The sequence below is a fragment of the Eumetopias jubatus genome, unplaced genomic scaffold (assembly GCF_037043125.1).
Source record: "Eumetopias jubatus isolate StellerSeaLion01/CBP00866 unplaced genomic scaffold, mEumJub1_p1.0 scaffold_1, whole genome shotgun sequence".
In the NCBI taxonomy this organism is placed as follows: domain Eukaryota; kingdom Metazoa; phylum Chordata; class Mammalia; order Carnivora; family Otariidae; genus Eumetopias; species Eumetopias jubatus.
The window spans coordinates 151,155,740-151,227,828 of NW_028274807.1; the positions used below are offsets into that span (position 1 = coordinate 151,155,740).

A 72,089-nucleotide genomic window follows, 5' to 3' on the forward strand; every position below is an offset into this window, starting at 1 on the left:
CGGAGGCGGAATTGCCCTGCCCTTGTGAGTCCAGGCTAAGCAAGCTCCTCGGGTTTGCTCTCAGGAGCTTTTGTTCCCTGCAAGCTCTCGGTACAGCTTTGGAGGACCAGAGTGAAAATGGTGGCCTCCCAATCTCCACCTGGAGGAGCTGAGAACTCGGGGCCCCACTCCTCAGTGCACCCCCAGAGAAAAGCAGTCACTCCCGTGTCCCCGGTGTCCGGCCGCACTCTGTGCTCACCTGGCCTGTGACCCAGCGTTTCTATGTCTGGCACCCGACCCCGTGGGGAGTCTCCAAACCCAGCAGATCCCTGCGGTGCGCTCCCGTGCTTCTCCTCCCTGGGGAGGAAGGGGAGTCTCCCCGGTTCTGCTGCTTGTTGAGTCCCTGCTGGAGGAGCAGTGGCCTGACTGGGCTGCGGATCACAGTTTATGGCAACCCAGAGCTGAGAGCCCGCCCCTCGGCTCCGTTTCTGCAGCTGGCTTCCCCCTCTGATACCTGGGAGCTCTGGCACACTCAGGCACCCCCGGTCTTTCTGTGACCCCGAGGGTCCTGAGACCACACTGTCCCACGAGGGTTCCACCCCCGCTTAGCCACTGGAGCGATATCCCTCAGCGGACCGACTTCTAAAAGGTCTGATTTTGTGCTCCACGGCTCTATCACTTGCCAGAAGCGGCCGACGGAGGCCCCTCCCCCGCCGTCTCTCCTCCCAAATATCGCCTCGGATTCACTTCTCCGCACGTCCTACCTTCCAGTAAGTGGTCGCTTCTCTGTTCAGAGAATTGTTGCTACTCTCCTCTTCGATCTCCTGTTGAGTTCGTAGGTGTTCAGAATGGTTTGATCCCTATTCAGCTGAATTCCTGAGACCAGACGAAATCCAGGTCTCCTACTCCTCCGCCATCTTGCTCCGCCCCCACCTTAAGGGTCTTGATCCCAGGACCCTGAGATCATGACCTCAGCCGAAGGCAGATGCTTAACCAACTGAGCCACCCAGGCACCCCTTGTTTGCTGATATTTTAATGAATATGTTGTACCAATAGTCATGAATTTGGTTGGGTTTCTATATTGTTATGTTTTAGTCTACCTTTTACAGGTTGGTATTCAAATAAGTTTGGTTAAAAAATATTTTGGAAACTTTTTTTACTCTTTGGATACTCTGGAAAAAATTTTGTTTGCATTGTCTTTTCCTTAAAAGATTGAGTGTATTTAAATTCCTAAATTCTCTGTGCCTGGTAAATTTTGGCAGTTGGTCTTTAACTTTTTTCATAATTTGTATAATATATTTTTTAAAGAATAAGATGAATATCTGTGTACTCATGACCTGGATTAAGGAATAGAATGTTAGAACTTTAGATCATGTATGTCCCTCCCTAATCTTATCCTACTCCCCTGTCTCAAGTTAACAATTTCTTAAATGTTGTGTTATTCATCCCCTTGTTTTCTTTATGGTTTTAACACGTGTTTGTATCTTTAAGCTAAATATTGCTCAGTCCTTGCCTGCTGTTGTACTTTACATACATGGAACAAAACCAGATACATCCTCTATGATGTGCATTCGTTTACTTGACTTTTTAAAGTGCCATCTGTATTGATGTGTGTAGATATAGTTCATTCATTTTCATATATACCACAATTTGTTAATCCATTTTGCTCGTGATAGACACTTGGATGATTTCCAGTTTTTTTTCTGCTTTGAACGTTCTTGTACATCTCACTTAATGAATGTTTTTAGGAGTTTTAATAGTATATGTAGCTGGTTGTAATTGTGTTTGAAGATATGGGGAATGTCAATAGTATTTTTGTTTTGCTTTTTAAAAGATTTATTGGAGAGAGAGAGAGCACAAGAGGAGAGAGGAGCAGAGGCAGAGGGAGAAGCAGACTCCCCGCTGAGCGGGGAGCCCAATGTGGGGCTCGATCCCGGGACTCTGGGATCATGACCTGAGCCGAAGGCAGACGCTTAACTGACTAAGCCACCGAGGCGCCCCTGTTTGTAGTTTTTATAAGTGCACTTTAAATTTTTTTCCAGTGAGATAGAGTGAAATTGTATCATATTGTGGTTTTAATTTACATTTCCTCAAGAACTAATGAACTAAAACTTTTTTTTATCATATGTTTATCGGCCACTTGAATTTCCTCATCTGTTCTTCCACATATTTTTCCTTCTGAGTTGACTGATTTTTTTTCTTACATTTTTTCTAATAATGATACTATTCCTTTATCAAGTCCTGGTTTTGCAAACATATTCTGCCTTTTTTACTATGGTTGGAAGAGGTCAAGAAGATAGGACCCCCGGTTGACCCATGAGCTGGACCTTGATATTCACAGGCTCCTCACCTCCTCCCCTGGCCTTGGCATGTACGCTATGCCTACCATTTCCACACCAGGAGCTGTCCCAGGTCATAGCCTTGATAGTGTAAGGTGTTTTTGAGACCATTTACATGGTATATATGGTTGAGTCCCATTAAGACCTCTATATAAACCTTTAGGATTCTGGCAGTGGGTGCAGAGATCTAGTGGCCTTGTAATTTCCCTTGCTCGTTAAACCTGCCACCTCCCGGTCTGCAGTAGCCTGCCTCTTCATCTCTCCCTGCCCTACGTGTATGGGGGCCAGATTGTCAACCAACAATTATATAGAAAATCTTATTTTTAATGCAGTTGATTTTATAGTTTTTTCATTGTGATTTGTTCCTTTTTTATATCTTAAGCCCCTTTCTCCACAGAGACCTCTGTAAGTTTATTTTACTTTTGTATTTATATATTTAAACCACTTGGAGGTGTTTTTAAGTGCCAGGATTAGGATCCATTTTCTTTCTTCTTCTTCTTTTTTTTCCTTTGGAAAGAATCCATTTTCTAATTTTTGCATAGATATCTAATTATCCCATGGCCATTAAGAAATCAATAATTTCCCCACTGGTCAGAAATGCTCACGGTGCATTACGGGAAGCTTCCACATATGTGAGTCTATGTATGGGCTTTTAATTCTCTCCTGTTATTTGTTATACTGTTCTATTTGCCCATTTATCAAGATGGACAAACTTTTAGTATATTGTCTTAATTTTTATAGCTTTAATTTGTTTTTAAGATTTATTTATTTGTTCGAGAATGAGAGAGAGAAATAACTGGGGAGAGGGGAGGAGAGAGAGAGAGAGAGAGAATCTTCAGGCAGACTCCCTGCTGAGCATGGAACCCGATGCAGGGCTCGATCCCAGGACCCTGACATCATGACCTGAACTGAAATCAAGTCAGACAGTCAACCGACTGAGCCACCCAGGTGCCCCACTTATTATAGCTTTAAAGTCCATCTTGATTTTAAGTAAGGCAAGTCTTCCTCCTTGCTCTTCTGCAAAATGTCTTGAGTGTTCTTGCTTCTTGTTTTTCCTTATAAATTTTGCAATAGTATATTGAGTCGCTGAGGGTGGGGGCAGGGCATTGGGATTTTGATTAGAATTGTATCAACTCCATTAGACAGTTTGGGGTATTGACATCTTTATGGCATTGAGTTTTCTTATCCAGAACCAAGGTATACCTCACTGTTTATTTAGTTCTTCTTTGATGACTTTCATTGAAGTTTTATAATTGTCTCTGAAAATTAACAATTTTAATGGTATTTTTCCTAAGTACAGTATATTTTTGATGCATTTGTGTTTTAAAATTACATTTTAATTACATAAAATTACATGCAGTTGTTAATTGCATATAAAATGTGGCATTGTTTTCTTGCTAAACAGTCCTGCTAAAATCTCTTATTTATTCTAATAACTTGCTTGAATTTGAGTTTTTCAAATATGCAACTGCTATCCTCTGTAATAGTGTCAGCATTGTGTCTTCTCTTGTGATCATTGCCCATTTTGTTTCTTTCCTTATGACATTGACTAGGACTTTGGATAAAATAGAGTAAAAGGGTTGATGGCAGTTATCTTTGCCTTATTCCTAATCTGAAAGGGAATGCTTTGGATATTTCAAAATAAAAGAAGGTATTTGTTCTATTTTGTTTTTTAAACACATTGTGTTTTAGTTTTCTTGGACTACCATAACCAAATACTACAGGCTGGGTGGCTTCCACAACAGATATTTATTTTGTCATAGGTCAGAAGTCAGGTCAAGATGCCAGCAAGGTTGCTTTCTGCTTGCAGATGGCTCCCTTCTCCCTGTACCCCCACAGCCATCCTCTGTGTGCAAGCATCCCTGATGTCTCCTCTTGTGTCCAGATTTCCTCTTTCTATAAGGACCCTGATCAGATTGGATCTAGCCTATCCTAACATCCTCATTTCGATTTAATCACCTCCTTAAAGTCTCTATCTCCAAATATTCACATTCTGAGGGAGCAGGAGTTAGGGCTTCAACATGAATTTTGGGGCACACAATTCGGTCCATAGCATATGTTTTTTTTTTCTTTGATCCTTATTTTTCAAAAAATTTAAAAATCATGAATATATGTCTCATTTTGGAAATGCTTTACCTGCATCTATGGAAATGGTCTATATTTTCTTTTTAAAAAATACATTGTTAATTACACTAGTAAATTTCTAATTTTCATATTTTTTTAAAGTAAGCTTTATGTCTATTCCACATTTTGGTATGTAGTATTTGAATTATATTCTTCATCCTAATATTTTCTAATTTTTATATTAATTTCTTTAAGCCATTATTTAGAAATGTTTCTTAATTTCAAATATATGTGTGTGTGTGTGTTTGTTTGTGTGTACTTTTTTCCTCATTACCATTTTAAAAATTATTGTCAAATTTAATTGTTTGGTGATTGGAGAACATATCAGTTCCAATGCCATACATTTTCACTGAGATTTGTCTTGTGGTATAAAACAGTCTATCATTGTAAATTGTATGGAAAAAAAATGTGTAGCATCCAATTTTCTATGTCTGTTGACTAATCTTATCAACATTGCTGTTCAAACTGTCTACCTAAAGTTTTGTTTGTTTTTTGGTTTTCTTAATATTTATTGAGAAACTTATCTTAAAATCTCCCATTATGACAGGAAATTTGTTAGTCTCTCCTAGTAGAGCTGTTAATTTTTACTTCATATATTTTGAGTCTATGTCATCAAGTAAAGTTTACTTTGACTTGCTAAATAAATAATATGTCTGTATAAATAAGGACAAAAATGAAGTAAAATTACCTTTAACTATTTCCATAGAGATATGTTAAAACGAGGTTTCACCTTTTAAATCGTAGTCAAATTAGAATTTTATTTTCAAAACTGTACCTTCATATATGGTGTTCAGATATTCAAATCCACAATAATACAAAAACAGGATTAAGTCTTTTATGTAAAATGACAATATATCAACACATAAAATAAAAGTCATCATATTAAAATGATAAATTAACAAAACCACCATTGCCATTTTGGACATTAGCACAAATCTCTATGATAGAAAGACAGACAAACTCAGTGAGGCTCAAATAATTGTTTTAAAGAGGTAAATGAAGGGGGCAGGGGTGGCTCAGTTGGTTAAGCGTCTGCCTTCAGCTCAGGTCATGATCTCCAGTCCTGGGATCTAGTCCTGCATCGGGCTCCCTGCTCTTTGGGGAGCTTGCTTTTCCCCCATCCACTCTCCGCTGCTCCCCGTGCTCATGCTCTCTGCTTCTCATAAAAAACTAAAATCTTAAAAAAAAAGGTAAATGCACACACAATACGAACACAAAATTTTGCTGTCTACTAAAAAATCAATTTTTCAATGGTTTATAGGACATTTATGAAAAAATGGGTTATGAACTGGAGTACGAGGAAAACATAGGAACACCTAAAGCAGATCTTAGTACCATCTGCAAAGTATAGCAAAATACAGGGAAATCCTAAGATCAAACATATATTTCCTATGGATTATTGTAAAGGGGCTAAGAATGAAGACTCATGCATAAACTTTGTTCAATATATAATTAAAACTTCAATTACATAATATTAAGAAAATATGGTAATGTTAAAATGAAAGAGCAAACTTTCTAGAATGAAGTCAACATTGTATTTCTATAATTCTGCCTATTTACTTAAAGCCCTTAATGTTCAGACACAAATAGTAGGGCTTATCGATCACTGAATTTAGGTGCTAAGCCACATAGTTATATACATTGATCTTGCTTTATTCTCTGTACCTTTTCAGTCTCATTTATGTTGGAATAGAACCTAGATGTGATTTGGGACTGTGGAGGTGAGGTGGCTGTGACCACAATAGTTCTCCTTGGGAGTCAAACTGAGAATCCGCAAAGGACCCAAACACCTCTTCATCAAAACCACCACCTAAATCCAAAGTAAGTCAGCTAAAATATGTATGGCCACAGTTGAACGTTTGTTTGAAAACACAATTATTATTTTTTGTCTTCAATCAACCATAGGAAGAATTTCTTGTGCCATTTTATTATTTCATATTTTTAGATTTTAAATTTCTTACTCACAACACCCTCTAAGACACTTGGACATCAGCCCTGTTGGTTTTGTCTGTGTTTACCGAGCAGATGAGGCACGTTCTCTTTGATTTAGCACAGCTGTGTGGCAGCAAACGCTTGCAGAGCCAAAGCAAGAAAATAAAACTATCCATAAAATTGAAAAAGAAAAAAATATTAAAGTTACAGAATTTTCCGTGTGTTGCTTGTGGAGTGAGAGATCGTCTAGTTACAGAGATAATGAGGGAAATGTTGCTTTTTTTCAAGAAAGACCCACTTCTCTGTACAGCATGAAAGTTATAAAATCTGTTGCCTTATACTTAGAAAAATGAAAACATGCTCACAATTCAACAGAGAAAATCTGAAACTAAAAAAGGATGTGCAAATCTACCATTTAAAAAACTTTTCATTGAACATACGTACATGCATAGAAGTGTATGTATTTATTGTTAAGTGTCTGCCTTATCCAAGTTTCAAAAAATGAACACACCCATTCAGCTGCTACCAGATCATGAGATGTAGAATATTGCCAGGACCCTAGGAAGTATGTCTTCTTGTGCTTTCTTCCAGGTGATACGGTATACCTCCCAAGTGTAACACTCTCCTGATTCCTAACAGCATGGAGGAGCATTGCCTGTATTTGTACTTTCTGAACCGAACCATGACACACATATATTGTAAAAGTAGACTTCGCATGAAGTCTATTTTCTTTCACAACACATTGTTTGTAAGAATTATTAGTATGTTGCATATCATTGTAGATCCTCTGTTTTCATTGTTGTGTAATATTTCGCTGTGTAACTATATAAGAATTAGTAACAGGTGATTGGCATTTGGGTAATTACTCTCCTGATTAATTTCCTGGAAGAGTTTGGGTAGAATTGGCACTATTTCTTCATTAAATATTTTGTAGAAATATAAATGAAGCCAGGGACCTAGGAATTTGTTTTGCAGTAGATTTTTAACTACACATTCAGTTTCTTTGATATTAGACTACTCACATTATCTATTGCATTTTTTTTTGTTTGTTTGGTTTTGAGCAATAAACACCTTCATTACATGACCAAAGATAGGAGGGAGGAAGATTTATTCTTTCCAGGTTTTGATTTTTCCTCAGATAGAACTCTAGGTCCGAGAGCCCTCTAGCTGGTCGCCATCTGCTCAGCCACACTGGCTTGATCTTGCCGCGATGCCTGCAAGAAGCTTGCCGGGCTGGAACTCCTCCTCTAGGAGATGGCTGATGTTGGCATTCTTTTTCCTTTCATCATATTTCTTCTGAACTCTCTTTGATCGTTTTTTGTATAAAAATCTCTTCCTCCTCGGGAGTCAGCTTGGCCCTCTTCTTGTGCCCCAGGGGCAGTGTGCACAGTGGAACTTGTACCATTGTTGTTAGTTTGGTGTGCTGTCAGTGAGCCTGATACAGTTCTTCACAGGGGCCTCAGTATGGAACAGTTCACTGTTGGTTGCGTTGTAAACAACATCAGTAATACTTATGTCGTGCGCAAAACACTGGGACCCCAAGAGAAGTTCCCCATGTCCAGCCTCAAGGCATGGTACTGCTTACTGCTTCCCCGAGCAGGGACTGTGTGTATGGGGTGGGGGCCAATCTTAGTGTTGGCAGCCGGCCATGGATAGTATCTTTAGTATCTGTAGTGATATCACTTCTCTCATTCCTGAAAGGGGTAGTGTGTGTTTTCTCTTTTTTACTTCTGATTAGTCTGGTTAGATACTTAATCAGTTTTATTGATCTCAAGGAGCCAGCTTTTGGTTTTACATTGTTTATCTCTGGTAACATTTTTTTTCTCTGAAGTCCCCTTTGATATTAATATAGTTACTCTTACTTTCTTTCAATTAGTGTTAAAATGGCGTATCTTTTTCATTCTAATTTTCACCCATTTGTGTCTTTATATTTAGTGTTTCTTGTAAATAGTATATCATTATATCTTGATTTTTTTAAAAAAATTTATTTATTTGAGAGAGAGAGAGAACGTGAGCAGGAGGAGGGGCAGAAGGAGAAGGAGAGAATCTCGTGCAGACTGCCACCTGAATGGGGAGCCCTCCTCACCTGGATCTCACACCCTGAGATCATGACCTGAGCCAAAATCAAGAGTTAGCTGCTTAATCGACTGAGCCACCCAGGCACCCCACATCTTGATTTTTTTAAATAATTTTTTTATTGAGATATAATTGACATATAACATAGTAGCTTTAGGTGTAGAAAATAATGATTTGGTATATAAAAAACAATATGAGCACCATAGTAAGTCTAGTTAACATCCATCACCTTACATGATCAAAATTTTTATTTCTTGTGAAAAGACATTTTAAGATCTATTTTCTTCACAACTTTCAAATACACGATATAGTATTATTAACTAGATCTTGATTTTTTCATTTTAAAAATAATTAATGTTAATCACCATATATTACATCATTAGTTTTTAATGTAGTATTCCATGATTCATTGTTTGTGCATAACACCCAGGGCTCCACGCAGAATGTGCCCTCTTTAATACCCATCACCAGGGGAACCCATCCCCCCACCCCCCCTTCCCTCTAGAACCCTCCGTTTGTTTTTCAGAGTCCATCATCTCTCATGGTTCGTTTCCCCCTCTGACTTATTCCCCTTCATTCTTCCCCTCCTACTATCTTCTTCATTTTGTTTTTCTTAACATATATTGCATTATTTGTTTCAGAAGTACAAATCTGTGATTCAACAGTCTTGCACAATTCACAGCACTCACCATAGCACATACCCTCCCCATGTCTATCACTCAGCTACCCCATCCCTCCCACCCCACCCCCACTCCAGCAACCCTCAGTTTGTTTCCTGAGATTAAGAATTCCTCATATCAGTGAGGTCATATGATACATGTCTTTCTCTGATTGACTTATTTCACTCAGCATAACACCCTCCAGTTCCATCCACATCGTTGCAAATGCCAAGATCTCATTCCTTTTGATGGCTGCATAATATTCCATAGCGTATATATACCACTTCTTCTTTATCCATTCATCTGTCGATGGACATCTTGGCTCTTTCCACAGTTTGGCTATTGTGGTCATGGCTGTTATAAACATCAGGGTGCACATACCCCTTCGGATCCCTACATTTGTAACTTTGTGGTAAATACCCAGTAATGCAATTGCTGGATCATATGGTAGCTCTATTTTCAACTGTTTGAGGAACCTCCATACTGTTTTCCATAGTGGTTGCACCAGCTTGCATTCCCACCAACAGTGTAGGAGGGTTCCCCTTTCTACGCATCCCCGCCAACATCTGTTGTTTCCTGACTTGTTCATTTTAGCCATTCTGACTGGTGTGAGGTGGTATCTCACTGAGGTCTTGATTTGGATTTCCCTGATGCTGAGCAATGTTAAGCACTTTTTCATGTGTCTGTGGCCATTTGGATGTCTTCTTTGGAAAAATGTCTATTTGTGTCTTCTGCCCATTTCTTGATTGGATTATTTGTTCTTTGGGTGTTGAGTTTGATAAGTTCTTTATAGATTGTGGATACTAGCCCTTTATCTGATATGTCATTTGCAAATATCTTCTTCCATTCTGTCAGTTGTCTTTTGGTTTTCTGGACTGTTTCTTTGCTGTGCAAAAGCTTTTATCTTGATGAAATCCCAATAGTTCATTTTTGCCCTTGCTTCCCTTGCCTTTGGGGATGTTTCTAGGAAGAAGTTGCTGCGGCTGAGGTCGAAGAGATTGCTACCTATGTTCTCCTTTATGATTTTGATGGACTCCTGTCTCACGTTTAGGTCTTTCAACCATTTGGAGTCTATTTTTGTGTGTGGTGTAAGGAAATGGTCCAGTTTCATTCTTCTGCATGTGGCTGTCCAATTCTCCCAACACCATTTGTTGAAGAGATTATCTTTTTTCCATTGGACGTTCTTTCCTGCTTTGTCAAAGATGAGTTGACCATAGAGTTGAGGGTCCATTTCTGGGCTCTCTATTCTGTTCCATTGATCGATGTGTCTCTGTTTTTGTGGTAGTACCATAGTGTCTTGATGATGACAGCTTTGTAATAGAGCTGGAGTCCGGAATTGTGATGCTGCCAGCTTTGCTTTTCTTTCTCAATATTCCTCTGGCTATCGGGGTCTCTTCTGGTTCCATACAAATTTTAAGATTATTTGTTCCATTTCTTTGAAAAAGGTGGATGGTATTTTGATGGGGATTGCATTGAATGTGTAGATTGCTCTAGGTAGCACTGACATCTTCACAATGTTTGTTCTTCCAATCCATGAGCGTGGAACGTTTTTCCATTTCTTTGTGTCATCTTCAATCTCTTCCATGAGTATTTTATAGTTTTCTGAGTACAGATCCTTTGCCTCTTTGGTTAAATTTATTCCTAGGTATCTTATGGTTTTGGGTGCAATTGTAAATGGGATCAACTCCTTGATTTGTCTCTCTTCTGTCTTGTTGTTGGTGTATAGGAATGCCACCGATTTCTTTGCATTGATTTTATATCCTGCTACTTGACTGAATTCCTGTCTGAGTTCTAGCAGTTTTGGGGTGGAGTCTTTTGGGTTTTCCACATACAGTATCATATTATCTGCAAAGAGTGAGAGTTTGACTTCCTCTTTGCCGATTTGGATGCCTTTAATTTCTTTTTGTTGTCTGATTCCTGTGGCTAGGACTTCTAATACTATGTTGAATAGCAGTGGTGAGAATGGACATCCCTGCCACGTTCCTGACCTTAGGGGAAAAGCTCTCAGGTTTTCCCCATTGAGAAGAATATTCGCTGTAGGTTTTTCAGAGATGGATTTTATGATATTGAGGTATGTACCCTCTATCCCTATACTCTGAAGAGTTTTGATCAAGAAAGGATGTTGTACTTTGTCAAATGCTTTTTCTGCATCTATTGAGAGGATCCTATGATTCTTGTTCTTTCTTTTGTTAATGTATTGTATCACGTTGATTGATTTGCGGATGTTGAACCAGCCTTGCAGCGCAGGGATAAATCCCACTTGGTCATGGTGAATAATCCTTTTAATGTACTGTTGGATCCTATTGGCTAGTATTTTGGTGAGAATCTTTGCATCCATGTTCATCAAGGATATTGGTCTGTAATTCTCCTTTTTGATGGGGTCTTTGTCTGGTGTGGGGATCAAAGTAATGGTGGCCTCATAAAATGAGTTTGGAAGTTTTCCTTCCATTTCTATTTTTTGGAACAGTTTCAGGAGAATAGGTATTAATTCTTCTTTAAATCTTTGGTAGAATTCCCTTGGGAAGCCATCTGGCCCTGGGCTTTTGTTTGTTGGGAGATTTTTGATGACTGCTTCAATTTCCTTAGTGGTTATAGGTCTGTTCAGGTTTTCTATTTCTTCCTGGTTCAATCTTGGTAGTTGATACATCTCTAGGAATGCACCCATTTCTTCCAGGTTATCTAATTTGCTGGCATAGAATTGCTCATAATATGTTCTTAAAATTGTTTGTATTTCTTTGGTGTTGGTTGTGATCTCTCCTCTTTCATTCCTGATTTTTTGCTTTGGGTCAGTTCTATTTTCTTTTTGATAAGTCTGGCTAGGGATTTATCAATCTTGTAAATTATTTCAAAGAACCAACTCCTATTTCGTTGATCTGTTGTACTGTTCTTTTGGTTTCTATTTTATTGATTTCTGCTCTATCTTGATTATTTCTCTTCTCCTGTTGGATTTAGGCTTTATTTGCTGTTTTTTCTCTAGTTCCTTTAGGTGTAGGGTTAGGTTGTGTATTTGAGACCTTTCTTGTATCTTGAGAAAGGCTTGTATTGCTATATAATTTCCTCTCAGGACTGCCTTTGCTGTATCCCAAAGATTTTGAACAGTTGTGTTTTCATTTTCATTTGTTTGCATGAATTTTTTTAAATTCTTCTTTAATTTCCTGGTTGACCCATTCATTCTTTAGTAGGATGCTCTTTAGCCTCCATGTATTTGAGTTCTTTCCGACTTTCCTCTTGTGAGTGAGTTCTAGTTTCAAAGCATTGTGGTCTAAAAATATGCAGGGAATAATCCCAATCTTTTGGCACCAGTTGAGACCTGATTTGTGACCTAGGATGTGATCAATTCTGGAGAATGTTCCATGGGCACTAGAGAAGAATGTGTATTCCGTTGCTTTGGGATGGAATGTTCTGAATATGTCTGTTAAGGTCATTTGGTCCAATGTTTCTTTTAAAGTCTTTATTTCCTTGTTGATCTTTTGCTTAGATGATTTGTCCATTTCAGTCAGGGGGGTGTTAAAGTCCCCCACTATTTCGTATTGTTGTCAATGTGTTTCTTTGCTTTTGTTATTAATTGGCTGCTCCCATGTCAGGGGCATAGATATTTACAATTGTTAGATCTTTTTGTTGGATAGATACCCTTTAAGTAGGATATAGTGTCCTTCTTCATCTCTTATTACAGTCTTTGTTTTACAATCTAATTTGTCTGATATATGGATTGCCACCCCAGATTTCTTTTGGTGTCCATTAGCATGGTAAATGGTTTTCCACCCCCTCACTTTCAATCTGGGGGTGTCTTTGGGTCTAAAATGAGTCTCCTGCAGACAGCATATGGATGGGTCTTGTTTTTTAATCCAATCTGATAGTCTGTGTCTTTTGATTGGGGCATTTAGCCCATTACATTCAGGGTAACTATTGAAAGATACGAATTTAGTACCAATGTATTGCTTGTCATGTGACTGTGACTGTTTATTGTCTGTGTTCCTTTCTGATCTATGCTGCTTTTAGGCTCTCTCTTTGCTTAGAGGACCCCTTTCAATATTTCTTGGAGGGCTGGTTTTGTGTTTGCCAATTCCTTTAGTTTTTGTTTGTCCTGGAAGCTTTTTATCTCTCTTTCTATTTTCAGTGACAGCCTAGCTGGATATAGTATTCTTGGCTGCATATTTTTCTCGTTTAGTGCTCTGAAGATATCATGCCAGTCCTTTCTGGCCTGCCAGGTCTCTGTGGATAAGTCTGTTGCCAATCTAATGTTTCTACCATTGTAGGATACATATGTCTTCTCCCGAGCTGCTTTCAGGATTTTCTCTTTGTCTCCAAGACTCGTAAGTTTTACTATTAGATGTCAGGGTGTTGACCTATTATTATTGATTTTGAGAGGGGTTCTCTGTGCCTCCTGGATTTTGATGCCTGTTTCCTTCCCCACATTAGGGAAGTTCTCTGCTATAACTTGCTCCAATATACCTTCTGCCCCTCTCTCTCTTTCTTCTTCTTCTGGGATCACAATTATTGTAATGTTTCATCTTATCATATCGCTTATCTCTCGAATTCTGCCCTCTTGATCCTGTAGTTGTTTCTCTCTCTTTTTCTCAGCCTCTTTATTTTCCATCATTTGGTCTTCTATATTGCTGATTCTCTCTTCTGCCTCATTTGTCCTAGCAGGTAGTGTCCCCATTTTTGAATGCACCTCATCAATAGCCTTTTTGATTTCAACTTGGTTAGATTTTAGTTCTTTTATTTCTCCAGGAAGGGTGTCTCTAATAACTTCCACGCTTTTTTCAAGCCCAGCTAGTATCTTTAAAGTCATGATTCTGAACTCTAGGTCCTACATCGTAGTAATGTCTGTATTGAGTAGGTTCCTGGCAGATGGTACTGCCTCTTGTTCTTTTTGCTGAGATGATTTTTTTCATATTGTCATTTTGTCCAGAGGAGAATAGATGAATGAGAGAACAAAATGCTAACAGGTTAACCATGTCCCCAGCAAATATACTTTTTACAAATTAGAAAGACCTGAAACCAGGGGAAAAGAAAGGGAAAGAAAGAAAAAAGAAAGAGAAAAAATAAAAGAAAAAGAAAAAGATAAAAACAAACAAAAACAGAACAAAACAAAAAAAGACAGAATATGATCAAATATATCAGGCTAGTGCATAGATCACTGCCACACACTAGATTTTGGGCGTATTTTGGTCTGTTAGAAAAAAGTGCCTCCTAAAATTTTAAAGGAAGAAAGACTTATATATGTACAAAATAAGGGTTGATACAATGAAGGGATGGAAGATGACTGTAAAGATGAAAATTATAAAAGATTTTATAAAAGGAATTGATAAGATAAGAAGTTATTTGAAAAAAGAAAGAAGAAGATATAAAAAAAAGAAAAAAAGGGAGAGAATGTGATCAGGGAGTAGACTAGAACAAAGCCATACACTAGTGATTAGGGTATATTTTGATCTGTTAGAAGAAACTGTATCTCAAAATTTTAAAGAGAGAACAACTTATATATATGCCAAAAATAAGGGTAACTACTATGAAGGGATAAAATATGACTCTAAAAATGAAAAATAAAAAATGTTTTTTTTAAAAAAGCGATTGAGAAGTTGTTGGTTGAAAAAGGGAAAAAGAAAAAAACCAAAAATAAACAGTTAAAAAAATTAACTTTAAAAAACTAATGAATCATGGTAAAAAGCCATGAATTCTATGTGTAGTATTCCTCTAGCGCTGGAGTTCTCCCGTTCTCCTTGTTGGGTAAACTTGGTCTTGGCTTGCTGGCTAATCGTGCTGATCTTGTGGGGGAGGGGCCTGTTGCCATGGTTCCCAAATGTCTTTGCTGGAGGCGAAATTGCCCCACCCTTGTTGGTCCAGGCTAAGGAAGCTCCTCGGGTTTCCTCTCAGGAGCTTTTGTTCCCTGCAAGCTCACGGTACAGCTTTGGAGGACCAGAGTGAAAATGTTGGCCTCCCAATCTCCACCTGGAGAAGCTGAGAAATCGGGGCCCCACTCCTCAGTGCGCCCCCAGAGAAAAGCGGTCACTCACATCTCCCCGGTGTCTGCCCGCACTCTGTGCTCACCCGGCCTGTGACCGAGCGTTTCTATGTCTGGCACCTGACCCCGTGTGGAGTCTCCAAACCCAGCAGATCCCTGCGGTGCGCTCCCGCGCCGCTCCTTCCCGGGGAGGGAGGGGAGTCTCTCCAGATCTGCCCCTTTTTGGGTCTCTACTGTAGGAGCAGTGGCCCAACTGGGCAGCAGATCACAGTTTATGGCAACCCCAAGCTGAGAGCCCGCGCCTTGGCTCCGTCTCTGCAGCGGCTTCCCCTCTCCATTCCCTGTGAGCTCTGCCACACTCAGGGACCCCCGGTCTCCCTGTGACCCTGAGGGTCCTGAGACCACACTGTCCCACGAGGGTTCCACCCCCCACATAGCTACTGGAGCGATTTCCCTCAGCGGAGCTGACTTCTACAAGTTCTGAATTTGTGCCCCACAGCTCTATCACTTGCCAGAAGCGGACTACGGAGGCCCTCTCTCCTGCTGACTATCCTCCCGAATATCGCCTCAGGTTCACTTCTCTGCATGTCCTACCTTCCAGTACGTGGTCGCTTCTCTGTTTAGAGAGTTCTTGCTATTCTCTTCTTCGATTCCTGTTGACTTCGTAGGTGTTCAGAATGGTTTGATCCCCATTCAGCTGAATTTGTGAGACCAGATGAAATTCAGGTCTCCTACTTCTCTGCCATCTTGCTCCACCCCCACATAATTACTTCTTGATGTAGTGTTCCATGATTCATTTTTTGCTTATAACGCCCAGTGCTCCATGCAGAATGTGCCCTCCTTAATACCCATCAGCAGGTTAACCCAACCCCCCAACCCCCTCACCTCTAGAACCCTCAGTTTGTTTTTCAGAGTCCATCGTCTCTCATGGTTCATCTCCCCCCTCTGATTTCCCCCCCTTCATTCTTTGCCTCATGCTATCTTCTTCTTTTTCTTTTTTTTAACATAAAATGTAATATTTGTTTCAGAGGTGCAGATCTGTGATTCAACAGTCTTGCACATTTCACAGCACTCACCATAGCACATACCCTCCTCAATGACTATCACCCAGCCACCCCATTCCTCCCACACCCCACCACTCCAGCAACCCTGTTTGTTTCCTGAGATTAAGAATTACTCATATTAGTGAGATCATATGATACATGTCTTTCTCTGATTGACTTATTTCGCTTAGCATAACACTCTCCAGATCTATCCATGTTGTTACAAATGACAAGATTCCATTCCTTTTGAAGGTTGCATAATATTCGATTGTGTGTGTGTGTGTGTGTGTGTGTGTGTGTGTATGTGTATGTGTATGTATATATATATATACCAAATCTTCTTTATCCAGTCATCTGTCAATGGACATCTTGACTCTTTCCACAGTTTGACTATTGTGGACATTGCTGCTATAAACATTGGGGTGCAAGTACCCCTTCGGATCCCTACATTTCTATCTTTGGGGTAAATACCCAGTAGTGCAATTGCTGGATCATATGGTAGCTCTACTCTCAAATTTTTGAGGAACCTCCATACTGTTTTCCAGAGTGGTTGCACCAGCTTGCATTCCCACCGACAGTGTAGGAGGGTTCCCCTTTCTCCACATCCCCGCCAACACCTGTTGTTTCCTGACTTGTTAATTTTAGCCATTCTGACTGGTGTGAGGTGACATCTCATTGAGGTTTGGATTTGGATTTCTCTGATGCCGAGCGATGTTGAGCACTTTTTCATGTGTCTGTTGGCCATTTGGATGTCTTTTTTGGAAAAATGTCTGTTCGTGTCTTCTGCCCATTTCTTGATTGGATCATTTGTTCTTTGGGTGTTGAATTTAAGAAGTTCTTTATAGATTTCGGATAGTAGCCCTTTATCTGATACGTCATTTGCAAGTATCTTCTTCCATTCTGTCGGTTGTCTTTTGGTTTTGTTGACTGTTTCTTTTGCTGTGCAAAAAGCTTTTATCTTGATGAAGTCCCAATAGCTCTTTTTTGCCCTTGCTTCCCTTGCCTTTGGGGATGTTTATAGGATGAAGTTGCTGTGGCTTAGGTCGAAGAGGTTACTGCCTATGTTCTTCTCTAGGATTTTGATGGACTTCTGTCTCACATTGAGGCCTTTCAACCATTTGGAGTCTATTTTTGTGTGTGGTGTAAGGAAATGGTCCAGTTTCATTCTTCTGCATGTGGCTGTCCAATTCTCCCAACACCATTTGTTGAAGAGGCTGTCTTTTTTCCATTAGACATTCTTTCCTGCTTTGTTGAGGATGAGTTGACCATAGAGTTGAGGGTCCATTTCTGGGCTCTCTATTCTGTTCCATTGATCCATGTGTCTGTTTTTGTGGCAGTACCATACTGGCTTGATGATGACAGCTTTGTAATAGAGCTTGATGTCGGGAATTGTGATGCCACCAGCTTTGGTTTTCTTTTTCAACATTTCTCTGGCTATTTGGGGTCTTTTGTAGTTCCATACAAATTTTTGGGTTATTTGTTCCATTTCGTCAAAAAAAGTGGATGGTATTTTGATGGGGATTGCTTTGAGTGTGTAGATTGCTCTAGGTAGCATTGACATCTTCACCATATTTGTTCTTCCAATCCATGAGCATGGAATGTTTTTCCATTTCTTTGGTCTTCCTCAATTTCTTTCATGAGTATTTTATAGTTTTCTGAGTACAGGTTCTTTGCCTCTTTGGTTAGATTTATTCCTAGGTATCTGATGGTTTTGGGTGCAATTGTAAATGGGATCGACTCCTTAATTTCTCTTTCTTCTGTCTTGATGTTGGTGTATAGGAGTACCACTGATTTCTGTGCATTGATTTTATATCCTGCTACTTTACTGAATTCCTGTATGAGTTCTTGCAGTTTTGGGGTGGAGTCTTTTGGGTTTTCCACATACAGTATCGTATCATCTGCAAAGAGTGAGAGTTTGACTTCTTCTTTGCTGGTTTGGATAACTTTTATTTCTTTTTGTTGTCTGATTCCTGTGGCTAGGACTTCTAATACTATTTTGAATAGCAGTGGTGATAGTGGACATCCTTGTCACGTTCCTGACCTTAAGGGGAAAGCTCTCAGCTTTACCCCACTAAGAATGATATTCGCTGTGGGTTTTTCACAGATGGCTTTTATGGTATTGAGGTATGTACCCTCTATGCCTATACTCTGAAGTGTTTTGATCAAGAAAGAATGGTGTACTTTGTCAAATGCTTTTTCTGCATCAACTGAGAGGATCATATGGTTATTTTTCTTTCTTTTATTAATGTATTGCATCACATTGATTGATTTGCGGATGTCGAACCAACCTTGTAGCCCGGGGATATATCCCACTTGGTCGTGTTGAATAATCCTTTTATTGCACTGTTGTATCCTACTGTCTAGTATTTTGGTGAGAATTTTTACATCTATGTTCATCAAGGATATTGGTCTCTAATTCTCCTTTTTGATGGGGTCTTTGTCTAGTTTGGGGATCAAGGTAATGGTGTCCTTATAAAAGAAGTTTGGATGTTTTCCTTCCATTGCTATTTTTTGGAACAGTTTCAGAAGGATAGGTATTAATTCTTCTTTAAATGTGTGGTAGAATTCCCCTGGGAAGCCATCTGGCCCTGGGCTTTTGTTTTTTGGGAGATTTTTGATGACTGCTTCAATTTCCTTAGTGGTTATAAGTCTGTTCAGGTTTTCTATTTCTTCCTGCTCAGTTTTGGTAGTTGAAACATCTCTAGGAATGCATCCATTTCTTCAAGATTATCTAATTTGCTGGCATATAGTTGCTCATAATATGTTCTTATAAATGTTTGTATTTCTTTGGTGTAGGTTGTGATCTCTCCTCTTTCATTCATGATTTTGTTGATTTGGGTCCTTTTTCTTTTCTTTTTGGTAAGTCTGGCCAGGGGTTTATCAATCTTGTGAATTCTTTCAAAGAACCACCTCCTAGTTTCGTTGATCTGTTGTACTGTTCTTTTGGTTTCTATTTCATTGATTTCTGCCTTGATCTTTATTATTTCTCTTCTCCTGCTGGGTTTAGGCTTTATTTGCTGTTCTTTCTCCAGCTCCTTTAGGTATAGGGTTAGGTGGTGTATTTGAGACCTTGTTTCTTGAGAAAGGCTTTTATTGCTATATACTTTCCTCTCAGGACTGCCTGTGCTGTATCCCAAAGATTTTGAACAGTTGTGTTTTCATTTTCATGCGTTTCCATGAATTTTTTTTTTCTTCTTTAATTTCCTGGTTGACCCATTCATTCTTTAGTAGGATGCTCTTTGGCCTCGATATTTGAGTTCTTTCCGACTTTCCTCTTGTGATTGAGTTCTAGTTTCAAAGCATTTTGTTCTGAAAATATGCAGGGAATGATCCCAATGTTTTGGTACCAGTTGAGACCTGATTTGTGACCTAGGATGTGATCTACTCTGGAGAATGTTCCGTGGGCACTAGAGAAGAATGTGTATCCTTTGGGATGGAATTTTCTGAATAAATCTGTGAAGTCCATTTGGTCCAATGTGTCATTTAAAGTCTTTATTTTCTTGTTGATCTTTTGCTTAGTTGATCTGTCCATTTTAGTGAGGGGGTGTTAAAGTCCTCCACTATTATTTTATTGTTGTCAATGAGTTTCTTTGCTTTTGTTATTAATTGCCTTATATAATTGACTGCTCCCATGTTAGGGGAAATTTTTAGATATTCTTGTTGGACAGACTCTTTAAGTATGACATAGTGTCCTTCCTCATCTCTTATTACAGTCTTTGGTTTAAACTCTAATTTGTCTGATATAAGGATTGCCACCCCAGCTTTCTTTTGGTGTCCATTAGCATGGTAAATGGTTTTCCACCCCTTCACTTTCCATCTGGGGTGACTTTGGGTCTAAAATGAGTCTCTTGCAGACAGCATATCGATGGGCCTTGTTTTTTTTTATCCAATCTGATAGCCTGTGTCTTTTGATTGGGGCATTTAGCCCATTTATATTCACGGTAACTCTTGAAAGATATGAATTAATGCCATTGTATTGCCTGTGATGTGACTGTTACTGTATATTTTCTGTGTTCCTTTCTGGTCTATGTTGCTTTTAGGCCCTCTCTTTGCTTAGAGGACCCCTTTCAATATTTCTTATAGGGCTGGTTTCATGACCCTACGAAACCAGCCCTCTCCTGGCTTTTATGTTATCATTTGGTAGTAGAGTTTCAACTACCAAAACTGAGCAGGAAGAAATAGAAAACCTGAACAGACCTATAACCACTAAAGAAGTTGAAGCAGTCATCAAAAATCGCCCAAAAAACAAAAGCCCCGGGCCAGATGGCTTCCCAGGGGAATTTCGTGTTTGCCACTTCCTTTAGTTTTTGTTTGTCCTGGACCTTTTTATCTCTCCTTCTATTTTTAATGACAGCCTAGCTGGATATAGTATTCTTGGCTGCATATTTTTCTTGTTTAATGCCCTGAAGATATCATGCCAGTCCTTTCTGGCCTGCCAGGTCTCTGTGGATAGGTCTGTTGCCAATCTAATGTTTCTACCATTTTAGGTTACATTATCTCTTCTCCCGAGCAGCTTTGAGGATTTTCTCTTTGTCTCTGAGACTCATAAGTTTTACTCTTAGATGTTGGGGTGTTGACCTATTTTTATTGATTTTGAGAGGGGTTCTCTGTGTCTCCTGAATTTTGCTGCCTGTGTCCTTCCCCTAATTAGGGAAGTTCTCTACTGTAATTTGCTCTAATATACCTTCTGCCCCTCTTTTGCTTTCTTCTTCTCGGATCCCAATTAGTCTAATGTTGTTTCACCTTATGGTATTACTTATCTCTCAAATTCTGCCCTCGTGATCCGGTAGTTGTATATCTCTCTTTTTCTCAGCGTCTTTATTTTCCATCATTTGGTCTTCTATATCACTAATTTTCTCTTCTGCATCACTTATTCTAGCAGTTAGAGCCTCCATTTTTTATTGCACCTCATTAATAGCCTTTTTGATTTCGACTTGGTTAGTTTTTAGTTCTTTTATTTCTCCATAAAGGGTTTCTCTAATAACTTACATGTTTTTTTCAAGCCCAGCTATTCTCTTTAAAATCATCATTCTGAATTCTAGTTCCGACATTGTAGTATTGTCCATATTGATTAAGTCCCTGTCAGTCAGTACTGCGTCTTGTTCTTTTTGTTGAGGTGATTTTTTCCATCTTGTCATTTTGTCCAGAGGAGAATAGATGAATGAGAGAACAAAATGCTAACAGGGTAACAATGTTCCCAGAAAATATACACTAAAGAAAGCAGAAAAGACCTGAAACCGGGGGAAAGGAAAGGGGAGGAAAGAAAAAAGAAATGAAAAAAAAAAAAGAAAAAAGAAAAGATAAAAACAAACAAAAACAAAAGAAAACATAATAAAACAGAATACGCTCAGATATGATCAGGCTGGTGCATAGATCAGTGCCACCCAGTAGAGTTTGGGCATATTTTGGTCTGTTAGAAGAAAGTGCCTCCCAAAATTTTAAAGAAAGAAAAACATATATGTACAAAAATAAGGGTTACTACGATGAAGGGATGGAATATGACTTCCACAAAGTGGTTGCCCTTCTGTTCAGAGAGTTGTTGCTATTCTTTTCTTCTATCTCCTGTTGAGTTTACAGGTGTTCAGAATGGTTTGATCCCTAACCTGCTGAATTCCTGCGACCAGATGAAATCCAGGTCTCCTACTCCTCTGCCATTTTGCTCCGCCCCCTAGATCTTGATTTTTAATCCAATCTGACAATATCTGCCTTTTAATTGGGTATTTAGATCATTTGCATTTAATGTGATTATTGATATGATTAAGTGCAAAACTATCATCTTGCTTTTTTTGGTCTCATCTGCTCTTTGTTCCCCTTCCCCCCCCCTTTTTTTTTGCCTTCTTTTGGATCAATTGACTACATTTTATAATTCCATTTAATCTGAGTTGATTGATTACTTAAAACTTTTTGCTTTGTTTTGTTGATTGCTTTAGGGTCCTAGTATACCTCTTAACATCACAGTCTACCTTCTTTTTTTTAAAGTTTTTATTTAAATTCCAGTTGGTTAGCATACAGTGTAAGATTAGTTTTAGGTGTAGAATTTAGTGATTCAGCATTTACAAATCAAAATAAAAAGCTCTGCACAGTGAAGGAAACAGTCAACAAAACTAAAAGGCAGCCTATGGAATGGGAGAAGATATTTACAAATGAGATATCTGATGAATGGTTAGTATCCAAAATATATTCAGAATTTATAAGACTCAACACCCAAAAATAAATAATCCAGTTAAAAAATGGGCAGAAGTCATGAATAGACATTTTCCAAAGAAGACATGCAGATGGCCAACTGACACGTGAAAAGATGCTCATCTTCATACATCATCAGGGAAATACAAATCAAATACAATGAGATAGCTCTTCACACCTGTCAGAATGGCTAAAATTAACAACACAGGAAATGACAGATGTTGGCGAGGATGCAGAGAAAGGGGAACCTTCTTACACTGTTGGTAGGAGTGCAAGCTGGTGCAGCCACTCTGGAAAACAGTATGGAGTTTCCTCTAGAAGCTAAAATTAGAGATATCCTACAGTCTAGCAATTACACTACTGGGTATTTACCCAAAAATATAAAAATACTAATTCAAAGGGGTACATACACCCCAATGTATTATCAACCACAGCCAAATTATGGAAAGAGCCCAAATGTCCATGTCTATTGACTGATGAATGCATAAAGAAGATGTGGTATTATATATATAAATTATATATATATTTTTATATACATAAAATAGTTATATATAAGATATATGTATATATCTTATATATAAAATATAATTTATGTCTATATATTTATATATCACATATATATGTGGAATATTACCCAGCCATCAAAAATAATGAAATTTTGCCATTTGCAATCATGTGGATGGATTATGCTAAGCAGAAACAAGTCAGAGAAAAACAAATACCATATGATTTCACTCATATGTGGAATTCACAGTCTGTCTTCAAGTGATATCATATCACTTCACATATTATATAAGAAGCTTATAGGAATTTACTTCCATTTCCCTCTCCTGGCTTTTATGTTAGCATTGCCAAACATTTTACTTATGCTTATGTTATATGTACAATATAATAAATAACATAAATAGTATGTTATTTTTGTTTATGCAATCAATTTTATTTTAAAGAGATTTAAATAAAGGAAAAAAATTCTTATATAGTTACTCAGGTTAGTTACCATTTCTGGTGGTTTTTACTTCTTTTGGCTGGCTTACAATTTCAATCAAAAGAACCTATGTTAACATTTCTCACAACACAAATCTGCTTATGATGAATTCAGCTTTTGTATATCTGAAGTACACGTTATTTCATGTTTTTTAAAAATTTTTATTGTTTTATTTAAATTCAATTAATTAACATACAATATATTATTAGAGGTAGAGGTCAGTGATTCATGAGTCTTATATAATACCCAGTGCTCACTACATCACATGCCCTCCTTAATGTTCATCACCCAGTTACCCCATCATCCCATCCCCCTCCCCTCCAGGAGCCCTCAGTTTCCTATGATTAATAGTCTCTTATGACTTGTCTCCCTCTCTGATTTCATCTTGTTTTCTTTTTTCCCCTCTTCCCCTATGATCCTCTGTTTTATTTCTTAAATTCCACATATCAGTGAGATCATATGAGAATTGTCTTTCTCTGACTTATATTGCTTAGTATAATACCCTCTAGTTACACCCACATCATTGCAAATGGCAAGATTTCATTTTTTTGATGGCTGAGTAGTATTCCATTGTATATATGTACCACATCTTCTTTATCCATTCATCTGTTGATGGACATCTGGGCTCTTTCCATGGTTTGGCTATTGTGGACATTGCTGCTATAAACACTGGGGTGTCAGTGCCCCTTCAGATCACTACATTCGTATCCCTAGTAGTGCAATTCCTGGATCATAGAGTAGCTCTATTTTCAACTGTTTGAGGAACCTCCATACTGTTTTCCAGAGTGGCTGCGCCAGCTTGCGTTCCCACCAACAGTGTAGGAGGGTTCCCCTTTCTCTGCATCCCCGCCAATATCTGTCATTTCCTGACTTGTTAATTTTAGCCATTCTGACTGGTGTGAGGTGGTATCTCATTGTGGTTTTGATTTGGATTTCCCTGATGCCAAGTGATGTTGAGCATTTTTTCATGTGTCTGTTGGCCATCTGTATGTCCTCTTTGGAGAAATTTCTGTTTATGATTTCTGCCCATTTCTTGATTGGATTATTTGTTCTTGTTGTTGAGATTGATAAATTCTTTATAGATTTTGGATACTAGTCCTTTATCTGATAAAACATTTGCAAATATCTTCTCCCATTCTGTTGATTGTCTTTTGGTTTTGTCGACAGTTTCCTTTGCAGTGCAAAAGCTTTTTATCTTGATGAAGTCCCAAAAATTCATTTTTGCTTTGGTTTCCTTGCCTTTGGAGACGTGTCTACCAAGAACCTGCTATGGCCGAGGTCACAGAGGTTGCTGCCCATGTTCTCCTCTGGGATTTTGATTGATTTCTGTCTCACATTGAGGTCTTTCACCCACTTGGAGTCTATTTTTGTGTATGGTGTAAGAAAATGGTCTAGTTTCATTCTTCTGCATGTGCCTGTCCAATTTTCCCACCACCATTTCTTGATGAGACTATCTTTTTTCCATGGGATGTTCTTTTCTGCTTTGTTGAAGATTAGTTGACCATAGAGTTGAGGGTCCATTTCTGGGGTCTCTAGTCTGTTCCATTGATCTATGTGTTTGTTTTTGTGCCAGTATCATACCGTCATGATGATTACAGCTTTGTAATAGAGCTTGAAGTCTGGAATTGTGATGCCACCAGCTTTGCTTTTCTTTTCCAACATTCCTTTGGCTATTCAGGGTCTTTTCTGGTTCCATACAAATTTTAGGATTGTTTGTTCCAGCTCTGTGAAAAAAGCTGATGGTATTTTGATAGGGATTGCACTGAATGTATGGATTGCTCTAGGTAGCATAGACATTTTAACAATATTTATTCTTCCAATCCACGAGCATGGAATGTTTTTCCATCTCTTTCCTCAATTTCTTTCATGAGTGTTCTGTAGTTTTTGAGTACAGATCCTTTGCCTCTTTGGTTAGGTTTATTCCTAGGTATCTTACAGTTTTTGGTGCAATTGTAAATGGGATTAGACTCCTTAATTTCTCTCTTCTGTCTCATTGTTTGTGTATAGAAATGCAACTGATTTCTGTGCATTGATTTTATATCCTGCCACTTTGTGGAATTCCTGTATGAGTTTTAGCAAATTGGTGGTGGAGTCTTTTGGGCTTTCCACGTAGAGTATTATGTCATCTGCAAACAGTGAGAGTTTGACTTCTTCTTTGCTGATTCAGATGCCTTTTATTTCTTTTTGTTGTCTGATTACTGAGACTAGGGCTTCTTGTACTATGTTGAACAACAGTGGTGATAGTGGACATCCCTGCTGCATTCCCACCTTAGAGGAAAAGCTCTCAGTATTTACCCATTGAGAATGATACTCGCCGTGGGCTTTTTGTATATGGCTTTTATGATACTGAGGTATGATTCCTCTATCCCTACACTGTGAAGAGTTTTAATCAAGAAAGGATGTTGTACTTTGTCAAGTGCTTCTTCTGCATCTACTGAGAGGATCATATAGTTCTTGTCCTTTCTTTTATTAATGCAGTGTATCACATTGATTGATTTGAGGATGTTGAACCACCCTTGAAGCCCAGGAATAAATCCCACTTGGTCATGGTGAATAATCCTTTTAATGTACTCTTGGATCCTATGGGCTAGTATCTTGGTGAGAATTTTTACATCCATTTTCATCAGGGATATTGGTCTGTACTTCTTTTTGGCCGGGTCTGTCTGGTTTTGGGAACAAAATGCTGGCCTCATAGAAAGAGGTTGGAAGTTTTCCTTCCATTTCTATTTTTGTTTTTGAAACTGTTTCATAAGAATAGATATGAATTCTTCTTTAAATGTTTGGTAGAATTCCTCTGGAAAGCCATCTGGCCCTGTACTCTTGTTTGTTGGGAGATATTTTATTTTTATTTGTTCAGTTAGCCAGCATATAGTACATCATAAGTTTCTGTTGTAGTGTTTAATGATTCATTAATTGCATATAACACCCAGTGCTCATCCCAACACACTCTCCTTAATACCCAACACTCGGTTACCCCATCCCCCTACCCCCAACCTCAGTTTATTTCCTGGAGTCCAGAGTCTCTCATGGTTTGTCTCCCTCTCTGATTTCTTCCCATTTAGTTTTCCCTCCCTTTCCCTGTGGTCCTCCATGCTATTCCTCATGTTCCACATATGAGTGAAACCATATGATAATTATCTTTCTCTGCTTGACTTATTTCACTCAAAATAATCCCCTCCAGTTCTCTCCATGTCGATGCAAATGGTGGGTATTCATCCTTTCTGATGGCTGAGTAATATTCCATTGTATATATGTACCACATCTTCTTTCTCCGTTCGTCTGTTGAAGGACATCTTGGCTCCTTCCACAGTTTGACTATTGTGGACATTGCTGCTATGAACATTGGGGTGCATGTGCCCCTTCTTTTTACTGCATCTGTATATTTGGGGTAAATGCCTTGTAGTGCAATCGCTGGGTGGTAGGGTAGCCCTATTTTTAACATCTTGAGGAACATCCATACTGTTCTCCAGAGTGGCTGTGCCAGTTTGTATTCCAACCAACAGTGTAAGAGTGTTTCCCTTTCTCCACAACCTTGCCAACAGTTCCCAAAACCACAAGATACCTAGGAATAAACACAACCAAAGAGGTAAAAGATCTATACTCTAGAACCTACAGAACATTTATGAAAGAAATTGAGGAACACACAAAAAGATGGAAAAACATTCCATGCTCATGGATTGGAAGAATAAATATTAAAATATTTAAGCTGCCCAGAGCAATTTACATTTTCAATGCAATCCCTATCAAAATACCATCAACATTTTTCACAGAACTGGAACAAACAATCCTAAAATTTGTATGGAACCAGGAAAGACCCAGAATTGCCAGGGGAATGTTGAAAAAAAAATCAAAGCTGGTGGCATCACAATGCCAGATTTCAAGCTATATTAAAAAGCCATAGTCATCAAGAAAGTATGGTATTGGCACGAAAACAGGCACATAGATCAATGGAACAGAATAGAGACCCCAGAAATGGACCCTCAACTCTATGGTCAACTAATCTTCAACAAAGCAGGAAAGAATATCCAGTGGAAAAAACAGAGTCTCTTCAATAAATGGTGCTGGGAATACTGGACAACCACATGCAGAAGAATGAAACTAGACCATTCTCTTACACCATTCACAATAATAAATTCAAAGTGGATGAAAGAACTCAATGTGAGACAGGAATCCATCAAAATCCTAGAGGAGAACATAGGCAGTAACCTCTTTGACATTGGCCACAGCAACTTCTTTCATGACACGTCTCTAAAGGCCAGGGAACAAAAGCAAAAATGAACTTTTGGGACCTTATCAAGATAAAAAGCTTTTGCACAGCAAAGGAAACAGTCAACAAAACTAAGAGGCAACCCATGGAATGGGAGAAGATATTTGCAAATGACATTTCTGATAAAGGGCTGGTATCCAAAATCTATAAAGAACTTCTCAAACTCAACACTCAAAAAACAAATAATCCAGTCAAGAAATGGGCAGAAGACATGAACAGACACTTCTCCAAGGAAGACATACAAATGGCTAACAGACACATGGTAAAATGTTCAACATCACTAGCCATCAGGGAAATACAAATCAAAACCACAATGAGATACCACCTTACACCAGTTAGGATGGCAAAAATTAACAAGACAGGAAACAACAAGTGTTGGCGAGGTTGGGGAGATTTTTGATTACTGCTTCAATTTCCTTTCTGGTTGTGCATCTGTTCAGGTTTTCCGTTTCTTCCTGTTACAGTTTTGGTAGTTTATACATCTCTAGGAATGCATCCATTTCTTCCAGATTGCCTAATTTGTTGGCATATAGTTGCTCATATGTTCTTATAGTTGTTTGTATTTCCACTGTGTTGGTTGTGATCGCTTCTCTTTCATTCATCATTTTATTTATTTAGGTCCTTTCTCTTTTCCTTTTGATAAGTCTGGCCAGATGCTTATCAATCTTTTAATTCTTTCAAAGAACCACCTCCTAGTTTCATTGTTCTGTTCTACTGTTCTTTTGGTTTCTATTTCATTGATTTCTGCTCTGATCTTTATTATTTCTCTTCTCTTGCTTGGTTTAGGCTTTATTTGCTGTTTTTTCCTCCATCTCCTTTAGGTTTAAGGTTAGTTTGTGTATTTGAGACTTTTCTAATGTTTTGAGAAAGGTTTGTATTGCTATGTACTTCCCTCTTAGGACCACCTTTGCTCATCCCAAAGATTTTGAACAATTGTGTTTTCATTTTCATTTGTTTCTAAGAATTTTTAAAATTCTTCTTTAATTTCCTGGTTGACTCATGCATTCCTTAGTAGGATGCTCTTTAACCTCCAAGTATTTGAGTTCTTTCCAAATTTCCTCTTGTGATTGAGTTCAAGTTTCAAAGCATTGTGATCTGAAAATATGCATGGTATAATCTCAGTCTTTTTGTATAGGTTGAGACCTGCTTTGTGACCCAGTATGTGATCTCTTCTGGAGAATGTTCCATGTGCAGTCGAGAAGAATATGTATTCTTTTGCTTTAGAATGGAATGCTCTGAATATATCTGTTTCATGTTCATTTTTGAAAAATTTTGTTGGGTATTGAATTAATCTCTGTCGATAGTGTTTTCTCTCTTTTATTACTTTGAATATAATGCTGCCCTCTCTTCTCACTTGAACTGTTTGTGTATCAGTTTCATATTGTTGTCATAACAAATAGCATAATGTCTGGACTTCAAACAACACAAACTTATTTTATAGTTCTGTCAGTTAGTCATAAGTCTGGTGGTCTCACTGAGCTGAAATCAAGGTGTCAGCAAATTGTGTTACTTTCTGGAGGCTCTAGGAAAGAGTTTATTGTTCTTTTGGGTTGTTTGTAAAATTAAGTTCTTTGTGGCAGTTAGTGGGGTCAATTTTCCTGTTTCCTAGCTGGCTCTGACCCGAGAGCTCTTTTCTTAGCTTCTAAAAGTCACTGCATTCCTTGGTTTGTGGTGTCCCTCCTTCCCTTCAAAACTAGCAATGGAGGTAAAGTCTTCACTTCATACCTCCAATTATAGCCAGGAAGGTTTCTTTGATTGTAAGAATTCATGCAGTTAGATTGGGGCCACCTGCATAAACCAGGATATTCTCACCATCTCAAATCTTAACCTTAATCACATCTGCAAAGCCTCTTTTGTCACTATAAAGGGATATATTCATAGGTTTCAGAGATAAGGGTATGGAAATATTTGGGGAGCTATTAATCTTCATAGCAGTTCCCAGTTAGAAATGTGTCTTCTCTTTGTTTCTCTGTGTATAATGTGTTTTTTTGTTCTGGTCTCTTTTTTCTCTTTGTCACTGGTTCTTAGCAAATTGATTATGATTTCTTCATGTTCTTGTGTTTGGAGTTTATTGAGTTTCTTAAATCTTTATAGCTTTCATCGTATTTGGAAAAATCATTCAAATAATTTTCTTGTTTCCTCTGTCCTTTCCTTCCATATATATCATATTGCTTGAAGTGGCCACAGAACTTACTGAAGGTATTTTCAGTTTTTGATGTTCTGTCTGTATTTCCTTTTGATTAGTTTCTATTGCTATGTCTTAGACTTCATTAATCTTTTTTCCCCTGCAATATCTAATCTCCCATTAAACCCATTCAAAAAAATTTTTTTTTCATCTTGGTTATTATACTTTTCATCTCTAGGAATTTGATATGGACCTTTTTATATTTTTATGTATCTTTTTACCTTTTTGCACACTTGGAATTCAGTTAGAATAATTTTAATCTCCGTTTCTGCTATTTCTAATATCTTTGTCAGTTTTAAGTTATGATTGGTTAATTTTTCTCCTCATTTGAGTCATATTTTCCTGTTTTATTCATTTGTTTGTTTTTGCACACCTGGTAATCTTAGAATTGATGTGAGCCACTCTGAATTTTACCTTGTCATGTACTGGATGTTTGTTTTTGTATTTCTGTAAATATTCTTAAGCTTTGTCCTGGGACATAGTTATTGTAGGAACAGTTTGATCTTTTTGTGTCTTATTTTTATGATTTGTTAGGTGGGACTGGGACTAGAGCAGCATTTAATGTAGGACTAATTGTTCCCTACCACCAAGGTGAGAACCTCTGTGTACTCTGCCTGCTGCTCTGTAAATTATGAGTTTTTTTACTCTGGGCTGTGGCAGACTCTTCTCAGCCTTGGGTTTGGAGCCTGGTTCTCCTGCAATCCTCTCTGATGGTTCTTCCCTGGCTTCTGGTAGTTTCTTCACATGCATGTGGTGATTTCTGCTGAATAGGGGCAGGATCTTTGTAAGATTTCCAAGTTGTGTCTGTGCAGCTCTCTTTTCGTGGGTCTGTCCTGCAAACTCTAGTTTGCCTCGATCTCTCCAGAATATCAGGTCCATCCTTTCAATTTAGGGAAACTGTTAGGCTCTGCCTGGATTCCCTTCTGCACCACAGATTAGAAACTTTCTCAAGGTTGTAAACTGGGGCCATTGTGGGGTTCAGCTAATTTGTTTTCCAACTTTTAAGGATCACTGTTTTATGTTGCCTGAGAAGTGACTTGAAAACTGTTATTTTATTTATTTTGTTTGTGTATTTATTTTTAATTTTCAGTTGTTTCAGGCAGCAGTGTATATCTGGTCCTTTTACTCCATCATTTTCAGAGTCAGAATTAATCCTACTAATTTTAAAATAACCATTGTCCACACTTTTCATTTACAGAGCTCTTTGATCTATTTCCCATTGATGTATCTGTGCATTCATCCATCTATCTTTATGAAATGGGATAAAACTTTATGTTTTAAATGGAATGTCAGTACATGTAAATGTTAATGTAGTGTAAGTATGAAGGTTAGATTGACTTAAGTAGTTAGACTGTCAGAGGTTGGAGTATTCCAGAGATGGAGGGAAAGTCATTGATCTTTCAGGAGTTCTGATGAAGGAAATCCACAGAAGGGCTCCCTATTACAGAAGTAACATCTCTTTCAGCATCATGTTATCATAATAACTCATATTATTGCCTTTATTGGAATATCTCAGGTCCTAGCTAGTATTGACATCTTCTTATCAGTAAATATACACGTTTTAGAGGACTATAGAGTATACATGGAAATATACACTGAGCTCTGATCTAAATACAAGGGAAAAAAATCTAGATTCTTCTAATATTCTGTGAGCATGAGAATTTTTTTCCTTTCAATTTTTCTGTCCCACATTAAACTGTCCCTCAATTTCTATTGATTCTTCAATCTAAACATTGCTGTCTGTGATAGCCCTGCTCCACAAATTGTTATTAATTGACATGAGTACTGACACTGATTCTTAACTGGCCATTACTTTGTCTTCATTCTTCATGTGCCTCCTTGTGAATAATATTAAAATGCAAATTTGAGGGGCACCTGTGTGGCTCAGACCCTTGAGCTTCTGACTCTTGATTTTGGCTCAGGTCATGATCTCAGAGTTGTGAGACTGAGCCCTGCATGTGGCTTCACCCTGGGCATGGGACCTGCTTGAGATTCTCTCTCTTCTTCTCCCCCCCAAAAAATGTGCAAATTTGAGCATATCACTCATTTTTAAACCTTTGATGCATTTCTGGCTTAAAAATGATGATATAAAGTTGGTATTTTTTGTCCACTTTGTATTCCTAAAAGCTAGGACAATAAGAAAAGAAGGATAACCTCAGTCTTTAATGGAACTAAAATACACCTAAAACCTTGCACCGCAAATAAGCTAAACAATTATAGCCTAACAGAGGTGTGGGAAGATTCAAACAGAGTGCTCAGTAAAAGCCAAATCAGAACACTTCCCTATTTGTGTGTGAGGACCTTTAGTCCAAAACTAACAATCCCTTGTTTGTAACAACAGCACTGGGTGCATGATCTGGCAGCAGGAGCATCCCTAGATTTCCACTGGTACAGAATTTGAAACAATTGAGCTCTTAGGTAGGAAATTGTCTGCTCAGGAGGCAATTTTATCTATCTATCTATTTATTTATTTATTTAAAAAATATTTTATTTTATTTATTTGACAGAGAGAGACACAGCGAGAGAGGGAACACAAGCAGGGGGAGTGGGAGAGGGAGAAGCAGGCTTCCCGCAGAGCACGGAGCCCGACACGGGGCTCGATCCCAGGACTCTGGGATCATGACCTGAGCCGAAGGCAGACGCTTAATGACTGAGCCACCCAGGCGCCCAGGGGGCAATTTTAAAAAGAGAGGTTCACAGTGGGATCACGGGTGTCAATCTTGGTGGTCTGGGAAGAAGTTAAGGCTGAAAATTTATACTTGCATCCACAAAACCCTGTTTCATAGAATTCCTAAACATCAGTAACATGACCTTTTCAATCAACTGACTGTTTTTAGCTGGTCCAGGAAGAATTAATCTCATCCACATGTGAATAATAAATAAAAAAGACCCAAAACAAGTCTTTCATGAAATACTACAAAATAAAAACAACAACCGCAAAAGATGATTGAAGGGATGGGGAAAATTTACAAATAAAAAATATTTATATTACACTGGTAGAGAAGAAAATTATAATAAAATTTATCTTCATGAATTAAAAAAGTCAGCAAAGCAAATGTCTCTGTAAGCACAAAGAGACAAAAGATATAAGGAACAGAGGACAAGACAATAGAAAAAGATAAAATGTAAGTCAGATAATGTGAGGAAAAATAAATAAGAAAAAGACAACGTAATTTTAAAAAATGGGCAAGGATTTGAAAAGGCATTTTAAAAAACAGGATATCCTGTTTTTATGTGCTAATGCTCAAATGAGCTAATACTCATTTGAAAAAAGGTGTATGAAAAGAAACTTTAAAACAACTTGAATGACCAAAATGAAAAAACAAAACAAAACAAAATGTGACAGTACCAAGTATTGTTGAGGACATATTAAGCAAGATGAATTCTATACAGTACAAATGGGACTGTACATTGACAAACTTCTTTTGAAACATGTTGAGCATTATATAATAAAATTGAAGATTTGTGTAGTCAGATAGCCAATAAAGCTATTTACTGATACTTTTAGTTTTTCCTCCTTTTGGACACTTGATGGAATTCTTTGTTTCCATCCCATTTAAGTTAGGTTTGGTTATGTAATTTGCTTTAGCCAATGAAATGTGAGGAAAAGCAAAATGTATTACTCCTTTTTCTGTGAATGCCTTAAGGTCAAATGCATAATTTGCCATATTCCATTTTCCTTTAAACAGCAACCAGTCATTCTTAAGAGGATGGAAACTCTAGCCTTCTACTTTGTTCAGTGAGATCCCTAGCTCCCTAAGATATATACAATGAGATGTAGAATATGTGAGAAATTAACATTTGCTGTTTAAACTACTGATATTTGGGTATTGTTTCTTACTAGAGCTTAGCCTAATTCATCCCTAACTGATATGCAAACTCCATTTTCCTTACTTACATTCCCTGGAGTACCAGACTGTTTTTGTGTCATGTACCCTTTGGCAGTCTGGTGAAGCCTAGGGACCCTTTTTCATTGTAGCTTAAAATTTTTTTAAATATGCAAAATACATAGAATTTACAAAGGAAAATAATTATATCAGAAAACCACTGTCAAATATTAAAACAACAAATTTGTGCTATAGTAAAAATTCTTCATCTTTATTAACATATTATATAACAATAGCTAGTAGGTTTACTAACTACCATAATTTCAAAATAGTGATGAGCACAAATATTTCTAGATACCTGCAACCATAGTGTGATATAAAATATCTGTTATTTCTGTCAGTGACAAAGTTACCTATGACAAAGTTACAGGTATAAGTATTGTTTTTCTTTTGTTTACATTTGTAATGGAAGAAAATGCTGATTTTCAGATTGAAGTTAGTGAAAATAATGATGTAATTTCTTTTCCCCATTCAAGTTTATGGACTCTCTGAATTCTATTCATGGACCAAGGGTTAAGGACATTTTTGTGAGGAATGCATTAGGGTACAGTTAGAAGACTACATTTCACAAGACTGTTTGTAACAGTAAAAAGTTAGAAAGGTTACTCATCTCATTAAAAGATAAAAAAATAAGCAAAAATGTATATTCATACAATGAAATATTATTTAGCAATAAAATTAACAGTCTTTGGTTATACACAGCTATATGAAATAATCTAAGCATACATACTGTGTGATTCCATCTATATGATATTCCAAAATAGGCCAAGCTAAATTAGAATTTTGAGATTGCCAACATAGTTGCTAAAATTATAAAAAAAAGCAAAGAATGATTACCACAAAAGTCAGTGTGTTTAGTTCTAAGTGGGGAGGGATAATGTTGAAATTGGAAGGGTCATGTCTGGGGGCTCTGGGTTTCTGGAAATGTTCGATTTCTTGACTTAAGTGATGGGTACATAAATTTTAATTGAATGATAATTCATGATGGTATACATTATTTCATGACCTTTCACCTTTAGGTATGAGTATTATATTTTATAATGTTGTACAATAGTATTGCATTAAATGGAAACATGACAAAGCTAATATGTAAGTGCAAGATTTGATTCTCCTGGAAAAATAACAAAACTGACAACGATTAGTGCACAAATACCTAAAATTAGCAATAATAATGGGGAAGTCAACACAGATACAAGGGAAATAAATGAAAAGAATCATTGGAAACTATTATACTCATATCTATTCAATAAATTTGAGAGCCTGAAAGAAGATGATTGTCTAGAAAAATAGGAATTTCTAAAACAAACTCTAGTAGAAACAGAAAATTTGAACAAGTTTATTATTATAGAAAGATAGAAAAAGGTGTCAAAGGCTGCCTCCCTATAAGATGTAGATGGTTTCAGAGGAGAATATTACTATACTTTTAAGGAGGAAATCATTCCAAAGATATTTAAATTATTTCATGGAACAAAAAAAAGGAGTTTCCAAATTATCTTTATAAAGCATATATACATTGTTTAAAAAGCCTGCCAAAGATAGCAAAATAGAAGAAAAACTACAGAACAAATTCAGCTATAAATATAAACGCAAATGTCTTAAAGCAGCAACATTTTTTTAGATATGTCTCCTAAGGCAAGGAAAACAAAAGCAAAAATAAACTATACTGAGACGACCTCAAAATAAAAAGCTTTCACATAGCAAAGGAAACCATCAACAAAACAAAAAGACAACCTGCTGAATCAGAGAAGATGTTTGCAAATGATATATCCAATAAGGAGTTAATATCCTCTCTCTCTCTCTCTCTCTCTCTCTCTATATATATATATATATATATACATATATATATATATAGGAACTTATACAACTCAACACCAAAAAACCAAACAATCTTATCAAAAAATGGGCAAAGGACCTGAATCGATGGTTTTCCAAAGAAGGCAATACAGATGGCCAAGAGGAACATGAAAAAATGCTCAACATCACTCATCATCAAGGAAATGCAAATCAAAACCACAATGAGATATCACCTCACACCTATCAGAATGGCTAAAATAAAAAAGACAAAAAATTACAAGTGTTGATGAAGACTTGGAGAAAAAGGAACACATACACACTGGTTGGTGGGAATGTGAACTGGTGCAGCCACTCTGGAAAACAGTATGGAGACTTCTCAAAAAAATTAAAAATTAAAAATAGAAATACCATATGATCCAGTAATTCCACATTTGGGTATTTACCCAAACAAAACAAAAAACTAATTCAAAAAGATATATGTGCCCTATGTTTATTGCAGTGTTATTTACAATAGCCAAGATAGATGAATGGGTAAGAAGGATGTGGTGTACACACACACACACACACAGGAATATTATGCAGCCATAAGAAAGATGAGATTGTGCCATTTGAGACAACATGGATGGCCCTAGAGGGTATTATGCCAAGTGAAATAAGTCAGACTAAGCAAAACAAATACCATATGGTTTTACTCATAAGAGGAATCTGAAAAAAAAAATGACTAAAGAAACAAAAATCAGAATCAGAAACAAAAATCAGAATCAGACTTATAAATACAGGAAACAAACTGGTGGTTGCCAGAGGGGAGCAAGAGAGGGGGTTGGGCAAAATGGGTGAAGGGAGGTAGGAGGTATGAGCTTCCAGGTATGGAATGAATAAGTAACGGAATAAAAGGCATGGCATAAGGAAAATAGTCAATGATATATATAATACATATATACTATATATATATCATGATATATACCATATATAATGGTAGTGATATATTGGGACTGATGGTAGCTATACTTGTGGTGAACATAGATAGCATCATGTATAAACTTGTGAAATCACTATGTTGTACACCTGAAACTAATGTAACCTTGCGTATCAACTATACTCAAATAAAAAAAACATGTCTTCAAGTGTACCAAATGCATTTCCGTGTGCTTGCTGTGCTGATGCTTCGGGAGATGCAGTGGTGGAGAAGTGGTACTGACTGTCCTCAAGTAGCTTAAATTTAAGAATTGGGGATCAAAGTAGAAACACGACTTTACTACCTAGTAAGGTAAGATAAGGACTATCACAGAAGAACCATATACTGCCGAGGAGGCTCAAAGGAAGATGCTTGGTATGTTTGGCTTGGGTATAGAAATAACTTGGAATTGCTGCTCTTTGAGTTGAGTGGTGAAGAATTACAGCTAAGAGCCTCATTTTGGCCTTGTTTTGCCCAAGTCCAAATTCCAACTCTGGCACTCAATTATCATAAGCTATTTAATTGGCCTCATCTTTGTATCTGGGCTCATCTTTCAGTCTGGGTGCCCCGAACAACACGGGGTCACATTCGGTTATTTCTGTTGGAACTGATTGCCCTCCTTGTGTAAGAGTAATCGAGGGCAAGCATGGCCCAACTCTGTAGCTCCTGCCATCGTGAAGCAGAGTCTATTTCCTTATGCCTTGAATCTGGGCTGGCCTTGTGATTTGCTTTGACTAACAGAATGTGGTGAAAATGGCAGCAGACCCGTTCCATGCTAGCCTTCAAGAGGTTTTCCAGTTCCTATCCACTGTTCTTGAAGCCAAGTGAATAATCCTGCTGGAGGATGAGACTGTGTGGACAGAGGGAGCCAGTCATCCCAGCCATCCCAGCGCAACCCCAGACACGTCAGTCTACCCAGCCAAGCCTGGCTCATGCCATGGATTTCTAAAATTTTCCACCTTTTTATTTGTGAGCAGCAACTGCATTGAAAATTTATTCTGTATTCTTCAAAGCATCTAACTGTGTGTGAGGCAAGAAGCTGATGGGCTTTTGTGAGCAGTTCTCATTATGATTGTGAGCCATGTGAAAGCAGTTCAAACGTGAGTCAGAAAACCCAGTTACTGCACTAATGAATGGTAGGGTTTTGAGCAAGACATTTAGCTGCTAGGGCTTTAGCTCTTCACCATGAGAGAGGGAGTGCATCTGGGTCTCCAGGGTCCCATTGGATCTGCTATGCTCTGATTCCAGCACCTCCTGCCATGTTGAGTCACTTTCCAGGTCCAAGGGGCACTGGAGTCAGTAGATATTCTCCACTATAACAGAAAATAATTTCTATCTTCAAATTTATATTATTTTATTTAGTTTTAGTTATGCCACTTACTCCCATATCGGTAATTCACCAGTATGCAGAAAATAGAATACTCAGATATGAAAAAATCATCAGATTCCCATAATTCAGATACAAAAATACTATCCCTGTTAATAGTCTATCCTTATTTTTAAAAAATAGGGCTGTAATATACATATCATTCTACCAATTGATTCTTCTGTGTTGGTGTGTGCCCAGGTCTATATGTTGAATGGCTGTACTGTAGACTATGGATGAACTACCCATAGTCTGTGGCTTCACATCTAGGCTTTACTCTTATCAACAAAGTTGTGACAAACAGGACAGATTTCCCCAAATTTGAGAAATAAATATTTGAAAAGTAGAGCAGCAAGCAGAGCTTTGGTGAAGATATTGTCCAAATGATAAAAAATAAATCTGTATTGTTATATGCTTCGTTTTGGAGTTTGTGTTAGCCACTGTTTCCTCAATTCATGCCTCGAGTGGGACACCAAAAAATCCTAAAGACAGTGAAAGTGTCTGGACCCCCTACTGAATCTAATTAAAGTGAGGGTCTCCAGGGCAATCTCTAGATGCACCGCTAACAAAAGCTTGCAGAGATCGCATTTCTTTAGTGTATTTGTTTATTGACCTAATTAGAAAAGTGCAAGAGAACAAGCCACTTTAAAAACCTTGTCCCCATTAGCTATAGATGATGAGATGTCCCCAAACCCTACAACCCATTCTGAGATCAATAAAACGAGCGTCTAGAGAAATAACTTCCCGTTTCATTTCCAGACAGGCAGAAGAATTGCATTTTAACCACAAAGGAAGATTTAGAAGTCTGTCAGAAACGACGTAAGCAGGAGCGATCCCTGAGGAGAAACCATAAAATATGAACATACACGGGCGGAGGAACACACTGCTTCACAGATTGCGGCAAGTGGTCTCCTCCCATATCCTGCACACCTTCTGCCCTTCTTCCATTAATTTTTCCTGACTCCAAAAAACTGTGGTCTATCTTGCACATACCAGGCCAGATAAAGTTTTTAATGCTTTGAGTCAGATATAACTTAAAGCGCACATACTCATTCCCTTTTTGCCTCTCTCACCTCAGTGTGAGGCCCTTGAGGGTGAGATCCATGTGTTATTTTGCTTTGATTACATCTGGCACACAGGAAAAGTAATAGTTGTTACTCTTTACCATGGCCCAGGCATTGTGCTGGATGATTTGGGTATATGGTAGATTAATTAGACTATTCTTCTTATGGTTTCCTTTCTTTGTTGGTTATCTAACGGTAACCAGCATTGGTGCTTCTCTGCCACGGGGATTTCTGCAGGACAGAAGGCAGATGTTGTAGATATTATTAGCTCTTCCTAATGATCAGGACTGGAGAGCTCATGCTGGGTATCCCGGGTGGTGAAGTAAGAGAGTGGAGTGATTATAGGGGCAGAGAAAGGAGAGAGAGTTCTATCCCCGCTTCCCTGGTCCACGCCATGGAAGAGAAGTTAAAGATCTGAGTTCCCAGAATGTGAGATGTTTAGTTGAAAGACCACAAAAGTCCCTGCAAACTTGGGTGGTTGGTCACCCTAGGTGGGATGACAGTGCCCTCAGAGCAGACTAGGGCTTTCGTGGGAGGGCTTGTGATGTTCTGGGGCAGTGGATGGAGTGCAAACTGACGTTTGTGGAAAGACTGTCTCCAAAGAGCAGAGTTTTGAATCCGAGGGTCATACATGGATAGAAGGAGATTGGCAAGTAAAGTGAAAATACAATAAACCTTCAAACTTTAGAAGTGGAAGAGGGGTGAATGGAGAGCTTTCACATGGTATAGCAGCTCCCCCACCCCCCTCCTCTAGAGGTGTACTTGGGGAGAAGGGACACTATCTGCAGGAAGGGATGCAGGGGGTGAGATTGACTTGATTATTTCCTGTCAACAGCTTAACTTGGGGAACCATGCTGAGGGCTCTTCAATGTTTTGTTTTTTTTTTCTAAAATTCAGGCAGCATCTTAACCCTCACTCATCCAACCTGTTTCCTTCTAATTTTGTTCCACAGAGGGCAGCTCCTGGTCTTACTCCCTGGCTCCAATCAGAACCACTGTTCTTTGTTACATTTTATAGATTTCAATCAGCTTTAGTGAGGTTCCAAGTAAGATATTGGAAATTGATTAAAAATGAAATCCATCACACTGGACAATGACTGTATAGTGCCCGAAGGCAGAACTAGCTTCTGGTCACCATCTGTACCTCGAACAGAGCCTGTCCTGCAGAGATCCATTGGAGGCCACCGTCAGAGGCGTGAACTGGGCAAGCCAAGGCACCCTGGACTCTGAGAGAAGCCAGACAATTAGAAAGACAGGGTTTGTATCAGTCCCTCTAAAAACATCTGTCATGCTTCACAAAATGTTTAATAAAGTAGAGCGGTACTGTCTTCAGTCAGACAGAGAGAATTCTTCATAAACAAGGCTGCCATTTATAAATGCATTTCTTCTTCATGAATTACCAGCCAAGGTGGGATTCCTGCAGGGCAACTTTCAGCATCTGAGGGGGACGAATAGTTGTGTCAGGAGAGCTCTTCCTCCAATAATAAGCTACATTAATCACATTATGTTTGCTTGAGGAAAGTATGCTGAGACTCACTGAACTAAATCATATAAAAACTCCTGCAAATCTTTGAACTGCAGCCCTCTCTTCCCTTTCCCAGAATTCTCTCTCAAACTCAAATCACCATGCATATGTATGCATAGGTTTAGGGATATAAAAGTAAAAATATGCGGGATCCCTCATGTAACTCCCATCCCTGAATTCCCATCATTGTGGGTCACACCTCTGAGAGGCACTTCTCACATTGCAGGTGGTGGTTTGCTTGGCTCCGTCACCCACATGGACCTATGCATTCTTCCACAGCAAGACTAGGGCGGCCATGTTTAATAAGCGTCATGGAGATAGGCAGACTTCTATGTTGTCTCATTTAACGTAATTCATTCAAATACCCTAAGAGGTCAGCATTATCCATAACTGTTCTCCAGTTCAAAGTTGTTCAGGAGTTGGGGCAGGGCATGCAGCAGAGCAGAGCTTGAGCCCGTGCCTCTTCCACTGTGAGACCCTACCACAGTCCACACACCCAAAGCCGTAGGGTTTGGTAAAGGAGTAAAAGGAGTAACCTCCTTTTACTCTCAGTGCCCAGCTTAGTGCTTGCCTGAATTTGTAGCAGGTTGACAGGGAACTGAAGGGCTTGGGGCCACTGCTGGGCTGTGGACCAGTGCTGGGAAGCTGAGCTGGACCCAGAGCAGGTGTATAGCAAGGACAGGCTGGACCCCCAGATCTCTCTGCCTTTGCTTATTATCACCTCTGACTACCACGCCCCTCTCAGAGTGGTACGCTCAGCTCTGGACAATTAGAAATGTGGATCTAGAGTTAGGAAAGAAATCTGCTCTAGAAAAATAGATCCTATGAGTCAGCCAATTGTCAAAGACAAATCGTGAAAAGGAGAGAAAGAGAGAGCTGAGAATCAGCCGAAGGAGCCTGAGTGTCTAGAAGGACGGGCACAGCGGACACCCAGGAGGGCATGTCAGCAAGGTTTGGCATGTAGCAGCGCTACTCTCAGTGAGGTTTAGTGAGGTGAGGTTCACGCGGATCTGAAAGAGAAGAGCCAGCCAGGCCACACCCCTGCCTGGAGCTAACTGACCACTCTGGTTCTGGGTCTGGTATTCTCATCAGATTCCTTCTAGAAGCCATGATGAAGCATAACCTTGCTGAGAAAAGGCAGCAGTGTGGGATGTTTGGGTTTAGACCCCCTGAATTTCACTAGAAATCTCTCATTCTGATGAGAGGGCACTTGAAAATATGGCCTATTGTTTTCCCTTCTAGTAAGTCAGCTTATTGCTGTTTGCTATGCTAAAAGTCCACGTAACAAGTCTCTGAACAACATTTCTGAGTTTAGCTAAATTAAACACACACATACACGCTCATCTCATGTATATACACACATCAATGTAGAGAATATGATTTCTTCATACCCATAATATTCCTCTGTTTAATTTTGCCATTGAGATCATTTAGTTTCAAAATAAGAAAGCACTAAGTATCTATTTGAATGGTTTTCATTGACTTTGAAAATCTCATTTAGGGTATATTTTAAAATGCACTCAGTCATGTAATTGCATCCACAGGTTATGTCTTTTTCCTGCTTGATTCCAATTTGAACTTTTGTGTTCCTGTGTATGTCCTTCCCGTAATTTTTAAAAATCACATTTAGGTGCTGCAATTCAGTTTATGTAGCTGTTTAAAAATCTTATATAATTAGAAAACATCTTAAAACAAAGACCAAGTATGAGGCCTCTGGTGTCACAAACTGTGCTTCTGGGCTCTATCTAGAGCAATGGCAGAGATGTGTGCCTAAGCCTCGAGAGTAGGGTTTCTTATTCCAGAATTACACCCTTTGAAATATTATGCTCTCCTCTCTCTGTCTTCTGTATCAGGACCCTTCTGCCTTACTGTTGTGCAGAGAACTTCCTCTATCATGTTCCTAACACCTGGCTTAGCCCCAAGGACATAGCAAATTCTTAATGTGTATGAGCTCCTCTAGTATAGTAACTCCAGTTCATTTGTCTCATGCTTTCAAATTGTTGGTCTGTGGATCTTCCCCCCTTCCTACTTTAATAAAGAGAGATATGGTGTGAAAATACTCACTATTTGCTTTGTAAAAATTTTATTACTTGGAAAAATTTAGTATAAAAATATACCTATACATCGACTGTTCAAAATTCAAAAATCTAACTTTTTGTTATATTTTCATATATTAAAATATAAGACATAAAACATGACTAATGAAAGGAAAGTCCTCTTTGCACGCACTTGGCCCTATGCCCCCATATGATATGCCAATCCTTTACCAAATTCCCATGATGATTTTTTTTTTTGCTTTCTACACTGAATTTTAAAAATGCATTTCATTAGCGTGTGTGTATTGTTTGGAGAAAGATTCTCATCAAACATTGGTTTCTTTCAGAAAAGAAAATGATCTAGCATAATGAAAAAAAGTCTAACAGCAGAAACAACAGGTACTTCATAAAAGCATTGCAGTCTTTCTCCTTGGGTGGAGAAGGGGCAAGAAAGGAAAAAGACCAGGATATTTAAAGACTTGATGCATAATTTATGTGCAGGCTATTTTTGCAGGCTGTTGTAATGGCAAAGGAGATGGGAAGGCATCAGCAAGAAACAAAACAGAAGTAGAGCTTTGATTAATCTCAAAGTAAGTCCCCAAGAAAGAAGCCCCATGAATTCCATGGCTTCTCCATCAACAATTATGGGAAGGTGTAGCTATTTAAAAGTCTTGCAGACTTCATGAGAAAAAAAAATCACCAGTCCCCCTTCAGAGGAGGTCACCATAAATGTCAGCATTCTCTCTGGTGTCAGTGATCTGCAGTGTGGAGACGGGGTTCATCTTAGAGGAGCAGGAATCTGGAATGCCTGCTGCAAGAGCTAATGTTTGACCAGGGCTATACACTGATTAAGTGCACTGCCACATATAATTTCTTGGTGAGGAATAAAGAAAAATTATTTGGCAAGGTGGAAAAATTAGTCAACAATTTTTGTTGCTCACGATGCAACACATGAATTACAACTGGGCTCCCAAGCGAGAAATAGCTGATGAGCACCTGCTGCGTGCCAGGCAACGCTTTAGGCTTGGGCATTTGGCAGTAAATGAAGTTTCTGTGATAAGCAAGTAAACAATTCTGTGAGTGACATAATTTTGGGAAGTGATAGGGTCTACAAAGATATGAAAATCGAGTAGCGAGGTGGAGATTGCCTAGGCGAAGAAAGGGGCTGCAGCCAGGGAAGACAGAGAAGGCTGCGGGGACTTCCAGCCAACGCCTGCATTATGACAAGAGAGGTGGGCAGTAAGAAGTGTTCGTGCAGGAGATACCAAGTGCAAAGGCCCTCAGACTAGGATAAGCCTGGCATGTTCTAGGTACTGAGAGCAGACCAGTGCTGCTGGGGAGTGCAAGAGGGAGGGGCAGGTGGTAGGAAATAAAGGGAGGGAAGACATGGATACATGCATCTGGATTTTAAGGGTGAAGTATGGAGTTTATTTACTACATAACCAGGAGGGGAGGGTGTGAGCATTTGAAATACTTTATATATAATTCCTTCAAGTAGTGCTATTCCCTGACAACAAAAGGGGAGAAGCATAATTCACTGTGTGTCTATTTGACAGTAGTTTCTTCCTTGATTTTCCAAACCACCTTTATTTTCTAGGGTATGATATTGAAGCTCAATGGAGGTTAAGGGACCACAAAAGGTCATAAAGCCAGGGTTGGGATGTACAAGTCTAGCAGGTGCGAGTCCCTCGCAGAGTGGCTATGGCCCAGAGAGCCACTCCCCATGCCCCCAGCATGGTGTACCCAGAATGGTGAGCCATTCCATCTTCCGTGATTGCATAGCCCGTCCATGTCATGTAAGCAAAACCATACTTATGAAGGCAGAAATGCATGAACAGTCCCCACAGCATTTGCAAGAACCTCACGCTTCCAGAGCAAAGTTTCCTTGTGATAAGATCACTTCAAAGAGATGAAAATCTGAACAATGGTAGTTGTCCAAACAAGTAATGAACCAAACACTGGGCAAGGACAAAGAAGATATGTCTCTTTAAATATTCACTCATGGAAAAAATAAGCACTTGATGTTAGCTGAAATGACCCCGCAAAGTTTGAGAACAGGAACAGCGTTAGCAAGCAATTTGACCATCCATTTTGGTAGTTATAAAAATGTTCATCCTTTGACCTGAGAGTTTTGCTTCTGGGAACCCAAAAAAATTTTAAAAACTATAAGAATGTTACTCACACATGAGTATATCATTTATGGTGCTATTCTAATGCATGAAGATAAAACAAAATTGAATATCCCCAAACAAGGGCAAATAGGATATTGTCCATGAAACAGGCTCTTAGTGAATTATTGTGCTGACATTTAAATCAATCCTCATAAAGATGACATAGCTTCATGAAAAATTGCCTAAAATGTAATATTTTACTGAATAATGCAAAATACGAAAGAATGAGCTAACCTTAATAGTACACTCAAAATTGTGTCAGCACATTTGGAAGGACTACAGATGAACAAGAAAATGTTAAAACTGGTAATCTGTACCTATGTTGCCATTACAATAATTTTTTTTCTATTTTTTTCCAGTTAAATACAACACATTCCAGCATATATTTTGTTTAGAGGCCTGCTTTCATCTTGGATGTTGGAAATGGCATCCTCCCCTTCTAGTCCTACCTCTGTCTACTGGTTATCCTTGCCTGGCGTTGTGGGGAAAGGACAGGAGGCAGAAGGAAAGGACATCAGGGGGGCCTTGTGCATAGTCAGCTCTTGCCAGAATCATGGATGGATGTTCCTACCCATATCCTTCTGAGGGTGCTCCCACCCGTGTCTGGAGACACATTCCTCCTGAGGTATACAAGGGGGAAGCTCTCATAGCAAAGGGTTGCAGATGGCCTGAAGTGGAAAACCTTCCATTTGTGGCATTTGGAGAAATAAAACTCCCGAATGCCAGAAGCATTGTCAGAGAAGATTCACTGAGCCAACAGAAAGGCCATGGGAGAGGCTTGTTTCTTCAACACAGAAGCACCAAAAATAATTGCATTTTCTCTCTTTATCTAGTTCATTGTTATTGGCCCCAGAGGAGTGGATGATAAAAAGCAACAAATAATCCCTAAAGCTCTGAATGCCTCACTTGCAATCTTTAGCAGATTTAGCTTTCTAATGATCTTTGCATTGAAATATCCATGAAAACACAGAGATACACACAGATAAAACATTGTAATGGCACAGGTAATAAAGGATATTGTTTGGCAATAGGCCATTTTCTTGTAAAAATTTCCTAAAGGAACTGTGAAATGTGGGAAGTTCGCTCATTCCTAAACATCTCTAAATGAGCAACATGTCAAGGCAAGGGAAAGTGAGAAGGGCTTTACCTCACCTGCAGGTATGTCCTTATATTAGAGACCCAGAGTCTATGCTGCTGAGTGGACATCCGGACAGAACGTCCTCCCCATCCCCCAGCAGCACCCTGAGCCATCCCAGCCGTGTGGTCCTTCCACACTTCCTGCGCAGCAGTGCTCTTTAATACGTGTTGCAGAGGTAACAGCCCTCAGGAAAGCGTGCAGCTGCAGGGGAGAAAGTGGAGAGTAACCTCCTGAGAAGCAAGTCAGCAGCATCGAGGAGGTGTCGGGAAGCCCCCTGGCAACTGTGTGGTAAGGGGATTTCAATCCTCCCTATACTGCTTTCTGCACATGATTTTTGGAATTATCTCAAAATAAGTCAACTTCCTAATAGCCAGAAGCCATGAAGAGGAAGACCTGGGCCAGCAGAGCTGCCCTAGGTATGGGTCAACGTGGTGCTGCACGTTTGTTAGGAGCCCTGTTGAGGACTTGCCCTGAGCTCCCAGTAGAGCTGATTCTGGCAACACCCAGGAACACAGGGATAGCAACCACGGGAAACAAACACACCGTGTGCTGGGAAATGCAGGGCCTGATCAGAGCTCTCATCATCCAATGTGAGGACGCAAATACAAAGTTAACACGAGGCTTAGTGGGGAGATCCTCTTACATAGCAGAAGGGAGGATGTTCCCTAGATATGTAAACAAAAACTGAACATGTGAAAATCACTTATACTAAAAGCAAAATTGGGATAATATCTACTCTTAGTCCTCAATAATGTGTGAGAAGACATGGTTTATAAAATTAGGGATTAGGAGGAGAAAATTACAAAGAAATGTTTAAGAATTAGACCTTAACTTGATGTTAGCATGGCTGGAAAACAGATTACAATGGATCAATCCCTTTAATACACTGGGAAAAAAGCGTTTCCCACTTAGAATTCTGTACCCAGTCATAAAAGCATTTTTACACACGCAAAGTGTTAAAAAAATGAACTTCCTGTACGCAGCTTTTGAGCAGGGTCCTAGTGCTCTGAAGAGAGGAGTACCATGAAAACTCAGTGTCCAGGATGCCTGGCCTGGTGGGTGGTGGGTGGTGGGTGGTGTCTTGTCCTGCCTCTGGCTCGACCTGCCATTCTTCCCCATTGGGTGCAACATGCCACCACCAGTTTGCTACACTATTTCTTGCACACTGGCTTTCTGGGAGCTCTAGTCTCTAAAAGAGAAGGGGAGGAAACTTCTTAGTTTCTTCAGAAAGCAGCAGACCCTTTGCCTCAGCAGCTCCTTGCCACAGACTTCTCCCACCTGTCTGTAGACATAGCCGTATGTGGATGGATCTTGCAACTTTGTTTGAACTGGTGAAACCCAGGAGTCCAGTGCCCAACCCTAAGTGGCTGCTGGAATAAATCCACAGAACAGAATTCTTCATAACAGCGAAGAAAGAATGAGGAACATTCATAGAAGGGATATGGAAAAATGTTCCCTGCTTATCAATCATGAGAACCAAGAACTGCAGAACATGCTGGCCTGCCCCCACAGGCCCCGCCCTCCTCCTGGCTACTGTAGGGCTCCGGGCCAGACCTGCTGGAGATCTCTAACTATGTTCTTGTCCCCTGGTTCTGCTGGCGCTCAGAAAGGGTAGAGGGAAGGAGCAGAGGACAGAGTTTATACCCCTGACCCCCTCCCTGCAAGCTGGCTGGGTCCCATGACTCAGAATCCTGTGGGGCAGCCCTCTCTGTGTACCCTCTCTGTCTTCAGTCTGCAACCTGCTCACTCCATCCCAGGGTGGTGACCATGCCACTGGTAAAGCCGCAGGTTCCTGCATCCTCCCTGCATTCCTACTGCTACAGCTTCATGCCTAATTTGGTTGTTAAACTCTACTCACCATTTGAAGGTGTTATCTGTTTCATGCTGTGACCCTAACTGCTGCATATAATACGATCCCATTTTTACAACAGTAATTTCCATCTGCGCTCAGTTGTCTGGAGAGAAGAAAGCAAACTATAAATAGTGCTAAACTCCAGAAAGTGGATTCGAGAGAAGAAAAAGATGGAACTATGACTTTCACATGATCTATTCCTGTATTATCTGAATGTTTAGGATGAATATGTTACATTTATTTATTTAAAGATTTGATTCATTTATTTGAGATAGAGAGAGAGGGAGCAAGAGAGCGGGGGCAGGGGAGCAGCAGAGGGAGAGGGAGAAGCAGGCTCCTCGCTGAGCAGGGAGCTTGATGTGGGGCTCGATCCCAGGGCCCTGGGGTCATGACCTGAGCCAAAGGCAGACGCTTAACGACTGAGCCACCCAGGCACCCTTGAATATGTTACATTTAATAAAATAAATTATACATTTATTATAATATACTACTAAGTTAAATAGCACATCAGAAACAAAAACAAACCCAAAACAAAACAAAACAAAAGATCATACTTAAATTTCTCACCAGTAGACCCAGAATTTTTGAACCAGAGTCTAGGTACTGAGAAAGGGCTTATTTATCGTAGTTTATTTCACATCAGCAGGTTTATACAGAGTGGTGGGCTTCTGATTTCATTAAAATATGTGTTTCAGAGTATTGATGTCTCAGGGTATAATGTGGATAAATTTGTAATTGCAGAAATTTATTCCAAATTTCCCAGTTAGGCTTGATGAGCGGGGCTACTTGATCTCATGATTTAAGGTTTTATATATTATATATCATCATCTTAAGATTTTAGTAACTAATACTTTCATTTCACTTTCTGGAAATTTTTTTTAGCATATTCCATTACAGCATGATATCTGAGATTGGAAAGTTATTTTTATTCTGTGCCTGTACTTAATTGGTGGGTTTCAGTTTTCCACATGGAAATTTCATTTTGTGTCAGGACTTTGGAATCAGAGGTTGTGCTACTTCAAAATATAGCCCTTCCTTTGGGAGTTGGGATCAGTATAGTAAAGCCAAGTAGGACACAGTTCAAGTTTTTTTCCAGAAAAACCAAAGCATATAAGATCATGTTTTTTTGACTTTCAAAATTTTACTCCCATGAAATCGATATATGTGGCAAATTAGATCTTTTAATAAGTCAGTTTTCTATGGGGGACAAATTTAATTGATTAAGAAAAGCTGGATAATGCATTTGAGATAATTTATTCTGAATTTTGTCTCACCTCTACATTTGCTAAGACAAGCATAGATGTTCCTACTGGTGGAACATGATGGGAAGGCATAACATCCCATGAGTAAGAATTTGGGTCCCAGGAAGTAGCATTCACATGCATGAGATCATGAAACAAGATTTTAAGAACATGTCTCATTCATTCCTTGCTAATTTAACAAGCATGTGCACAACTGTTTACCTGGAGGATATCAAGGCAGAAATAAGAGCTTGTTCTTGAGAAGCTCCAGATCTAATTGAAGTAGCAAGACACATCTAGAGGAGCAGAGCTGCTGCTTCTTCTTTTTTTTAAAAAGATTTTTTTGTGAGAGAGAGTACACAAGCGGGGAGGAGGGGCAGAAGCAGACTCCCTGTTGAGCAAGGAGCCCAAAGTGGGACTCGATCCCAGGACCCTGGGATCATGACCTGAGCCTAAGGCAGATGCTTAACCAACTGAGCCACCCAGGGGCTGGTAGAGGAGCAGGGCTTCTAAACCTAAAGAGTGCAGAGACCCCTTTCAAGGAAAAGAAAGCATTGCAGACCTCTCAGGTTGATTTAAAATGGTTTTATTATGTTATCTGCATAAGTATAAACAAGTAAAAATACTGAAAGTTTTGGATACTTCTTAAAGTTATGGCATTATTCATATAAAAACCAAATTAAATTTGCAGGTAAAAATCTCTATAAATTAAAATGAAGTTAACAACACTGATTTGAAATGGTAGGAAACATGGTTTTGTAGAAACCACATGGACACACACAGAATGAACTTGGGCTGCCTTGCTGCGGTTGTCTTTTTTTTTTTTTCCTTCCAGTTTAGCATTCTCTCCTTCTTGTGGGCTGAGTTATGACTCCATTCTTCCACAAGTAACTGGAATGAACACCCCCCGCAGTTTGCCATCTTACTATCTGACTTCATGCACCTTGAAAGCATCTTTTGCAAATTATGTCTGCCTCTACTCCTTTTTTTGATGGATTGTTATTAAGATAGTATTCAAACAACAACTTATGTTTCTAGAAATGTATCCATTTTTTTTCTAGGTTGTCCAATTTGTTACCTTGTAATTTTTCTTTTCTTTCTTTTTTTTGATTTTTTTTTTTATTTGAGACAGAGAGACAGAGAGCAAAGGATAGAGAGGGGCAGAGAAAGAGGGAGGTGCAGACTCCCCACTGAGCATGGAGCCTGACATGGCGCTCCATCCCAGGACTCTGAGATCATGACCTGAGCCAATGGCAGATGACTGAACCACCCAGGTACCCCTATAATTTTTCATAATAGTCTCATAATCCTTTGTATTTCTGTGATGTTGGCTGTTATTTACCCTCCTTCATTTCTGATTTTATTTATTTGAGTCCTTTCTCTCTTTTTCTTGATGAGTCAAACAAATGGAAAGATATACCATGCTCATTGACTGGCAGAATTAATACTGTTAAAATGTCCAAGTACACAAAACAATCTACAGATTCAATGCAATCCTTATAAAAATACCAATAGTATTTTTCATAGAACTAGAATGAATAATCCTAAAATTTGTATGAACCAAATAACTTAACCAATCTCAGAAAAGAAGAACAGAGATGGAGGTACTGCAACCCCAGGTTTCAAGACATACTATAAAGCTGTAGTAATCAAAATAGTATGGTCTGTCATAAAAGTAGACATGTAGATCAATAGAACAGGATAGAGAGCCCAGAAATAAACCCATACCAATATGGTCAATTGATCTGTGACAAAGGAGGCAAGAATATACAGTGGGGGAAAAGACAGTCTCTTCAATAAATGGTGTTGGGAAAACTGATAGCTACATGCAAAAGAATGAAACTGGACCACTTTCTTACACCATACACAAAAATAAACTCAGGATGGACTAAAGACCTAAATGTGAGACCTGAAACCATTAAACTCCTAAAAGAAAACATACGCAGCAATCTCTTTGACATTAGCCATAGCAACTCTTTTCCGGAGGGAAACAAAAGCAAAAATGAACTATGGGGGACTTCACCAAAGTACAAAGGTTTTGCATAGCAAATGAAACAATCAACAAAACAAAAAAGCAACCTAGTGAATGGGAGAAGATATTTGCAAATGATATATCTGGTAAGGGGTTAATATCCAAAGTATATAAAGAACTCATACAACTCAACATCAAAAACACAATCCAATTAAAAAATGGGCAGAGGATCTAAATAGACATTTTTCCATAGGACAAATGGCCAACAGACACATGAAATGATGTTCAACATCACTAATCATCAGGGAAATGAAAATCAAAACCACAATGAGATATCACCTCATACCAGTCAGAATGGCTGTTATCAAAAAGCCAAGAACTAACAAGTGTTGGTGAGGATGTGGAGAAAAAAGAACTTGTGCACCGTTGGTGGGAATGTAAATCGGCGCAGCCACGGTGGAAAACAGTATGGAGGTTCCTCAAAAAATTAGACATAGAATGACCATATAATCTAGTAATTCAACTACTGGGGATTTACCCAAGAAAATGAAAACATTAATTTGACAAGATATATGCATCCCTATGTTTATAGCAGCATTATTTACAATATCCAAGATATAGAAGTAACCTAAATGTCCATCGATAGATGAATAGATAAAGATGTGATATGTATATAACTCAGCCATAAAAAAGAATGAGATCTTACCATTTTTGACAACATGGATGTTCCCTAAAGGGTGTTATGATAAGTGAAATAAGTCAGACAGAGAGAGGCAAATACTACATGATTTCATTTATATGTGGAATCTACAAAAACAACAAACAAAAACCCAGACAGACTTAAATACAGAGAACAAACTGGTGGTTGCCAGAGGGGAGGTGGGTGGGAGGAGGGTGAAATAGATAAAAGGGATTAAGAGGTACAAACTACAAGTTATAAAATAAGTTATGGAGAGCAAAAGTACAGAATAGGGAATATAGTCAATCATATTGTAATAATGTTGTATTATGACAGATGGTGACTACACTTATCGGAGTGAGCACTGAGTAATGTATAGAATTGTTGAATCAATACATTGAACTCCTGAAATGAATAGAACATTGTATGTTAATTATACTTCAATAAAAAATATCACTGAAATATTTAACCCCTGAGTATGTACCCACAGTCTCCTTCAAGAATCCATAGACCCCTGGTTAGGAAATTCTCACCTATGGACTATAAATTAAACAAAATATAATAATATGACTCAATAAATAAGCAGTGAGAATGATACGGGAATGGTCAGTGTGATTAGGAAAGGAAAATCTTCTGGATGAACCGCTGGAAATGTTTTAAGAATTTAATCACTAAATACTTTTTAAACCTTATTGTCAAAGAAGGCTCTCAAAGGAGAAAAGAAAAATATTAGTTTCCCCCCCTGAATTCTCTATGTTCTGAAATACTGCATTGTGAACACCGCTCTATTCATAAATGGAAGCTTGGTGTGCTCCTCAGAGTCAAATTCCAGTTTGCAAGGCTTTAATTTTTCTAATTCCTCACCAGTAGGAGTCAGGTTGCTATTTCCATTAGGGCCACAGCAGGTCTTTGAGGCCACAGGTTAAAACTCATTAAAATTCTGGTACACAAGTGCTTCGTTTCTTGTTTTTTAATTGCCAATTTCAACTTCTTTATTGCCAGTTACCTGGAGCCCACATTTTATTTCCGGAATGGTCCTTTGAGTCACCTGTTTTCCAAACACTGGGACATCCCTAAGCAAGAAAGGCTATCACATAAAGAACGAGTAAATGTAATCTGACAAATGACTTGTGCAACCTAGCATAAAAAATCTGCTGTGCCTAATTGTGCTTACTATGGCACATACAACTATGGCAACTGGCTGATATAAACGTCAATGCATTAGAGAATGTTCATGGAGGGGCGCCTGGGTGGCTCAGATGGTTAAGCGTCTGCCTTCGCCTCAAGTCATGATCTCAGGGTCCTGGGTTCAAGCTCTGCATCGGGCTCCCTGCTCAGCAGGGAGCCCGCCTCTCCCTTTCTCTCCCTCCGCCTGCAGCTCCCCCTGCTTGTGCTCTCTCTCTGTCAAATAAATAAATAAAATTCTTAAAAAAAAAAAAGAATGTTCATGGAACTGACTCCATGTACACATTTATCTGGTTTCTGGTCATCTATTTATATATATTTGCATGCATACGTTTATATACATCTATCTATATATTTATAAAACGCTGGTACCAACATCAAGTAACCTTGCGAAAACAAGTTAGGAAAATTAACTCCAGACACGATTTATGCCGAGTGGTGATTTGGCTCTGGCGCATCTACTTCGGGTCATAACTTATTCAGCCTTTCATGCAAAACAGAAACGAGAAGCAACATTTAAGTGCAATGACCAGAGACAGGGTATATTGTAAAGATGTTCAGTGAAAAACTGAAACAAAATGGAAAATCATACTGTGCACCAAACTTTAAACGTTCAGTTAACCTACCTTAACATTAACACAGAAAAAAATACAAAATCCCAGTGTGGGTTGTGCTTGGAAAGCTGGGCATGGGAAGTAACTGCTTTCAGCTCTGCCCTCCTGCCTGGCCCCGCCCGGCTTACCTGGCCAACCTCCTGATTCATCTCTTCCCCTTTTGTTCTCAGGACCCCAGACACAGGGAGTCTCTTGCAGTCACTCAGTGCTGTGCGCTCTTTCACTCAGGTATCTTTACAAACACCATTTCCGTCTTTCATGTGCTTAATTTGAGTGATCCTTTATTGTTTAGATTAGGAGGAACTTGTATGGGTTTTTTTTGTACATTCGTTTTAAATGCCATCTGATCATATATTACAGTTCTTTTTTTTTAAATTTTATTTATTTGTCAGAGAGAGGGAGCAAGCAAGTGCATAAGCAGAGGGAACAGCAGGCAGAGGAAGAAGCAGGCTTCCGGCTGAGCAAGGAGCCCCATGCAGGACTCCATTCCAGGACCCTGGGATCACGACCTGAGCCGAAGGCAGATGCTTAACCAACTGAGCCACCCAGGTGTCCGCTCTATTACAGTTCTTTTAAATTCTTACCAATTTGTTGGGTCAAACTTAGTACAATAACACCATTGTCATTTTGATTTGTCTTACATTAAATACTAGTTGATGATAAAATTAGTAGGTTTATATATTTGAATTATGCTTGCTTCTTGGGATAAATTGTACCTGTAATGGGGGTTTTAGACTTTTAAGATATTGCTAGAATGTATTTACCTAAATTAATTAGGAAATTTGTGTTATTATGCCACTTATTTCTTTTATTTAGAAAAGTATTCTGTAAAATATACACCAGGTATTTATTTATTTATTTTTATTTATTTTAATTCCAGTATGATTAACATACAGGGTTATAATAGTTACAGGTGTATAATACAGTGATTCAACAATTTTATACATTACTCAGTGTTCATCCTGATAAGTGTACTCTTAATCCCCTCAGGAAATTTTATGACAAAAATTGAAAGTAAAATGTGTTTTTTTTAAATATCTTTGTCAAGTTTTCATATCAGCTTATTTGTAAATATATGCATTTCAAAACTTTCCATCCCCTGTCCACTTACTTTCAAAGAGCTTTCACATTTACCCTTGATTAGTTTGAAGGATTCACAAATCATCGAGGTGTGCTCTTTATGGGAGATAAATCTTCCAATTCTTCCTACAGTGAATGGTCAGCCTTATACTCTGCAGTCAATTTTGATAATGTATAGTGTCCTCAAAAGTCACACATTTAACCAAAAATTCTAAATTAATGATTATAGCACGTTATACAGTTTAAATTAAGCATTATTATCAATATATATCTATATACTTTTTTTTTCCTGGATAGATTTACTTGATGAAAAACCTGAAAGGTAGAATAATTGTTTGCTCCAGGTTACACATCCGGTAAGTGGCAGATTCTAGATTCTGCTGCAGGCCATGGGATCACGTTTTCACCATTGTATTATGCCATCTCTGTGCATTCTCACTGCAAAGACTTTACTGTATGTCTGTCTTTATGTTTATTTGATCTACATCAGAAATCTAGAGAGTTGCATGAGATATCCTGCTGCTTTGAAAAGTTTTCTCATATTTCTAATAATTTGCTTTATATATTTCAAAGGCAGGATATTTGAACCATAAAACTTAATGACATCTATGTATTTCTTAGAGGTTTGTGACCTTTTCATTATAAAATAATTCTTTGTCATATCCATCTAATAATTTTTGCTTTGGGTTATATTTGATCCCTACAAACATTGTTACCTGTTTAAATGTATTTATTTTTGCCTGGTATTTATTTCTAATTTTTCTGCTTTTTTAAGTTACGAGTAATGGTTGTTGGTTTCATTATCTGAGAATCTTTGTCTTCCAACATCTTTAGATTTCTTATTATTTAATTTTATACTTTTTGTTTTTAATGCCTTTTTTTTGCTTCATTTTTCTGCTTTTACTTGCTCAGCTTTTCTAGCTCTATTTCCCCCAATTATCCGGTAATTTTTCTGTTAAAAACATTTAGTATCCAATCACATTCTTAATGCCAATGATACTGATGAATAGAACACAGACATCCTTGCACTCTGTCCCTGATCTTTCATGGACAACCTTGCGAGTAGTTATGTGTGTCCATCCAGCCTCTTTCCTTGCCCTTTATTGATGTTCATGAACACATCTCTCTATTTTTTCCCTGTAAACGGTATTATCTGATACCTGTTTTTGGGAGGCACATGTTTATTTAGCAGCATGGCTAGATAATAATTCCATATTAGTAGGTTATATATGTCTCATTCTTTTTGATGGAAATAAATAATTGTGTGGACATTCCAAAATTAATTTAAATATTCCCTTTTTGATGGACATTCAAGATGTTTCCATTTTTTTTTCTTTTACACACAAGTCTACAGTGAACATCCTTGACTATGTAATTTCGTGCATGTGCAATAGCCAGGACGCTTTCATAGACTTGAGATCTATGCCTTTGCATAGGGCTACATGCTCAGAAGAGGTTTCTCTGTGGTCTAGTGCTCTGCTGTCACTATCTTGAAATTCTTAATCATATTTAAACAAGGTTCCTGCATTTACCTTTTGCACTGGGCCCCGAATTTAAGTAGCCATTGATGGGGTAGTTTTTCTGCAAGATCGAAATATAATTTCCATGTCAAGGGTAGGTACATATTATATTTTGATAGATCCTGTCCAACTGCCTTCTTCCTTTACATTGCCCACCAGCACCATGTGAGATAGCTCATTTCTCTTCACTTTCCTCTATTCATATTAAATTTGTTGCCAGTAAAATGCACAAAAACCATCTCATTGGTAGTTAATATTTCATTGTTCATTAAAATTCCATTGTTATTTAGTTTGTTTTCCCTGAAGAGTAGTGAAGGTGACATCTTAATACACTTGGGTGAATTGTTTTTGACTCTCAGTGTCTTTTAAAATTTTTAGCTTAAGTATAGTTGACACACAATGTTATGTTAGTTTCAGGTATACAGTTGACAAGTCTATATGTTAATGCTGTGCCCACCACAAGTATCACCGTCTGTCACCATACAACGCTATTACAATACCATTGAGTATATTCCCTGTGCTGTACCTTTCAATCCCCTGACTTACTCATTTTGTAAGTGGAAGCCTATGCTGATTTTGCCCCTCCCTCACCTCTCTTCCCCTCTGGCAATCACCAGTTCTTTCTCTGCATTTATGTGACCCTCAGTGTCTTAATTCTTTTTGTGTTTGGAGTATTTCTCAGCTTTAGGATGCTTGATGAGAGGAAGAAGCTCCATCCTACTGGGTGGATGAGTAGCACTAGTGCTCATGCCCAGGCCTTGCAGGTCAGAGAAGAGAGGGATTGGGAACAAGAGAGGTGACTGGAGATGTTGATCCACATTAGCCGGATCTTGGGAGTACAAAGCATCTGCTTAATTCCCGGCCCAAAGTTACACAGAGGCTGAAGGCAGGGTGGGAGGAAAGTGGACTGCCTTGCCAGGGTGGGACCTGGCTGACCAGCTGGGCTGTCCTCCATAAGGGACACCTGGGAGCCTTGATTGCTAGAGAAGCTGGAGACACCGTCAGGCAGCTAGTCCCAATTCCAAACTTTCTCTTACCCTAATGCACCTCTTGAACCTAATGGCAGAACTGGGGGCAAGTGGACTGCCTTGCTGGGGGTGGGGGGCTGGCTAACTGGCAGCGATATGTCCAGTAAGAGGCACCTGGGAACCTGGATGGCTGGGGAATTAGTCCAAATGGGGACTGACTGTCCAACCTTAAAGCAGCCGCCCCCTTCAGAAAGATTTCCAGGGGTGGACTCCCCCTGCCCTGTAATTCCTGCAGGTGTTTGTTTTCACTGTAACCTGGGCAGGTCCCTTCATCTTTCTTAGTCTCAGTGTCAAATAGGAGTAATTGCAATCCAGAGCTCAGGGGGCGGTTGTGAGGGGGTAAGTGAAATATATATGGTGCTGACTTCTCCCAGCCACAGGCTTTAGTAATTTTTCTCTCCTCTCAGCTCTTACAATGGCTAAAATTTTTACTGCTGTTGTAGAATATGGTGGAAAGCAAATAGATGTCCATCTTATAAATAAATGGAATTGGTGACACAATTTCATTTTTATCTGTGAAGACATGTTTAAATTGTAGAAAGTACTTCCATACCATCTGGATAAAGATTATAACCCAGCAATTCTCTTTTTAAGAAAAGCTGAAGGGGGTGGGAGTCCAGGGAACTGCATTTTGAAAAACACTTGAGGTGATTCTAAAAAGGTGGTTTATGCACCACACTTGAGAAATGCTGTGTTGGGGAGCCAAGTTTAAACTAATATTTTCTGGGGCTGGTTACTTAAAGGAAAATAATAGAATAGGTAGTTGCTTTAGAGCTGCTTGAGTTTGCTTTTCCAGGTAAATTGGCAGATCTTCCTGCCCCTTCTCCCTGCCCTGTCTTCCTGCCAGTCCCTATAATATATATAAGTTAGATATTCCAGACCCTACTTATTAGTACCTTTGCTCATACTATTTTCTTTCCTGGAATGTCACATCCCCTGTTTCTCCTTTGCGTGAGCTCCTACTCCTGCTTTGAGACCCTACTCAAAACCTCCATCCCCTCTGGGTGTGTTTACTGCCATATTCAGGCAGAATCCAGTTTTTCTCTTTGTGTTTTCATAACCCACAACACTTGTCATGTGAATTAGAATCTTTTCTTATCTGTGTATATATCTCAGGATTAAGTTGTGGCCTCATTGAGGCCAGACACCACGGCTTGTTCATCTTTTAATTTTTAGCATCTTTTGTAGAAAATTCTCACCGATACATAGTCTTCTTCTGTGTTGACTGACTGTGGTCATTCCTCCACTTGCATGTTAGAGCTCATGCTAGATTTTTCTCCCTGTGCTTTGGTTGCTTCTTTTCTACTCAATGTTTAGATACTGACAAGCTTATTTCCAACATAGAGACTTTGCACCTGCTGTTCCCTTTGCCAGGAAGGTTGTGCCTGGGGATCTTCATGTGGCTTATTTCCTTCTCTTGTTCAATTCAGTCTCTGCTCAAATGACCCCTCCACAGGAAGGGCTTTCCTGACCACCCATTCCAAAGCAGTCACGGCCCTACAAGTCACTCTCTTACCTTGGCCTGATTAATTTTCCTTATGGTACTCCTTATCTTAGGTTCTCCTGTGTGTATATGTACTTCTTAACTATCCAACTCAGACATAGTATCGCCATTAGCTGTGTATAGGACAGACAGTGGCTTGTTCATTTTTGTAAGCTCAGCATAAAACAAGGACTTGGCATAGACAGGGACTTGTTGTATTTCATCGAATCAGTAATGTTTGTGCTTTTGTGGGCAGGAATCCAATGAGAGATCAAGTCTCCAGAACAGTTGTAGTAGACACTGTGGGTTCCCAGCCGAACTTCCCTTAACCACAACCCACTCCCACAATTTCCAGTAGTGTTGGCTGTTAAAGCCTCATAGCTGCCTCTTCTCTGAAGACTGGGAGCACCTCGAACAGGAGATTATGCATTTCTTCTCCTGGGGCTGACCATGGTCAATACCTAACCGATGTGGATGTGCAAAAGCCAGCATCCTCATCCCCAACTTTAAGCAGGGGTGTCTCTGCAGTATATTTATGTTCTACAGCTCCCTGTGGAACAGGTGAAATCTAGAATTTCCAGGGAATACATCTGTACTCAGTTTCTTTCCTGCCCCTCTATCGTCCTCCTTCCTTCTCTTAAGATTTCTCTTAAGAGTTCTTCCTGATAAATCATTTGTATCTGAATTCCTATCATGGGTTCTGTTTCTGGAGATCCTAATCCAAGACAGTGGTGTTCCTTTGTGGAAGGTAAGACTAAGAATCGATGTCTTTACTTGTAAGGGGGTTACAAAGTAAAAACATAGTCCCAGAATTGTGAGGAAATCTACCTTGGACGTTACTCACTTCCTGTTGGTCAAACTCCCTAATGGAAGTAAAGCAATTCTGAGTCACACAGTTCTAACTCTGGCCTCCAGCATTAGTGGCCTGACTCACGGGCTATTTCCTGGTTTTCTGAGTGCTAAAACCTTGAGATTATTATTTTCTTCAATAAACACTACATGTCTGGCACTGAGTTAGGTGATGGAGTTTCAACAGTGAGTAAGACCGACAGTCCAGAGGCTGGATCCTGATGATCATACTGTCAGTAGTAATTATTGTTCTGCTTCTCACAGTGTGGCTCTGAGTCAAGGCTCTGGGGCCAGACAACCTTGGCTCTGAATCTAGGCTCAGGCACTTCCCAGCAATGTGACTCTAAACATGTGATTGAACTTCTTGAACCTCGGTTTTTCCCCGGAAGAACATTAGCTTCTCTGAAGATTCAACCACTCAGCCTGGCATCTAAAAAACGCTAAGTAAGTACTAGCAATTAGTGCTAGCACAAGAGTATTTTGTCTCTAAAAAAAAAAAAAAAAAAAAAAAAAACCCTGTGACTCATCTGTTAGTATGGCAGCCTTTTCTGATTCCTAACAAATTGAGAAATCTGCATTTGATCAGGGGACAGAACATCTGGGAGCTCTTTGAGGTAAAACATGGAATATCAGTAGATTAACATAACCATATACACAAATTTATTCAGAAGCAGACACTTCTTTCTTCTGCAGATTTGAAAAATAACAACACTTCATTTTATTTTAGCAGTGGCCTCCAGAAAATAGTTCCTATGGGAGGGTTGTTTGTAAGCCTCTGATCTAAAGTCTATCTCAGCTGTGAGCCTTTTGCCTTGTTTCTTTCTTCAGTGGAAACTAAGCATGGGAATTACATCATTGGTCAGATAAATCTTACTTTTCATACTAGTGAAAGCCCTGAAATGTTGCTGTGATTCAGTGCTTTGCCTATCAATTTCTATTTTAATTGGGTGAGGGAGCTAGTATTTAAAGACAAGAAAAATATTTTGTTGAAGCTTAGATAGATCAAAGTTCATTTTTATTTTCAGTGAGAACAAACCATTTGCCATGCTTTTCTCCTTGACTTACAGTTTTTCATCTGTGGGTTATCTTAAATGTGTGCCCCAGAGATGAGCCGGCTGATCCAGATCCAGAAATAGGGAAAAAGCACTTTTCCAAAGGCAAGTTGACCCAAATCCTGGGCAGGGAAAGATGGGGACCTATCGGGTCTAAGGATTTGTGCTACCTGCAACCTGTTTGCTGTATACCGATGCCTTTGTTTTTCTCCTGCTACACAACTCCTCAGAGATGTATGATTTTCCGTAAGAGGAGGGGATTCGAATTGAGAGGAATATATCTTTCTTATGTGTCCTCATTTCCAGATTCAAGAGTTCTGTCCTAATTTGGGAGGCATAACTTCTATCTTTGGAGGTCTGCCCTTCCTGCGCCCTGCATCCTTGGAGGCATCCTGTACTCTCACCTTTGGACACAATGGCTACTTTGTGGTCACTAGGGTATGTCTGAGTCCTTCAACATCTATGAGGTAGCAGATTACAGGCTTCGTCCCTTCCCTGGAGAAGGGCAACATTCTGCCAGTCTCTGCTGTTACCTGATCTGTTTCTCTTTGAGGACTCCTGTCTCAGGGAACAGCTGCTCCTCGTGCCCTCCTGGGCTTTGCACACAAATTAAAAGCTGAGTAGTTATGGAACGAGGACTATGGCAATAACCAGAGCTGGTGAGTTATTTAACTCAGGAGGCCAACTGTAGTTCTTTCAGTTGGAATAAATACCTAAAACTTTTAATAGGTTCTGCTGCCTTTGGCCCTGCCTGTTAACAACATACTTGAAATTAAAAACAGTAGATTTGCATTTCATCTTGGGAAAGTTAGAGCCCTGAGGATCCTGCTTTATGATTTCTTTTTCTCTCCCCTCCCTCTCTGTGATGAAGCCTTTCCTGAGGTTAGGCTTGTGTTCCCATGAATTAATTGCAAATCTGTGTTTTCACTTATCTCACTGTGTGGAAAGATCTCTTTCATATCTGCCTCTAATTCCTCCCCACCAAGGTTGTAACCTGAAGACAAAGGTCAGACCTGCCTTTTTACTCATCTCACTTAATCTCTAAATCTTAGCAGGTTGTTTTGGATGAAACAGACAATCATTCTTTACTGCTGAATTAATTTATAAAGGAAGGAAGATCAGTTTTTATTTTTTTTTAATTTTTAAAAAAGATTTTATTTATTAGAGGGTGGGAGAGGAGTGTGGGGCGGGGGGGGTGGGGGTGGGCAGAGGGAGAGAGAGTCTTAGCAGACTCCATGCTGAGTGGACCCCAAGCGGGGCTTGATCTCACATCCCTGAGATCACAACCTGAGCCAGAAGGATGATTAGACACCTAACCAACTGCGCCACCTAGAAGCCCCCAGCTTTTTTATTTTTAATTGAAATATAGGTGACAAATAATGTATTAGTTTCAGGTGTACAACATAGTGATTCAATAATTCTATACATTATGCATTGTTCACCATAGGAGTAGTCACCATCTGTCACCATACAAAATTATTACAGTATTATTGACTGTATTCCCTATGTTGTACTTTTCATCCCCATAACTTATTTATTTTATAACTGGAAGTTTGTATCTCTTAATCCCCTTCACCTATTTCACCCATCCCTCCATCCCTCTCCCCTCTGGCAACTACCAACTTGTCCTCTCTATTTATAAGTCTGTTTCTTTTGTTTATTCATTTGTTTTGTTTTTTAGATCCCCCATATGAGTGAAATCCTGTGACCTTTCTCTGAATTATCTCCCTTAGCATACTACTTTCTAGGTCTATCCATGTTGTTGCAAATGGCAAGATTTTATTCTTTTTTATGGCTGAGTAATATTCCATTGTGTGTGTGTGTATCATACATATATCACATATATATATATATCACTTCTTATCCATTCATCTGCTGATGGACATTTAGGTTTCTTCCATATCTTGGTTATTGTAAATAATGCTGCAGTAAACATAGGTGTGCATATATCTTTTTGAATTAGTGTTTTCATTTTCTTTTGGTAAATACCCAGTAGTGAAATTACTGGATCATATGATAGTTCTACTTCTGTTTTTTTGAGGAACATCCATACTGTCTTCCACAGTGGCTGCACCAATTTACAATCTCACCAACAGTACCCAAGAATTCCCTTTTCTCAACATCCTTGCCAAAACTTGCTATTTCTTGTCTTTTTTTATAATAGTCATTCTGACTGGTGTGAGGTAACATCTCAGTGTGGTTTTGATTTGCATTTCTCTGATGATTAGTGATATTGAGCATCCTGTCATGTGTCTTTTAATCATCTGTATTTCTACACTTGAAAAATGTTCAGGTCATCTGCCCATTTTTAAATTGAATTATTATTATTATTATTATTGGTGTTGAGTTGTATGAGTTGTTTATATATTTTGTATATTGTATGTATCATTTGCAAATATATTCTCCCATTTGATGGGTTTCTTTTCATTTTGTTGATTGTTTCCTTCAATTTCTGGTTTGATGTTGTTCCAATAGTTTATTTTTATTTCCCTTGCCTGAGGAGACATATCCAGAAAAATATTGCCAAGACAAAATATTGTTAAGTCAAAGAGATAATAGATCCATGTTTTCTTTTAGGAGTTTTCAGGTCTGACATTTAGGTCTTTAATCCAGTTTAGTTTAATTTTATTTATGGTGTAAAAAAGTGATCTAGTTTCATTGTTTTGCATCTAGCCGCCCCGTTGTCCCAACACCATTTGTTGAAGAGACTTTTACCTATTATATATTCTTGCCTTCTTTGTCATAGATTAATTAATTGACCATATAGTTATGGGTTTATTTCAGGGCTCTCTATTGTCTTCCATAGCTCTATATATCTATTTTTGTGCCAGTACCATACTCTTTAGTTAGTATAATTTTATAGTATAGTTTGAAATCTGGGATTATGATACCTTTTAGCTTTGTTCTTTCTCCAGATTGCTTTGGCTATTTAGGGTCTTTTGTGGTTCCATACAAATTTTAGGGTTTTTGTTCTTGTTCTGTTAAAAGTATTATTGGTGTTTTGATAAGGATTTCATTGAATCTGTACATTGCTTTGTGTAGTATGGACATTTTAATGATATTAATTCTTCCAATTCATGAGTATGTTATATCCTTCCATTTATTTGTGATGTCTTCAGTTTTTTTTTTTTTTTCATCTGTGTCTTATAGCTTACAGAGCACAGGTCTTTTACTACCTTGGTTAAATTTATTTCTAAATATTTTATTCTTTTCAATTCAACAATCTTTTCAAGATTGTTTTCTTTCTACTAGTTTTCATTATTTGTGCATAGAAATACAACAGATTTCTGCATATTTATTTTGTATCTTAAATCAAAATATATGTATTTTGCAACTTTACTGATTTCATTTATTGGTTCTAAGAGTTTTTTTTTTTTTGATGGAGTCTTTAGGGTTTTCTTTATATATGATCATGTCTGCAAATAGTTACGGTTTTACTTTTTCCTTTCCATTTTGGATGCCTTTTATTTCTAGTATGATTGCTGTGGCTAGGATTTTCAGTACCATGTTGAATAAAAGTGGCAAAAGTAGACATCCTTGTTTTGTTTCTGATCTTAGAGGAAAAGCTTTCAGTTTTTCACATTGGGTATGATGTTAGCCATGGATTTGTCTCATATGGCCTTTTATTATGTTGAGGTGTGTTCCCTCTATACCCATTTTGTTATTATCATGTATGGATGTCAAATTTTGTCATGCTTTTTCTCTATCTATTGAGATTATCATATGATTTTTGTTTTTTGTTTTGTTAATGTGATATTTATGGTTGATTGCTTTGTGGATATTGAACTATCCTTGCATCCCTGGAATAAATCCCACTAATCATGGTGATTAGTTTGTTTTAGGATTCAGTTTACTGGGGCACCTTGGGAGGCTCAGTCAGTTGTGCATCTGACTCTTGGTCTCAACTCAGGTCTTTATCTCAAGGTCATGAGTTAAACCCCTGCATTGGCCTCCATGCTGTGTATGGAGCCTACTTAAAAAAATAAATACATACAAATAAAGAAATAGGATTCAGTTTGCTAATATTTTGTTAAGGATTTTTGCACCTATATTCATCAGGGATATTTGTCTGTAATTTCCTTTTTTTGTAGTGTCTTTGCTTGGTTTTGGTATTAGGGTAAGGCTGGCCTCATAGAATTAACTTGGAAGCATTCCTTATTTGCCTATTTTTTGGAATAGTTTGAGAAGAATAGGTTTTAAATCTTTGTGTTTTGTTTGTTTCAGGTTTTAATTTAAATTCTACTTAGTTAACATGTAGTGTAATATTGGCTTTGGAAGTAGAATTTAGTGATTCATCACTTACATATAACACCCAACACTCATCACAACAGGTGCCCTCCTTAATACCCATCTCCCATCCATCTCCCCTCCATCATCCCTCAGTTTGTTCTCTATAGTTAATAGTCTCTTATGGTTTGCTTCCCTCTCTTTTTTTTCTTCCTTCCCCTATGTCCATTTGCTTTGTTTCTTAAATTCCACACATGAGTGAAATCATATGGTATTTGTCTTTCTCTGACTGACTTATTTTGCTTAGAATAATATACTCTAGCTTCATCGACATTGTTGCACATGGCAAGATTTTGATCTTTTGGATGGCTGAGTATATTCCATTGTGTGTGTGTGTATGTGTGTGTGTATGTGTAAATATATATACACACTCACACACCTGAGCCGTGTGTGTGTGTGTGTGTGTGTGTGTATACACACCTGAGTCAAAGGCAGATGCTCAACTGACTGAGCCACCCAGGCACCCCTTTGCTTTTCTTTTTCAAGATTACTTTGGCTATTCGGGGTCTTTTGTGGTTCCATACAAATTTTAGGATTATTTGTTCTAGCTCTGTGAAAAATGCTGGTGGTATTTTGATGGGGATTGCATTAAATGTATAGATTGCTTTGGATAGTATAGACATTTTAAAAATATTTTTACTTCCAGTCATGGGCATGGAATGTTTTTCCATTTCTTTGTGTCCTCTTCAATTTCTTTCTTCAGTGTTCTATAATTTTCAGAGTCCAGATCTTTTACCTCTTTGGTTGGGTTTTTCCCTAGCTCTCTTATGGTTTTTCCCATCAATAAATGGGATTGATTCCTTGATTTCTGTTTCTACTGCTTCACTAGTGGTGTATAGACATGCATCAGATTTCTATACGTTGATTTTGTATCCTATGATTGCTGAATTTGTGTATGAGTTCTAGTAATTTTTTGGTGGAGTCTTTCAGGTTTTCTAGATAGAAGATCGTGTTGTTTGAGAATAGTGAAAGTTTGACTTCTTCCTTGCTGATTTGGATGCCTTTATTTCTTTTTGTTGTCTGATTGCTGAGACTAGGATTTCCAGTACTTTGTTAAATAACACTGGTGAGAGTAGACATCCCTGTCTTGTTCCTGACCATAGAGGAAAAACTCTCATTTTTACCCCATTCAGGATGATATTAGCTGGGGGTCTTTCATATATGGCCTTTATGATGTTGAGGTATGTTCCTTCTATCTCTACTTTGTTGAGGATTTTTATCAAGAATGGAAGCTGTATTTTGTCAAATGTTTTTTTCTGCATCTATTGACAGGATCATATGGTTCCTATCCTTTCTTTTATTAATGTGGTATATCACATTGATTGATTTGCAAATATTGAACCACCCTCACAGCCCATGAATAAATCCCATTTGACTGTGGTGAATAATTCTTTTAACATATGGATTCGATTTGCTAGAATCATGTTGAGAATTTTTGCATCCATGTTCATCAGGGATTTTGGCCTATAATTCTCCTTTTCAGTGGGATCTTTGTCTGGTTTTGGAATCAAGATAGTGCTGGCCTCATAGAATGAATTTGGAAGGTTTCCTTCCATTTCTATGTTTTGGAACAGTTTGGGAAGAATAGGTGTTAACCCTTCTTTAGATGTTTGGTGGAATTTTCCTGGGAAGCCATCTGGCCCTGGACTTTTGTTTGTTGGGACATTTTTGATTAGTGATTGAATTTTTTTGCTGGTGATGGGTTTCTTCCAGATTGCCCAATTTGTTGTCATATAATTTTTATAATATTCTCTTATAATTGTTTGTATTTCTATGGTGTTGGTTGTGATCTCTTCTCTCTCATTCATGATTTTATTTATTTGGGTCTTTTCTCTTTGGTAAGTCTGGCTAGGGGTTTATCAATTTTATTAATTCTTTCAAAGAATCAGCTCCTAGTTTCATTGATCTGTTCTACTGTTTTGTTGTTGTTGTTGTTTTTGTTGTTTTTTGTTTGTTTCTTTGTTTCTATTTTGCTTATTTCTGCTCTAATCTTCATTATTTCCTTTCTTCTGCTGGCTGTAGGCTTCATTTGCTGTTTCTTTTCTAGCTCCTTTAGGTGTCAGGCCTGTATTACTATATATTTTCCTCTTATAACTGCTTTTGCTGCATGCCAAAGGTTTTGGATTGTCATATTTTCATTTTCATTAGCTTCCATGTATTTTTTTAAATTTCTTCTTTAATTTCCCGGTTAATCCATTCATTCTTTAGTAGGATGTTCTTTAACCTCATATTTGTGGTCTTACCAAATTTTTTCTTGGGGTTGACTTCAAGTTTCATAGCATTGTGGTCTGAAAATATGCATGGTATCATCTCAGTCTTTTTGTATTTGTTGAGGCCTGGTTTGTGATCTAGTATGTGATCTATTCTGGAGAATGTTCCATGTGTACTCAAAAAGAATGTATATTCTGCCTCTTTTGGATGAAATGTTCTGAATATATTTGTTAAGTCCCTCTGGTCCCGTGTGTCATTCAAAGCTATTGTTTCCTTGTTGATTTTCTGCTTAGATGATCTGTCCATTGTTGTAAGTTGGGTGATAAAGTCCCCTACTATTATTGTATTATTATCAACGAGTTTCTTTATGCTATGTATTAATTGATTTATGTATTTGAGTACTCCCAAGTTGGGGGCCTAAATATTTACAATTGTTAGATATTCTTGTTGGGTAGCCCCCTTTATTATATATTATGATATAGTGTCCTTCTTCATCTCTTGTTACAGTCTTTGGTTTAAAATGTAGTTTGTCTGATACAAGTACGGCCATGCTGGCTTTCTTTTGACGTCCATTAGCATGATAAATTGTTCTCTATCCCTCATTTTTAATATGCAAGTGTCTTTAGGTTTAAAATGAATTTTTTGTAGGCAGCATATAGATGGGACCTATTTTTTTAATCCATTCTGAAACACTATGTCTTTTGATTGGAATATTTAGTCCATTTACATTCAGAGTGATTACTGATAGATATGAATTAAGTGCCATTGAATTACCTGTAAAGTTGTTTCTGGAGATTTTTTCTTGTTGCTTTCTAGTCTTTTTCACTTTTGGTCTTTCTTTCCCAAACAGTCCCCTTTAATATTTCTTGCAGGGCTGGCTTGGTGGTCACAAACTCTTTTAGTTTTTGTTTGCCTGGGAAACTCTTTATCTCTCCTTCTATTCTGAATGACACCCTTGCTGGATAAAGTGTTCTTGACTGCATATTTTTCCTATTCAGCGTGTTGACTATATCATGCCACTCTCTTCCGGCCTGCAAAGCTTCTGTGGATAGATATGCTGCTAACCTTATTTGTTTTCCCTTGTAAGTTAGGCATTTTCTTTTCCCTTCCTTTATCTCTGTATATTTCATTTTTACTACCATACATCTTAGTGTTGGCCTGGTTTTGTTGATTTTGATGGGATTCTCTGTGCCTCCTGGATTTGGATGTCTGTTTCCTTCCCCAGATTAGGGAAGTTTTCAACTATAATTTGCTCAAATCAACCTTCTGCCCCATTTTTTCTCTCTTCTTCTGGGACTCCAATGATACAAATATTATTATATTTTATGGATCGCTGAGTTCCCTAAGACTACCTTTGTGATCCAGTATTTTCTTTTCCTCTTCTTTTCAGCTTGATTGTTTTCCATAGTTTTATCTTTTATATCACTTATTCATTCTTTTGTTTCTTCCATCCTTGTGGTCCTTACATCCAGTCAGTTTTGCATCTTGGTTATAGCATTTTTTATTTTGGCCTGACTAGTTTTTAAGTCTTCTAACTCTGCAGTTAGGGACTCCCTGAGGGAGGGTCTCACCACACTGGGACTGGTGTTAGTTTGTCCCAGAAGGGTAGTTGCATGAATGCACACCACAGCTTGGAGTTTGGAGTAAAGGGCAGCAAAAAGCTGGTGTCCAGGTTAGCTGCCCTCAGCAGGTGTCTCTGCTTTTATGTTAATGAATGGGGCAGCACAATGATGCCTGCTGGCTCTTTTCTCCCCTGAGAGGCAATGCCGCTCTCCCAAAGCACTCCAAGAAAGGGAACCGTCTCTTCCAGTGCATCCCAGGGGACCCTCAGACCATGCTGTCCACTCCTGGGCCTCTGCCCTCCTTCTCCACAGGAGCACCCCTCTGCCTGCTGGGCTCTGCTTCATCATGGTGCAGACCTCTAAAACTTCAGCCTTTGAGCTCCACTGATTATAAAAACTCATGATAATTAGCCTCTCTTGTTTTCCCAGTCAATGGTTTTGGGGAAGTGTTTCTCTTGTGTAATCCCCTGTGCACTGCTCTCTCTCTCTCTCTCTCCTTCCCTCTCTCTCCCTTTCTCTCTCTTCCCCTGCTTCTCTCCACATGATCAGGGCTCCCTCTCCTCTACAGAGCTGACTATTCTTTTCTCCCCCAAATCATGTATCCTCAGCTCCCACCTTCCTCGAGGTGGCCTCTTTTCTCTCTCTAGTTATACAGTTTGTTCTGTCACTCCTCAGATTGGTTTTTTGGGTGTTCAGAATAATTTGATGTTTCTCTATCTGTGTTCCAGGGATGAGGCAAGCATTGGGTCCCTCTACTACTCCACCATCTTATTTCCTCCCTGCAAACCAGGTTTTAATTCTTCTTTAAATGTTTGGTAGAATTCATCAGTGAAGTCATCTGGTCCAGAAATTTTGTTTGTTGGGAGTTTCTGATTTCTGATTCATTTTGTTACTAATAATCAGTCTGTTCATATTTTCTATTTCTTCCTGATTCAGTATTGGAAGATTATTTGTTCCTAGGAATTTATCCATTTCTTCCTGGTTGTCCAGTTTGTTGGCATACAATTTTTTGTAGTAGTCTCTTATAATCCTTTGTATTTCTGTGGTGTCAGTTGTAACTTCTTTTTCATTTCTTATTTTATTTATTTGAGTTCTCTCTTTTTTTCTTGGCTAATCTGGCTAAAGCTTTATAAATTTTGTCTTTTCAAATAACAAGTTGTTAGGTTCATTGATACTTTCTACTTTTTTAAAAAGGTTCTATTTCATTTATTTCTGATCTAATCTTTATTATTTCCTTCCTTCTGCTGGTTTTAGGTTTTGTTTGTTTTTCTTTTTCTAGTTCCTTTAGGTGTAAGTTTATATTGTTGTTTTCTTGTTTCTTGAGGTAGCCCTGTATTGCTATAATCTTCCCTCTCAGAACTGCTTTTTCTGTATCCCAAGAATTTTAAACCACGTGTTTCCATTTTCATTTGTTGTAAGGCATTTTTTGATTTCATCTTTGATTTCTTCATGGACTCAGTGGTTGTTTACTAGCATGTGGCTTTTTTTTCCTGTTTTTTTTTTTCTAACATGAATGATTTCTAATTTCATAGTGTTGTGATTGGAAAAGATACTTGATATGATTATAATCTTCTTATATTTATTGAGCCTATTTTGTGGCCTAACATGATCGATGCTGGAAAATATCCTATGTGTTCTTGAAAAGAGTGTGTATTCCACTGGTTTTGGATGGCATGTTCTGTGCATATCTCTCTCTCTCTCTCTTTTTTTTTTGTATATCTCTTAAGTCCATCTAGTCTCATGTATTGTTCAAAGCTGCTATCCTCTTGTTGAGTTTCCATCTGGATGATCTATCCATTTATGTAACTGGGGTGTTAATGTTCCCTACTACTATTGTATTATTGTCAATTTCTCCCTTAATATTTGTTTCATGTATTTACATGTTTCCATGTTGCATGCATAGATATTTATAATTGCTATAGCTTCTTGTTGGATTGATCCTTTTATCATCATGCATGCCTCCTTTTTTTTTTTTTGTTTCTTGTTACAGTCTTTGTTTTATAGTCTGTTTTGTCTGATGTAAGTATCACTACCCCAGCTTTTTTGTTTGTTTGTTTCCATTTGCATGAGATATCTTTTTCCATTCCTTTACTTTCAGTCTGTATGTGTCCTTAGGTCTGAAGTGAGTCTCTCATAAGCAACATATAGATAGGTCTTTTTTATATATTCAGTCACGCTGTGTCTTTTGATCAGAATATTTATACCATTTACATTTTGAATAATTATTGATAGGTATGTAGTTATTGCCATTTTGCTCATTGTTTACTGGTTGTTTTTGTAGTTCTTCTCTGTTCCTTTTTCCTTCTCTTACTCTCTTCCTTTGTGATTTGATGACTTTCTTTAGTATTATATTTTATTTTATTTTATTTTAATTGTATATATTATAGGGTTTTGGTTTGTGGTTACCATGAGGTTCATAACATCCTATGTATATAGAAATCTATATTAATTTGATGGTTGCTTATGTTCAAGTACATTCTGAAAGCACTACATTTTTACTTCCTACTCCATGTTTTATATATGTGACATCATATTTTATATCTTTTTTTGTGAATTCCTTGACTAATTTTGGTAGATGCAATTGATTTTACTACTTTTGTCTTTTAAGCTTTATGCCAGCTTTATAAGTGATTCATTTACTACCTTTATTCTATGTTTGCTTTTACCAGTGAAGTATTTTCTTTTCATAATTTTCTTCTAGTTATGGCCATTTCTTTTCCATTTAAAGAGGTCTCTTTAGCATTTATTGTAAGGCTGGTTTAGTAGTGATGCACTCCTTTAACTTTTGTTTGTCTGGGAAATTATTTATCTCTCTTTCAATGCTGAATGATACAACTTTGCTGGGTTAGAGTACTCTTGGTTGTAGGTTTTTTTCCTTTCAGAAGTTTGGATATATCATGCCACTTCTCTGGCCTGTAGAGTTTCTGTTGAAAAATCAGCTGATAGCATATGGGGTTTCTCTTGTATGCAATTGTTTGCTTTTCTCTTGCTGCTTTTAAGAATATTTACCTATCTATCTATCTATCTATCTATCTATCTATCTATCTATCTATATCTATCATCTATTTATTTTCTGTTTTAATTCTTATGTATCTTTGTGTGGACCTCCTTGGGTTCATCTTGTTTGGGGTTCTGTGTGGGTCCTGGACATAGATATCTGTTTCCTTCCCCAAGTTACAGAAGTTTTCACCTACTCTTTCTTCACATATTTTTTTGTCCCTTTCTCTCTTCTAAAAGCCCTATTATGTAAATGTTAGTATACTTGATGTTGTTGCAGAGGTTCTTTAACCTAGCCTCATTTAAAAAAATATTATTTTGTTGTTGTTTAGCTTGCTTGCTTTCACTCCCTTTCTTCCAGATTGCTAAATTGTTTTTCTGCATCCTCTAATCTGCTGTTGATGCACTCTAGTGTATTTTTCATTTCAGTTATTGCATTCTTTAGATCTTAATAGTTCTTTTAATTTTTTCCTATTTCTTTGTTAAAGTTTTCACTGAATTAATCCACTCCTCTCTCAACTGTAGTGAGTATCTTTATGACTATTAACTTGAACTCTTTTATCTAGCATATTGCTTATCTCCATTTAGATTAGGTCTTTTTCTGGGGTTCTGTCTTATTCTTTTGTTTGGCTCATATTCCTCTGTCTCCTCATTTTATCTGACTCTCTGTGTTTGTTTCTATGTATTAGGTGGGTAACCTATGTCTTCTGGTGATGAAAGTAGTGGCCTTGTGTAGAAGAGGCCCTGTGGTGCCCTGTGTACTATGCCCCCTGGTCACCAGAACCTAGTGCTTCAGGGGTGTTGC

At 38.3% G+C, this 72,089-nt stretch overlaps 1 pseudogene; it reads right to left on the reverse strand.

Moving 5' to 3' along the window:
• Positions 1-6,121: 6,121 nt before the first annotated feature.
• Positions 6,122-40,092, reverse strand: LOC114212251 (small ribosomal subunit protein eS8 pseudogene; annotated as a pseudogene).
• Positions 40,093-72,089: the final 31,997 nt, after the last annotated feature.